Genomic DNA, 72089 nt, shown 5'->3' on the forward strand with positions numbered 1-72089 from the left:
TATTCAAATATTACTTTAGAATTTAATTTGAATTATAGATCATATTCATAATCAATTATATATTAATCACATTAATATATGGTTTCCTTAAATTGATTTGAACAATTCAAATTATCCCTCTTAAATATCATCTAGTGACCTAACAAGGAGACCTGGTAGACCTGTAGATCAGAAACTTCAATGGTATGAGATTAATTGGCTAAACTCATTAGCCAAGTTAATCAATATTCGTTAACTGTGGTACATTTGACTAAAAACTCACAACTGTACTCTTCTCACTACAGATATATTTCTATGTCAACAGATATAGTCTAATAACAGCAAGTTAGTTCTTCACAAGTGTTTATAACTCCAACTAGATCAAATTACCATTTTACCCTTGGGTTACCTTTGATTCCTTAAGTATCTCTGATCAAATTACCGTTTTACCCTCGATAGCTCAATAGGATTAAATGAGAATCAATTTTTGGATTAATTTGAATTGTTCAAATTTATTAAGGAAATTAATTATATGTGATATAATTGATTAATTTTAATTATATATAGTATAATTACTATAATATATTTGATACATTATATTAATTTGTGAGAATAAATAAATATTTGAATATGATTCAAATATTAATTATATGAATTAGATTCATATAATTAAATTTTATGTAAATGTGATTTATATTAAAAGGCATTGGTAAGAGAAAATTGAATATTAAATTTTATCATATTATATTTATATTGAATTATATGTTATATCAAATATAACATATAACCTATAGTTTTAATATCAAATATAACAATATAAACTATAGTTTCTTTTCTCTATTTTATGACATTTAATATAAATCATATTTATATTAAATTTAACAACTATGAATCATATTCATAGATAATATATTTTAATCTCATTCAAATATATTATATATGAATATGACATTCAAATATTTATTTCCTCCCATTAAACTATAATGTATCAAATACATTATGATAATTATATCATATATAATTGAAACAATTTAATTATATCCCTTTTATTAATTTGAATAATTCAAATTAACCCAAAAACCGATTATCAACTAAATCCTTTTGAGCTACCAAGGGAACCTTATGGACCTACAACTTGAAGCTCCAACAGTACATGAATAATTAATTAAACTCTTTAATTACATTATTCACCGTCTGTTAACCGTCGGACACTCCACTAAAGATCGACAACTGCACTCTTCGTACTACAGATATATTTATGTGTCCATTGGATATAACCAATCACCAGTACGATGACCATTCACGAATTTCTTGTAAGTACAGCTGGGCCAAAATACCATTTTGCCCCTATAGTTACATTTAACTCCTTAAATACCACTGATCCCTCTAATGAACAATAGATCATACTCCTACTATGACTCAACTCCTTTCGGGCCAGGAGAGGATGTGGTGCCACATTGTTCAAGACCCAAAATAAGTCCTTAAGGGAGCAATTTATCTACTTACCCTTGCTTCGGGGAAGAAGTGAATTCCATCTTGTGTAGTTGTGTTCCTAGCTCCCCAATCATACGAATTCCCAAAGTGGTAGGCTTGTCGAGTCAGCGACCTGGCAACTCTCACTTATACAAATCAAAGGACCGCCTTCATAAGCAGGAGTTCACAACTCACTCAGGATTCAGGTCATGTTACCTATGGTCATCCTGGTGAATGTAAGTTTCTATTATAAAAGATGTTATATAATGAAACTAAATATTTCGTGGTTCGGTCTTATACAAACTCCTTTGTATATAATATCCCCGCTCGCATGTCTAATATATGAATGATCAGGATCAGATTATTTGTAGCACTTTACAACAATTGTAACACCTACAAAGCAGACCATACTTGTAATGTCACCAGGATAAGGTACCCGGCCTTATCCATCTACTACAGACCACTTAGGTTATCACTTAAACATGATCCACTTGTATGTCTCCACATATATGTTTAAGTTACAATGATAACCTTGGATGTTAATTTATTGGTTTATGGTTAATACAACTAAAATATCACATATTTTATAGAAAAAGTGAATAAAATATCATATATTATTAATCACATAAGAGTTTGTTCATACAATGTTTACAAACTATAGGACCCTACGAGATTTAGGGCAGCAACCCCAACACTAATGATACTTGATTAATTAATTAAACTCTTTAATTAAATTAATCAACATTTATTAACTGCCGACCATTAAAGATCGACAACTGCATTCTTCTCATTATAGATATATTTCTATGTCCATTGGATATAACCAATCAACAACACGTTAACCCTTTACAGATTGCTCGCAAGTACAATTGGGCCAAAATTACCATTTTACCTCTGTAGTTCCATTTAACTCCTTAAGTATCACAATCTATCTAATGAATAATTAGTCATAGTCCCATTACAACTAGACCTCTCTCTGGCCAGTGAGAGAGTGGGAGTCTATATTGTTCAAGACTCGGAATTAGTCCTTAAGGGAGCAGTTCATCTACTTACCTTAACAAAGAAAATAAGTAAATTCAATCTTATGTAGTTGAGTTTCCCGCTCTCCACTCAGACGAATCCCCAAAATGGTAGGCTTATTGAGTCGATGAATCTAAGCACTCTCACCCACATAAATCAAAGGGTCGTCTTCATACGCAAGAATTTGTAACTCACACAGGATTAAGGTCAAATCACCTATGGTCATCCTAATGAAATGTAAGTCTCTTCTAGCAAGATGTTATAAAGAGAGACTAATCATTTCGAGGTCCGGTCTTATACAAACTCTTTGTATAGGATACCCCGCTCACATGTCTCCACACGAGTGATCATGATCATATCATTTATAACACTTTACAACAATTGTAACAATAACAAAGTAGGTCGTATTCATAATGTCATTAAGATAAGATACCCAACCTTATCCATCTACAATAGACCGTTCAGGTTATTACTTAAACATGATCCACCTATATGTCTCCACATACATGTTTAAATTACACAAAATAACCTAAGATCTTAGTTTATTGGATTGAGTCAGTTTACGTAAAATAACAATTTGTTTACAGATGTTTACAAACTAAGAGAATATAAAAGATTTAGGACACCAATCCTGACACGTTGTGCACAATGTGAAATAACAAACAGACCAGTTGTATCAAATGACTATTTTTCCTCATACGATTCAATCATGAGACGATGTATCACACCTGATGGCACTTACTATTATTACATAGTAAGAGTTTTATTGTCTTACTTTCCCAAATGTATGATATGAATATTATTTAATATTAATTTTTTCATCATACAAAATAATTTTGTTCAAGATGTTTAATAGTATTTAGTACAACATAATTTACTAGATTTGGGTTCAATGTATGACCAAACCTTGGTAAATGTAGAAAGTATTATTCAACAGACAAGACGACTCAATGTTGCTGACATTGATCGAAGATGTATTCGTCCTAAATAACAACGACAACAAGGCAAAGCTAATCTAGAGGCACACGAAGACGACCACCATGTAGAAAATTTAGCGACTCGTAATTCAAACTTTTAGTTTCATATGAACTTCTATCTTGAAATTAAAAAAACTAATGAAATTACATTCTATCATGAGACGCTAAATCTAGTAAATGAGTATGATATAAAAGATTAAGAACAAAACAAGCAAGAAAGAAAATTGTTAGTTAAAAACTGGGAAAAAAAAATAAACTAAAATCGTCCACGAGTTTGGTCCTTTGATCAGTCAGCATGGCCGACATGGCAACCATCTAGTGTCCACGGTGTGCTGATTGGATAAAACCATAATTATGTAACGGGTACACGATTATTCCCCCACACAAAACTATCCTATTTTTGTAAATACTTTTTCCTTCCATCCTACTTTCGAAATTTCTTTCCTATGTACCCCATTGTTGTCATTACTTTTAAAAATCACATTATTCTTGAATTTAACCTAACAATAGTTTTGTGTCTCACTTGTACAACGTGTAAGGTACCTTATTTATAATCGAAAATATTCATATATAAAAATTTTGACCCCTAAACTTACCAAATTGTATAAATTTTAACTCTAAATTTTCTTTTTAATCAAATTACACCTCAAACTTACATAAATGTTGTAATCTTAACCTAAATCTTTGAAAAGTATTGCAATTCCAACCTTCTAATAAATCATCGATACAAATATTAATTAAAAAAATGTTCTCTCTTCTCTGTTCCATTGAAGGATCTTTGTCCTTTTTTTTATGATCTATGTGCATTTTCTTTTAATCTTAAAATAAAAGGAATATGCATTGTCATTGTCTCATGAGTGATAAATGCAATGCAAGCCCAACTTCCCTAACCAAAAAGCTCAAAAAAGTTGTAAACTTCTAGAAAACCTTTTATTTAAAAAATGTACCACTTGAATATTTTTCCACATTGACTTGCATTGGGTTACAAGATATAAGCTAGTCAACCTAGGTCATTCCAAACTTCCACCCAACCAAAAAGTGTGCAAAAAAAATAAAAAAAACCCCAAATTTTAGTTTTATCCCATGGACAATCTAGGTTTAAATCTTGCTTCAATTTCTAAATTTTTAAAATTATTCTACTTCCATTTATAAACTTTTAAAACATGCATTTTCATTCCTACCCTAATATCAAAATATTTACTCTTAATATTTTTTAAAAAAATTATCATTTTAATTCTTATATCTCTTATTTCTTTGTGAGTTTTTTTTTTTTTTTTTTTAAAAAAACATAATTGTGAGTATATGTATCATCGTATATTGACACTCTTATTGCATCAAAACCATTATAATGGATGCACTAAACTAAGATTTCTTTTTCCCTTTTCTTTTAGTTTAACAACATATATGTAACGAGGGTAGGGATCTAAACACACACTTTGTAGATATAAATGTCTTAACCAATTAGATTATATGTTTCAAATTTGATAATAGGTTGAGATACTATTTTAATTCCCGTATTATCAAAATTTTTCCATTTTAATCTCTATACTTTCTAATGTCTAATTTTATTATATATACTTTCTAATGTCTAATTTTATTATATATACTTTCAATAAATCTGAAGTCTGTTTTTTTTTAATTTCTTATCAATAAAAAAATAGTCTCAATTAATATAAATTGTGAAAATATATTTACATTTGTCATAGGAAAAGTATTATTATTTAATCAATTTTGATAAAAATTAACTTTAAATAAACTAATATATTTGTTGATAATAAAAAAGTAAACTTAAATAATTGATAGTATATAAACTAATGGAATATAATTAAAAGTACTCCTTTGACAATAATTTTACATATACTTTAAGAAAAAAAAATACATTTTCTAGACAGTTGAATGGATTTTTTTTTTCAAACACAGTAATGACACACTTAGAGAAATCAAAAATCAATCTCAAACATAAATTAAAAAGGGAAAAAAAAAACAAAAATCCTTCAATAATGTCCATTTCTTTATAATTCCTTCAACAGATTCTCCCTGTGATTTCTACAAAGAAACCCTTTTAAAACCACTAATTTCTTCTTAAACCCTTCAGAATATGAATCAGATTCAACAAAATCAATTGTATCACATTCTTCAACAATTGTCCTTAAACTCGTAACAATAAAAATCCAAGTTGCCGTACACAAAATAGCACAAATTCTTCCCCAAAGTACCATCATCGCCAATGTCATCATCAAAACCGACACCGCCGCCGCTGATCGGTACCGTTGGCTCGTTTCACCGTTCTTTGACTTTAACCCGTCCCGCTTGCTCCCCGGCCATTCGTTGTTCCGGTTTCTTCGGGCCGGGTTCGGTGGAGGGAATGATAAAGAGTGTGATATGGTGGGTGTCTTCAGGTTGGTGGATTTCAAATTCTTTTTAGGTGAGGCGGGTTGAGTGAACCGGACCGATCGAAACGACTCGAGTTTTTTGGTTAATGAGAACCTTGATTGACTTTGATCGGCGGGTTTCTTTCGCGAGTTTGATTGTTCACAACTTTCTTTGATGATTTTTTCTGCAATGATGTCATTTTTTACCTAATTTTTTTTTAAAAAACAAAATTTAGAAATAACAGAATTAATACAGATTTTTTAAAAGGTTAAATTACAAGTTTATTTATTAAGACAAATCGTATTAGTAATCACAAGATTTATAGTTCGAATCCTCTTATCCCTAATAATATTAAAAAGAATTACAAGTTTATTCTATGAAAGTTCATGGTTGTGTCTATTAAACTTTAAAAAAGTTTCAAGCTAGTAGTTTACTAAACTTTTAATTTTGTGTCTAATAAGTTATTGAGTTGTATTTAACATTTATTAAAATTAATGAATCGGTTAGAACCAAATTTAAAAATTTAATGTGATAGTAAATCCTAAGCTCAATTTTATGTCTAGTAAATCTGTTAATTAAAAAAATGTAAAAATGTAATAACTTATTTGATATTTTCCACCTATCTCATAAAATTCAAAGAGACTAATTAAATATATTTTAAAGTTAAAAAAAATTGAAGGCATATGCATAAAGTTTGGGATTTCTAAATTTATAATTTAACTTATTTATAAATATGATAATTACTTTTTATAATTAGGATAAATTCAATTTCAATTGGATGAATATCTTACAAGTTATTTATTTTTGTTAACTCTATTACTTGATTAAATTCGATCACCACTCCATTCAAAGTTTGATGTGACATAATACATTGAATAATTTGATGTAGAATAGATTTTGTAGATAACTAGACACATTAATTAGTTGATATGTCATATTAATGTTCTTTTAAAGATATTAAAAGAATAGGCTAAATTTTAGAAAAATATAAAATTATACGTATTTTATCATTAATCTCTCGTATATCTAACTATATAAAATTAATATACATTATTTCACCCATATGCTAATATGGGTTATAGCTTGATTATTATAAGAATTACAATATTGTCCAAAACGATAAAGATTAAAAATTTGAATCACTCACCTCAAATTGTTAGACTAAAAAAAAGAAAAAGACTATTTCACCCCTCCATAAGTTTTTCTTCAGGTCTCATGCTTATTCAATAAATGCAATTAATAAATTTTGATATCTTTTAACGAGATAAGTCAAAGTTAATACAAAGTAAATGAACATAAGTAAATTACATTTTTTTGTTATTTCCTTCCAGCAATTGAATTCATTTTAATTCCACAATTTAGTTGGGATAGGAAATTTTCCGTTGCTATAGTATATAAATGGGTTGAAATTATATTTTAGTCCTTTGAATTCTATTCTATTTTTGTTTCTAAACTTTAAAAAACGTTAATTTTCGTGCTTAAATTTTTAAAAAAATGTTTATTTTAGTCTCTGCTATTAAAATGATGTTAACTCTTTAACATAAATGTGAGAGAACTTTTATTTTTGGATGACTATGCTCAGCAAGATAAAGGTGAAGTATAATGTTAACAACTAACATGTCAAAATATTGAAGGACCAAAATTTTGAACTAAAAATGTCTTTAAAATTCTCTTCACCTTATTCAAAATTGAAACTTCAGATTATTTAATGTAACTAACTTATTTGGTAGTGTGGTCATAAATAAATATAAATCACTTCACCATTTTGTTAAAGAGTCAACACGATCTTAATTTAACAATGATCAAAATAAGTTGTTTTTAAAAGTATAAGGACTAAAACAAACCATATTCAAAGTTTAGGGACCAAAATAAAACAATATTCAAAGTTCAAGGACTAAAATAAATACTTTTAAAAATTGGACCAAAATACAACATTGTTGGAAGTTTAGGTAGGGGTGTAAATAGATCGGTGTCGGTTTTGGGAGAAAATCGGCACCGAAAACCGACTAAAGAAAGAGTGAAATTCGCCCGACCATCGGTTGGTTTGGTCTTTGATTTCTTTCTTTTTTTAAGAGGACTCATGAATGAAAAAGAATGATGAATTGATAATGTGTTATTGTTAGGTTAATAAAATTAGCAACTTTTTTAATTTTAAATCAATCATCTTTTTTATGAAAAAATTTAAATAAATTATGTAATGGGTTTGAAAATTAGACAACATAAAAATAATAATAAATTAATATTAAAATAGTAGGCTTGAACTTGGGTCGTGGTAATGGACTTACTTTTATACTTAGTTTTTTTTAAAAAAAAAATTAATATATATATATATTATATTATATATATATATACTATATATTCGGTCGGTAGTCGGTTTTCAGATTTTTTTTTTTTTAGGAAAACTGAAAACCAACCAACCGATCCCTAACCCCAACCGACCTTATTTTGGTCAATTTTGATTGATTTGATGTAGAATCAAAATAAGATTTAAACCTATATATATAACATTTGGCGAGCAATGAATTGTAATTTTTCTTTTGTTTAAAAAGAAAAAAAAAAAAGGAAAAATTAAAATTTCCATGTTTCCATATTAATTTTAAACAAGAATAAAAAGTTTCGAAGCAAAATTATTCACATACCTCTTGCTGCCCAATGATCAACTCATCGCCGGTTCGATTTGTCACCACCGACACCGCGACGGCGAAATCTTCATTCGACGACTTACTAGTGGCGGTCGGAGCAATAGAAATCGAGGAGAGCCGGTCGGAATCAGGAATGGACCGGTTAATCTGGACCGGAAGAGAAGAGTGAACCGGCGGAGGCGGCTTTGAGTGAAAGCTCATCCAAGAAAACGGACGTTTACGCTGACCGGCGGAGGATTTGAGGGGCTTAAAGCGGCGAAGCTTGCCGGAAAATCCAAAGCAGGAGAGGAAAAAGTGAGGTTTGGATTTGGAATTTGAGGATTTGGCCATGGAAGAGAGAGAATCGAAGGTAAAGGTTTATTTTGGCATGAGAGTGCCTTGAAGACGACGATTGAAATGTACGCTTTTTATAATATTCAATAAATAAATATATTATTATATCAAATATTAATTACGTGGCTTTAAGAGATATACGTATACAAAAGACATGGAGTTGGTGGGGTCTCTACATGCTGACATGTCAATCAATTCATTTTTGAGAAAATTATATGTTTTTTCACATAAATTAGAAATATATATATATATATTTGGGGAAATTTGATGCGTAATATGAGTGTTTTATTTTTTGTTTTTAGATTTATTAACGCCAAGTTTAGTAACTATTTGGTTTTTTTTTTAAAAAAAAAATTAAGTCTATATAATTTACATTTCTTATCATGATTTATATTTTTCTTAAGTATAATTGTTGAATTTTTAGTCAAATTCTAAAAAGAAAAACAAATTTTTGAAAGTTACTCTTTCTAATTCTCAAAATTTGGCTTAGTTTTTTAAACCATCTGGTCAAAAGGAATAACAAAAGAATAAATTTGGAGACGAAAGTTGTGTTCGTAGGTTTAATTTTAAAAAACGAAAACAAAAAACAAATTGATTATTAAATAGGGTATAAGACAAATGAATTCAATGTGTATCCATTTCATATAAGGTTTTTCTTTCCTAAAAAGAAAAAAAGAAAAAATTGATATGTGATTTGAATTGTGAAAATTCTAAAAAAAAAAACAATATTTTTAGATCTTTTAAAAACTGTGTACCTCAATTTTAAATTTAAAAGTTAGAATTATAGTTATAGCTTTTCAAAAATGGTTAATATATATTGTTTCTTATACTTCTTTTGAAATAAAATACCTAGATTTTGAAATAATAGCTATACAAAATTTATAAAACAAAATAATTAAAAAGTTAGAGGTTTAAATTTTTCTCAATCTCTTTGTTCTCTTTTTCTAGAGCACCTCACATTTTGTTAAACTAAAAATAAAGTAGAATTATTTTTATTATTTACAAATATATTATCAAAATATTTTGAATGATTTTTAAATTTAGATCAATTTTTTAAATCCACTACCAAACACGTATTTAAAAACACACACAAAAATATCTTACATATAATTACGTTTTTCCTTCAATCTCTTATTTTAAATTATGTTATGAGACCAGTACTATATAATAGTTAGATATTTGATATGAAAATTTTTAATATAGTAATCAAAACCAACTTATCTCAACGGGCACAAGTTGTCGCTAACAACTAAGAACTTTGTGTTTTGAATATTTTATGATGTAGTAGCAAAAACATACGATTTCACTAATAATTATAGTTGAGAGTTGAGTTATGAATTGATTTAGGACTTGTTTAGTAACTATTTTATTTTTAATATTAAATTTATGGACACTATTTCCACTTCCAAATTTCTTTATTTGTTATCTACTTCTCACCAATAGTTAATTTTGAGAACTGAAAAAAGTAGTTTTTGTTTTTGGAATTTGACTAAGAATTCAATTATCGTACTTAAGAATGATGTAAATTATTGTAAAATATGTCGATAAAATAGGTATAATTAAAAAAAAAAAATTATCAAACGGGATTTTAATTAATTATATTAATTAAATTGAAATAAGTAGACTAATTAAGAGGTATAGTAAATATGTAATTAAAATTGGACATAAATAAATTGAACATATACTGATTTTTTAATCAATTGTATCAATTTCATAGTTCTCAACTTTGACTATATGAATTTAAATATCTTTAACAATGATAAGTTTTTTAGTTCAACATGTGTGAGACCACCATGAACTAAAAAAATATTGTGTAAACAATTGATGACCAACTGGATATAGATTTGCAACATCTCACACCATTTAACAATTGGATTCTTAACAAACATCATAACATCTACTTCAAGAACACTTTGAATGTTCAAATCTCAATTTCAAGAATATTTAAACAAAGATATCATTGTCCAAATTTATTTAATAATATATAAATTTCACAAAGTGTCTTTATATTAACCAAAAAAAAAAAAAAAAATCACACACTTATAATTTTAAAAATTATAAACATATTTTAAGTCCACAATATGAGGGGTGGGTAAATCCTAATTTCTTAGTTGATAGATGTTTTACTCAATTGATAGTTCTATATCTAGTTTAAACTTGATTATATTTTCTACTTTTTAGTAACATCATTACAAATTAAATCACCAAAGTAAGCTTGGGTTAATAGTATTGGCACGACCTTTGTTTCTAAATGTTGGAGGTTCAATCTCTCACCCCACAATTGTTGCACTAAAAAATTTACCACGCTCTTGTGGGATGACTTACCCCATAAGATCTGGGTAGAAACTTGATTAGATTTGCCATTTTAGTTCAAGAAATCACCTACGACAAAATATTTACATAGCGGTTTGATGTGGTCTAGTTGTGTTTAACCTCCGTTTGTGAGATCCTTAATCTTTTTATTGCAATTCAGTATCTACGAAAAAAAAAATCATATTAAAGATTGTCCGTATCCATTCAAAACATTTTTCATTTCACACGATTTCTATCATTTAAAAAAGTCTTATACACTCCTTATAAATTTTTATTTCTAAATATATATATATATATTAAGTCAAATTTAAAAATAGATGATAAAATTGAACATAGCTCAACGCTAATTCACATGTATTATTTCCTACCATCCATTTTGAAATCTGAGACCAATGTGGAAGATTTGAATGTTATTTTCTAGGAATGGAATGGGTCCAATCTATTGTTAGTTGTAGGATCCGATGAGTTTAAGGTCATTTATCTCATTAACGTGGTGGAATCTTCTATATCTGATATTCATTTCTTTTGTGGGTAATTCTGTTAATGTCTTTGGTTTTTGTTATGTTCCTTGTGAGAAGAACAAAACGACCCGTGTCACAATATATATTTTTTTAATATGAAAAGATATTTTTCTAGATTTCATTCTTTCCGTCATCCCTGATGAGGGAGTTGGGTTGTAAATTGGTTTCCTTTTGTTTTAGTTTGTAGAAAAAAATCAAAGTGATAATTAAGATATTGTGTAGATAAATATAGTGAATATAATATATATATATATATATATATATTTAGAATAGGTAATATAGTGATAGAGAAATAAAAGGGATATTAATTTTGTTGAGCGTTGAAGCGCGTGGAGACATTAACTTTATGAAGCTGTGAATCGGAGAACGTGAGCGGAAGCGATGGAGACTCCAAAAACAAAGTTGAAAGTTTTTGGGTCGTGAATCCCATGACTCCAAACGTGACCCATTCATCCTTTTGGCATTAAAACAAATTCAAATTTCATTTTTAAATCTCTCTTAAAAACAATAAAAGTCGTTTTAAACTTTTTTTTTGTGTAGAAATGGTCTTTGTCTTGCTCAACCCATCGATCAAATTTCAAAGTTATTCGACGGTTTCAATACTACAATAAATAAATTTACTCATCTTCCTCTATTTTTCTCGATTTTTTTTTTTTAAATAATTACATGATACTCTTTGCATTACTTTGGTGAGATTTTGAAAGATTAACAATTTTGTGGGTTATTGCATCAAGAGTTTTTTTAAGGATAATAATTAAGTATATAACAATATTTTTATAAAATTGCAAATATAGTAAAATCTATCAATTCTATCTCTATCAACAATATGGTCTATTCTTGATAGACTTCGAGAACTTCCACTACACACCTTGCATAATCGTCAAGTCAATATTCTGTGTGCAAACTACAAACTTGTGGAACTGCTAACATCGCATTATCTATCGTGGTAAAACGGACATACCATAAGAGTGAACTCTGCATTTTTTAGAGGAAGTCATCATCTCTCCTGATGAAAAAGACTATTCTATAGCGAACATGCTCTGCTTTTCATGTGCTTAAACTGCATGCATTCCTCACAACGTATTTACTTTTTAGCTCAAAGCTATGAAGCACATACACAGATACGGCTACACGATACGAATACGTCTAAGGATACGTCATTTTTTAAAAATATTTTTAATATATATTTCTAAAAAACGAGGATACTAATACGTTGAAAATACATTTTTTTCTTTAAAAAAATCTAGGATATAGATAAATTTAGCATACAAGTTAATAACAATGATACAAAATAGAATACAAATACTGAAGTACAATACAAAAAAAGCAACATTTAAGATGTTGAAGTATAATACTTAATAAAATGTAATAGAAAAGTGACTCATATTGCAAAAAAGAAGAAGAAGAAGAAGATTATAGAGAAAAATATGAAGATAAACGAATAACTTATTGTTGAAGATATCCAAATGAGTTTATATTTTGCTGGACTTTGTGGGGATTCAAATGTGAAGATGGAGATTAGATGATTCTAATCTAGGGTTTAGTCCGTTACTTGTTTTTTTTCTTTCTTTTAGTTTTGGACTCGAGTAGTGAGCTTTTTAAATAGGTTGCCAAATTTTAGATTGGGAAAAATTAGATGAGATACTTAAAAGACGCATAAAAATAGATACGTCAAATCGTGTGTTAAATACGTATCTGGAAGTATAGATACGTCAAATCGCATGCCAGATACGTATCTGGGAAGTATCTGAAAGTATCGGTATCCGATACGTGTCTGATACTGATTTCTTGTCTTACATGAAATATCTGTGCTTCATAGACTCAAAGACTCTTTACTTGAAATTTCTATTGGAATCACTCATGAACTGAATTGGACCACCATCATTGCTAACTTGGACTCTTGTAACCCAAGATTGTATCGACAAATCTCGTGATAAGTTGATCTCATAACTTGTTATAAATTTTGTTATATTTGCAAATTTGTTTGCATTGTGCTATATCTGCAAATACTTTGTTTATGATTGCTATATTTACAACTGTCCTTACTTTCATTTAGGTAACTTTGGATTGGTTTTAAATATAATCTAATAAAAAGAGTTATAAATCACTGATCAAAGGTGGTTCACTTATAAAAGCTTAGAGATTAATTGATACAATACTAGATTATGGTTTTAATAGATACAATTCATAAAGTTTGAGGGATATAAACTTATTTTTTTCTCTTCTAAAAACAATTTTTTTTTGTTTTTTTTTGTTTTTGGTTCATCATTAAGCATATTCAAGAGTCATTTTAAGATTGTCAAAATCACTTTTGTCATTTTTAAAGTCAAAACATGTTTTTAATGGCTAAAAATAATTTATATTAAAGTTTACATATTCAAAAGTAATTTTTATATCATCAAAATTAATTTCGGAGGACTAAAAATATATTTTTCAATATTATTGAAAATGAATTTTAGTCATTTTAGAAATACTACCAAATATATCCTAAGACAATTGATTTAAAAATACTAACGGGATAAAGTTCTCAGAAAATCAGACCATACATATTCTGGCCCATAATTAGTTAACAATTGGGCCAATTAATTGGGCTTGGAATGGATCGTGGGCTAAAGTGATCAGAAATCGGGCCCATAATCGGCCTCCAATGTCCACAGTTATGTAGTATATAAAACGAGGGATTTTTTTTCTTCCCGTCTGTTCGCCGATTAGGGTTTCTTCAGAGAAGTAGCAAGGACCAGAATCCATCATGGTAGTCTTCCTTTCATTGTTCTTTGCTCTTTGTTTGGATCTTCTACCTGTTAATGATTCTATGCTGTGTTTGGTTTGAGAATTTAACTTTTAACTGGGAAAACTAAAGCGTGTTCTTCATTCTTTAATCTTATCCTATTTGATTCCGAGTGCTGGGAGGTGAAGTCTCGTAAAATTCTTTTTGACGTGGCTAAAATTGTCGGTTTTGTGGAGCCTAGCAGATAAGCTAATGTTTTGTTAATGCATATGTAATCTAGGATATTGGATTGACGAGTTCCGGGATTGTTTATTGGTATTTATTAAGGGCATTGTTCTTTTAGAAGTTTATGCTGTACTATGCAGTGTGGTTATTTGATGTTTCCCCCCCTTTTAGTTTGTTGATTTTTCGTAAGTGTTAATGCAGTAGATCTGGTTTCAATATAGTCGAATTGGACAACAAATTAGTATGTTGATACTTGAGAGACTAGAAATGCCATTGTAAACTTACTTTGAAATTCACTCAAGATTATGTTCTGGTTTTTCTCAACTCAATCATTTTTTGTTCATAGTTGTCGATTATGTTTTCCTATACAAGCGTTTCATTGAATTTGGGGGCTATGTATATGTGTCTGTGTGTGTGTGTATATATATATATATATATATCTGTATTGTGCACAGTTCTAATGTATGATCTTAAAATTCTAGTTTTTTTTTTTAAAAATTTTATTTGAATGATATTAAATCTTCTGCTAAATAGGTGAACGTTCCAAAGACGAAGAAGACTTACTGCAAGAGCAAGGAATGCAGAAAGCATACCTTGCACAAGGTTACCCAATATAAGAAGGGTAAGGACAGTCTTGCAGCTCAAGGAAAGCGTCGTTATGATCGTAAACAATCAGGATATGGAGGACAAACCAAGCCCGTCTTTCATAAGAAGGTGAACATCTCTCTTCCAAGATCTGTTCAACCCAAAATCAGAATTTGTTTATTCTCCTTGAATAAGTAATCGTGAGATGTTTAACTTTCCTTCCAGGCCAAAACTACAAAGAAGATTGTGCTAAGGTTGCAATGTCAGGGTTGCAAGCACGTCTCACAGCATCCCATTAAGGTTTGTGTTACAAGAAAATTTCCCTTTCGTTAGTGTTTATATGCTAATATCAACTATAAGGATGGAGAGAACTCTTATTTTAGTCATTCTTCGATTTCTTCATCGTTAATATCTACATTCTATCATTTGTTAATGCAGAGATGCAAGCATTTTGAGATTGGTGGAGACAAGAAGGGAAAGGGAACTTCTCTATTTTAGATGCATTAACATTGTCATTCACTATATATTGCTGTTTTAGGGAGTCAGAATTATGGGCTGTTTCTGCCCTTTGCTTTTTGTTTGGTGTTTTTGATATTTGGGAACGTTTTTACTTGTTGAATTTTGTTTATTGTATCAGTTTATAATGGAACCTAGCTTATCCTCTACCAAATTTCTGGTTTTGAAACCTCACATTTTCGTTTGATGTCTCATTTAAATCTTAGGTGACATTTTCATATGAAATTTCAAAATGTTACGTTTTTCTTTTTGAATTTTTAGCTTTATTTTAATTTGATTGGGGAAGATTTAAGATTTACACTATTTACTCTGTCTAGGTTCTAATGTTTATAATTTAAAATAAGGATAATTAAGGTTCGACAATTATTTTGTTTTTGAAAATTAAATCTATGCAAATTGCTTTTATCTCCAAATTTCTTCTTTTGTTATCTAATATTTACCAATGGTTTAAAAAAGTAGGTCAAATTTTCAGAATAAAAAAAAAAGGTAGCTTTTAAAAAATTGTTTTTATTTTTAAAATTTTGGTAAGAATTTAATCAATTGTACTTAAGAAAGAAGTAAAATTATTATAAGAAATGTGAATGAAAACTAAAAAATTAAGGTTCTATTTTATAATTCATTTTGTTTTTAAAAATTAAATCTATTTTATTTACATTTTTTTATAATGATATGTATCTTTTTTAACTACCATGGTTAAATTTTTAGTCATTATAAATTCTTTCAATAATTTGGAATTTAAGCTTTTAAAAAGAGCAAGAGCCAAAGTTTTAACATAAGAAAGATGAAGTATATATTCAATTAGGTACAGATTCTTTTTCTCTTAGGATCCTTTGTAATGATTCAACGAATTATCAATAATATCAAAATCCGGCGAATGGATCCATGTCGACTCTAATGGGCCAGTCCAAATGGTTATTTTAAATTGACTAATTGAATAGTTATCTTGAAATATCAAAGTGAGCATGCGGATAAAAATATAAAAATGAATTCTAACGATCAAATGGAAATTAAAAAAGTGTCAAAGTTTAAACTCAATACCTAAGATCAAAAGAGGGAATCTTTCCTGAAACAAAAGAGATGCTCAAAGGTTCTCACAGTACTATATGCCCTTTTGTGAAAGGTGAGAAATGAGGATGAAAATGACAGTAACAAAAGAAAAAGAAAAGAGCAAAATTGTTTTCATATACTTCAGGGGATACTTTATCCATTCACCGGGTATGAAGTTACAGCATGAACGTAGTAGTTTAGTAATTTCCTTCTCACATAGATTACACATTCAAAAAAGAATGTTCTTTCATCGTCAAAATTGATGGGTTCTTCTTATTCAAAATCTTTGCTCGAAATCTCAAACAAACAAGGGTTTTGATCATTGAGCTGGGTCATCCTCATATAAATTTTGTTAAAACCAATGGATTATTAATCAATCCATTGAAGCTTTATACCTGGTTGATCCTGGCTTTGGCAAACCTTCAAATATCGACTTGGTTACCTTTGCAGATGAAAGTGCTTGAAGATCTGTTTTCAAACTCCAAGAAGATGTTGACCACATGGATGAGGAAGAATTTCCTTTTTCAACTTCCTGTAAATTACATGTACTTGATGATCTTCTCATAAACGAGTCTCCTCCCAAATCATCCGTTAAATTTGGTGTCAATTTACTCACTTCAGTAACCCCATTTGATGCTGCAGCATTAGTTCTTGCAAGAGCTCCTTTCAGTCTCACCTCTAAGCTTTTTCTTGTCAATGACAAACAGTCACCATTATTGCTGGCATACGTCTTGTTCGAAATGCTTTCGGTAGCGGTGGAGAAGTCCGCCATAGATTTCTGGCGTCTTCTGACCCGTTTTTCACCCCCTTTGATCGAGTCAGTTGTTCCATTTTGAGCGGTAACGACATCTGTGAATTCAACGTTTTCAAAAGGAAAACCATTTGCAAAGCTTCTTGATTTTCTATGGCGGCCTCCACGGAGATTAGGGGAGGATGCTAGCAGGGGATGAGCTCCCAAATGGTCGAATTCACCTTTTCTGTAGGCAGTCATTTCACAGATTGCTGGTATGTTCGTTTGATGGGTGGCTTGTAAGGGAGTTTTGAGTGCGGAGGATTTCATTCTCAGTGATTGGAATGAGTCCAATAGATTAAAGGATATGAGTCGAGTTGAATCTTGCTCACAATTACTCTTCCTGTAGAAGCTTTTATATGAGTATATATACAAACAATAACTAATTTCAAGCTAAAACATACAGCCGCTAACTGAATGTGGATGCAAATAAGGGTAAAGAAATTTGTAACCTATAAGAAGTTTGATCGAAAGACCAGTTCTGTTTTTATTCCAGTGTCAATCGGAATATTCAGCTTGCAACTGCCTTTCGAGAGTAACGGATTATTTTCTTTGTTTTATTTTCGTCTTTTAGTTTCAGGAGCCGGGATTTCAACAACTAATTTCAAGACAGATGTATAAATTCTAATTATGCTTATGTTGACAAATGAGTAACAAATCTAGTTAACTATTACGTGAGTTCTTTTGGACTAAAAAACATCTCATTGAAAATGATAATTAATCTCTGAGATGAAGTTCAAGATATTAAAATCACAAGTACTACTATTAGGGGGGAGAATCAGACTTTTGGTTTCAGGAGTCAGGATTCAAACATCTAACTTCAAAATAGATGTATATATTTTAGTTATGCTCATGTTGACAAATGAATAACAGATCTAGTTAAGTATAAGCTGAGTTATATTGTGGACTAAAAAAAATATAATTGGGAATAATAGTTAACCTCCGAGAAAGGGCTCAAGATATTAGAATCACAGGTACTACTACTAGGTAGAGAATCCGACTTTTTAGTTTCAGGAGTCAGGATTTGAACATCTAACTTTAAGATAGATGCATGTCTCAATTATGCTTGGGTTGGTAAATGAGTAATATATTTAGTTAACTATCAACTGTGTTATATTGTAGACTAAAAAACATATAAAACGTATAATTGGGAATGATAATTAACCTTTGAGATGGGGGCTCCGGAGATATGAATCATAAGTGCTATGGGGAGAATTCAATCTTATACTACAAACAAAATTGAAGCAGCTTATTACATTGTTCAGGCATGAAACTTGAGAAGAAAAAAAAAACAAACCTGGGAATGTCAAGATCTTCAGATAAGTGAGGAGAAGGGTGCTTTCCAGGAGTTGGAATCTGTAGTGATTTGAGAGCAAACATTTGATGGTCTGTAACCAATGCATTCATTCTCTTGATGTCCGAGACCTATTACATTCATTTACATAATTTTGTTGCTACAATGAACGCATATATAGAACATATATGATAGATTGAGAAGAACAATATACTGAGAAGCAGAAAATTAAAGTTCTACCATGTAGACCCTTTGTTCTGTGGCACAGGGGACATGAAAAAATTCCAAGCCATTTGAAGTTTTTATTCACGATTCAACATTCCTACTTTATTTATACTTTTGTTAAAGAAAAATAAAGGGAAAGTTCAACTTTTACCAAAGTACAAGGACAATCAATCTTTTGCCCTAAAATTTCAATTTCAATCATCTTTCTTTGAAGTACAAATTCATATTAACATGTTATATAATTCTTGGTAGAAGGTAAGAAATTGGAATATTATTGAAATAGAGTTTGAATAGAATCAAAGTAAGCATGACTTAACTATAATTGGTAGGATAAGAATTGACAATTTCAAATAAAAATCTCTATTTGTATTTTCATATATTACATCTTTTAAAATAATTTTACTCCAAGATACTAAAAGTTTATTATGAAAAAAGAATTGCAATTTTTTTCTAGTACAACAAATTGAATGTGAAGTATGAAGATTTGAACTTTTAGACTTAAAGCAAGAGGGTAAAGTAACATCGCAATTTAGAATACAAGTATGTTTGAGACAAAAACAAAGTGTAGGTTTTTTTTTTTTTTCAATATAGCCAATAATATGTATGACAAATTTCATCTGTCCAATAAAAGTATCTCTACCATTATATTTATTACAAACATATTTTCTATTGAGTACAAATTTAGTTCCTCGATTTGATAATTATGTCTGAACTCTATTTAATTCATGAATTTTTTAAATTGTGAATTTAGTCTAAAAAGCTTTCAAATTTCATAATATGCAAAATCTAATATAAAATTCAAACTTATCAATTAATTTTTAAAAATTTTAATATTGTTATAAACCTATCTAACACAAAATTAAAACACATTAAATTCAAATCAAATAGATCCTTTGAGCCAAGGTCCCACACCCTGCTATACTAAAAGAAATAACCTAAAAGAAAATGGTTTCAATTTTCAAGTACTATTCATTACTACTCCCTGAATTAAAATCACAATATATGATCAAGATTCCTCCAATCATCATCCATATGTAGATCATCTTTCCCCAGGTGAAAAGGTTGCAAAGAAAAGAAAAAATAGAAGAAAAATTGAGAAACAGAATTAAACCTTTTGAATCAAAGAAGAAACAAAGAGGAACCAAAAAACGAATGAACAATAAACAAATTCAGAATGTATAATATAATTACCTCGACGCCGTACTTTATAGCAATCCCGGCAAGAGTATCGAACTTTGAAACAGGATGCTCGATGTAGCCAACGCCAGAAAACAATGAAATCGAGGACAAATCTTCAGAAGAGCTGGTTGCATTGATCTCCATTTTGTTCTGCATCGTCCGATTTACACTAATGCCGTTGCTGTGAATAAGATTGTAATCACGATTCTCCTCGTAACTTCCTCTTCCCTTTTCCATCCGCTCCTCTCAAATTCATCATCCAAAATTCATTGAAAGTTTCAGATGGATCATCAAGCCAAAGGTGAAAGATGATCAGATCTAGAATGTATGTATGATCAACAGAAACAGGATTTAGGAGGAAGGATTTTCAAAAGTAGAAGAAATTGCAGAAAATGGAAATTGAGAGTTGGCTCCGAAGGTATCGATCTAGATTCCTTTTTAGGGCAAATGTGGCGAAATCCTCGAAGAACTCGTCTGGATCAACGTCGTCCCCAAATTTTCAGGGAAAGAGAGAGAAACAAACCTCATTTTCATCCGTTCATCTCCATTCACAAACGAATTTCATGCACTCTTCCATTAGAAAACTCAGAAACTTCAGACAATTTCGATTCATCTCATCATTTTCGTTTGTGTTTGCCTGAATTGCAATTTAACGATTTCGTAAAATTTACCCGCGCGTTTTATATTTTTCGAAGCCACTGTTCGTTTCAAACTGAACATCCAAGTCTCATATTTGTGTTTGCCAACATATATATATATTTTTTAAAGATTTATATTTTTAAAAGCAAAATTAAAATTTCTTTTAAAAATGGTTATCCATGGTTTATTTGTAAAACCTACGTGTAAAGAAGTATATGAATTAATGTAGGAATGATTTTCAAAAGTAATTGTAATAAATGATATAAATTGATTGATTCATGAAAATTTAGAATTTTGATGATTCAAATTATAAGTTTTATAGGATATTGGTCGAATGAAACCTTTAATGTACTTACGAAAGTTTTAGATATGATTATTAGTCTAGTGTTGTAATTGATATAACCCTAAAATTTATGAGTATAAAATGATATTTGTTTCACTAAAACATTCGTATGTCAATTGAGTTATGTTCATTTTAATCGAATTAATTTATGTTGATTAAATATTTTAATGGAAGGAGATACATGTGGCGTGAAGTGCAAATTGCAAAAATGAACTTCTAGGTGAACTTACAATTAGAACATCCAATCCGAGAGCATAGTCTTCTCTAAAATGTTTATGACTTAACTTTCATATCGCAATGGTTGATTAAAAAGAGAAACGGAGAGCTCAGAGAGAGAGAGAGAGAAATTTAGAAATTAGAGAAAAAACTAGGATGGTTTACAAATAAAGAAAAATGAGTCAACTTATTTACAAATATAACAAAATATCACTGGCTATTGGTAATAGATTGGGATAGACCATGGTATACTTCTATAATAGAAGTTTATAGCGGTCTACATTGGTGGAGCCAAAAATTTTATATAAGGGGTACTATATGCAATAAAAATATCTATAAATGAATGTAAAAAAGTATTCATAACTTCATAAATGATCTAATTTAGTACATTACAATTTTCATCTACCAGTTTTCATGTTTTGAAATTGATTCATGATAACTTCAATACCTAACTTATCAGATAAATCTTTTTCAATATAGGCTATAAGACAATCATTCATCTATTGATCTCTCATTCGATTACGCATCGAGTTTTCACAATATGCATAACAGAAAATGTTCACTCTACAGTAGTCGTGGCGACAGGTAAAATCAATGCCAAAGTAAGTAATCTGTAAACTAATGGATAGACCTTGTCTTTATTCGTCATGACTATTTTTACTACAAGATCACATATGCTTTTTAGCTCAACAAACTCAATATTTGAACGCATATCAATAACGTAATTTTGAAGTTGATCCTCAAGCATAGATAAGTTCAATAGTTGAAAAGTTTCTTGTGTAAAATTTCTAATCTTTTTTTCTATGAAAAGAAACAAATGAATTACTCGGATTTAGACATGCCACACAGAGAAACAATTCAGTATTTGTTTTAGTAAAACGATTATTTAATTCTTGAAGTTGCATATCAATGACGACATAGAAAACTTCAACACGATAATGATGTAAATTTGTAACTGGTTGAGATTTTTACCTTTGTCTTCCTCGAATTAGAAATAGGTCATCCATTTTACGGACTTCAATATCATGATTATGGCAGGAATCAGAAACCATACTGAACAACGAATCCCAATCAGGCTCCCTTATTTTTTGCAGTCTTTCTTTACAAATTTGAACTAAATTCATTGCATTCACAATACCTTGATCTTTTCTTTGTAATACTTGAGACATGATTTGTAATTCCCAAGATAATTTTCGTAAAATGTATATGAAAATCAAGGTAAAAAAGATAGAACTGAACTTTTTAGAGTCTATGCTTCATATTTTTGTTCTGAATTTGATCCACCTTGCACAATTGTCTCAAGTACATCAACTATTGAAGAGAACATTGTAATAAAACTCGTTAAAGTGTAGTAATGTGATCCCCATCGAGTATCTCTTGATCGTTTAATCATTATCTTTTGATTTAATCCTCGCCCACTTAATATTTCACCATTATTCAAAAGCTTAAAAAATTTCCATTCTATGTTTCTCTTGTAGAATATCTCAACGTTTTGTTGATGCCCCAATTACATTCACCAAATTTGTAACAATAAAAAACAGACCAACAATTTCCACATGATTTTTAGCAGTAGCTATAAGAGCTAATTGAAGTTGATGAGAAAAACAATGAATGTAAAAAACACATTCATTTTTTTTAAAAAAATAAGTGCTTCCAATCCATTGAACTGACCTTGCATGTTATTTGCTTCATCATATCCTTGTCCTCATAAACTAGCGATGCTTACCCCATGTTGAGAAAAAAAAAGTCGTCTATGGCTTTCTTAAGTGATAGAGAACTTATATCATGGACATGTATGATTCCAACAAATCATTCAATCACATGAACTTTATTCACATATCGTAATACAATTGACATTTGCTTATTTAAAGATACGTCTTTTGAAAAATGTTTGTCACTTATATTTTTTATAACCATATTAACTACTTCCGCTGCACTATATCTATTTGAATATCCGGTGAAGTCAATTTTAAATTATCTGGGGCATTTTTCAAAGTTATAGCTTCAATATCCTTATTATGGTCGCATAACAATTATAAAAGTTAAAGAAGACCACCTTGATTCTTCAAATCATCTGTCTCATCATGTCCACAGAATGAAAATCTTTGTCGTAATAAAAATCGAATACAATTAATCGATGCAACTAATTGAGTTTGATACTCAACTTGTGCTTGGTCAGACATCCTATTTAAAAAAGTCTCAATATGTCGTTTTTGTTTCAAAAAAGCCTCACATTTACCTAAAGCCGTATTGTGTGCACTATTAGGACCACCAACATGAAATATGCAATTTCTCTTTTTTTCTTCCAATTAGAAAATACTTCACTAACAAAACAGTCAGCTCTTGAATCTTCACTTACTTCTGGTTTGAATTGATAGCAACATGAACAAAATGCGACATCCTTTGAAATGCTATATTCTAGCCAATTAGAATATTCACTAAACCAAGTTGGGCTAAATCGTCTTGACTTTGTACCAAATTTCGGCTGACAATGACCTTTTAGCAAATATGCTCTACGAACTTGATCTCAAATATTATAATTATAATCATAAATTTTGGTTCTTTGAACCGGATCTGTGGATAGTTCTTCTAGATTGAATTCTATATAAGATCGATAAGAACCCAAAACATTTTTCTCTTTTGAAGATGATGCCTCTATTGTCTCCATTGTTACTTTTCTTTTATAATATCTCTCCATATTAATTTTGAATTAATTCTACAAAAGTATTAATAATAAGAATACTACCTTCCATAATATAGATTTAAAATCATAAAAACTTAAAGTCTAAAAAGATTTTAAAACTTTCTTGCCAAGTTCGCATATCCAAATGAGTGACAATAAATAATCCTCTAAATTAAACTCTAAAATTAATTTTAAAAATCTATATGAGTTATGTGAATATAAAATAACATGGAAACATACAAAAATATATAGAGAGTAATGCGAATATAAAACTTATGTAAAAAAATTAATGGTACAATAAAAATATCTCTCCATATTGAATTAGAGCTCTACAAAAGTATTCACAATAAAAGTACTAAAAACTATTATATAGATTTAAAAATATAAGAACTAAAAAGTCTAAGAAGAATTTCAAACTTACATATCCCATGCAACATTAGCCAACCCCTTAACCATTGAACCATGAAGAGAATTTGACAATAAATGCACATTTATTAATAATATTATTAATTATTACTTAAAAATTTATATTACAAATACAAAAATCAATAACTTGACATATTGTTACAAACTTACCATTGGTGGTCTATCACTTATAGAAAATGACATTTTGCTATATTGAAAATATTTTCAACAATCTTACCATTTAAAATAATTATTCAAAAAAGAGTAATGTGAAAAAGGCATGAAATTAGAAAAAATAGAATTTAAGCTCGATATATTGTTACAAACTAATAACAAGTTTACATAGTTATCTTATACGTTAATTAAAGCCTAAACCTCAATAATATCTCCTAAGGATCACAATATATATATTTTTTTATTCCTTTACAAAACAAAAACAAAAACAAATTGACATATGCTCGTACTATCGATCTCAAGGTTAGAGGTTCAATTCCCTCCACTCCATACTTTAATTACAATACCTTTGCAAAAAAAAAAAAAAAATGCTCTATAGTGAATTGTGATATTTAAGGGAGTGTTTGACGACCATAGTTGAGTTGAGTTGATAATAATTATTTAGAAAATTAGATTATTTGTGGAGTTAGAATGTTTGAGTTTGTGTTCTAGAGTTGAAGAACAAATTTGATTAGTGGCGCCTGAATCAATTATCCAGGCAGAATCATCATTCTCCACTGACCTACAAATTAGAAGCTCCAAACAACTTCAACAAGCTCTAGTTTATTGTATTTATTTACCATTGCCACTGTTTTGGATTATTGATATTATGTACATTCTAGTTTTAGTTCAAGTGGGAGTTTGTTGGGTTTTACAGGCCAATTTAAATTTTCTGATATGTCTTTTTGGAGCCACTTCAATTTGCATATCACTTACCTCATTCAGTTGGGTTGAACTTTCCAAAATATTTGTATGCGGTCACTTTGTTTTATGTGTGCATCATTCATCATTGCATAGACAAGAGTAGAGGCTTAGAAATAAGTCCTATCGACTGTTTCGTATACAGTTGGAATATCGGTGCTGAATTGAGTTGAGTTGAGTCCGAAAATCTGTGTTTGGGGTGTAGAGTAGAGTTGAGTTGAGTTTGGGTATCTGGTCCAGTATTTCTAAAAGAAATTGATTTTATGTTGAATTTTCCCCTATTTTTTAAAATTTCCAACTACACACACTTTCCTAAAATTTTTAACACTAAAAAAATGCTTTATTCTTTTTTCTCATTCTTAACACATAACAAATTCGTATAAAGTAAACATATACTAAACACAAATTTTGAATTCAATTTTTGAACATTCAATTACATAACATATATCTACAAAAATATCCATGCACATGTAAAAAAAAAATGCATAACAATGAATAGCACTCCATATATTATAAATTTTCCCCAATAGTTAAACAAAATTTGAACTATAAAAAGTAGACTCCAAACTTAAAACTAATGAACCTCAAACTAATCATGGGAGGAATTGTGTAACTAGTGTGGGTCCCACAAGTAAGATAACAAACTATAGTTAGATTAGAATAAAACTAAATGCAAATAAAATTAAAATCAAACATGCTACAACATATCTTAAAAAATTCGGAATGAACTAGATCGAAATACCAAGACTAAATAGGGTTGTCATTAAGGGTCTCATTAGAGGTGATCTTTTGTCGGAGTTGGTCGTCTAAGGTGAATGTTAGTGTTGGTTAACAAAGCTGGTGTTCACTGGAGTTGATCATCGAAGATGGTATTTGTCACAGTTGTCATCGAAGGTGGTTGCCGGAGCCCCGAGTTGGTTGTCGGAGCCCAGAGTTGGTTAAGAAAAGGTGGTCATTGGAGTATGTTGTCGGAGTTAGTCAACGAAGTCATCATCAGAGGTGGTTATCGGAGCTCGGAGTTGGTTGTTGGTGTTGGCCGGTGAAGGTGGTCATCGGAATGTATCGCCTAAGTGTAGTAGCAATAGTTATTGATGGTGACTGATGGATGGAACCATTGAAAACATTGAGGGAGGGAAAGAGTTGAGTGAGTTAGAGGGAGGGTTAGGGTGAGTTGAAGTGAGTTGGTAAAAAAACCAACTCAACTTCACCAACATTTAAAGTTGGTGGGCAAACATTGAGTTGGTAATTTTTACCAACTCAACTCAACCCATGTTGGTGTGCCAAATACCTCTTGATAATTAATGAATTTATTATTCACAAAGTTACAAAATAGGGTTATTTGTTTTCAATGAGGACGAAAACCGTTTCTTTTTTTCTTCTCTTTTGAACTAAATAAAGAAAATACTTGTGCACTTTATTTTAAAAGTATCTTCATTCTTTCAATGTTGTAGTATTAACCGTGACCTTTTGTAGACATTTTAAAACTACCATAGAAGTTGAATTCTTTAAAATTTCAAACGGAAATTAAATCTTGAAACGATATGACGACGATCTAGAGACCATTCTAGATTAATGTCATACTATTATAGAACCTGATTTTCATAATTTCTATTTTCAAAAATAAATTTTAAATATTTATGAAAAGTTAAAATCAATATTTCGACATTTCTTAATCAAAGGGCAGATTTTTCTTAATTTTTTTTTTTTTAATTTTACCTTTTATTTTCAAGAAGATGGAGGTGGGAGAATTCAAATTTCTCTTTTGGAAATTCATATATATATAATCAAACAATATAATACAATTTATGTAAATATATTACCAAAGTATAATTTACTACCTCTTATTAATTTATGATTATTTAATTTTTACTAAAAAGATCTTATAAATTAGAGTTGAGATTTAAGACATGTTTAGTTTTGCGTGTTTAATTTTGAGAATAAATCATTTTGAAAAAAAAAAATAAAATTAAAGGGTTTGAAAATTATTCAAAATAACTTTTGAAATACTTTTAAAGTGTACTTTATTATTATTATTATTATTTTTTTAGAGTTTAAATAAATTGATTTTTTTAATACATTTTTTTTACTTGTATCAATATCAAATTGGTGTAATACATAATTTCCAAATTTTCTTTGGAAAGATTACCTTACAAGTGATCAAACTATTTTAAAATTTAAATTATAATTACACATAAGAAAAATGAATAGACTTCATAGAGCCATATCTTCATACAGATATGAAAATGAAAAAAAAAATCTAAATTTATTCCATCCTGCATTTAAAAGTCAAAAGACAAAAAGATATAGCTGAAATCACGAACATAACTCAACTAACATAAAACTTATTAACTTTAAGATCAGAAGTTCGATTCCTCCACCTACGTATATTAAAATACATAGAACTGAAATCAAAAGAGCATGTGCAAAAGCATCCACGAATCCTATAAATACATATCATTGTTTTTTTTTTTTGAGATGAAATACATATCATTGTTATACTTAGGGAGTTGAAATGGTAACGGTAACATACATAAAAAAGGTTCGAATATACAGTAAAGTTGTATAATAATCAAAGGACAAAAAGGCATCTATATATATTACTTCCAAATTCATCATTGTTTGCATTCAACAATGGGCATCTGAACAAGTATACGTTTAGATTATAAATATTTAACAAAAACAAAAACAAAAACTATTTACGATGTCGATTCTTTCAAATGAAAGCATTGCTCAAAGTTTGTGACCTTCAGAAATGAAAAAAAAAAGAAAAAAAAAAAGGAAAGATATGAAACTTGGTAGCATTAACACCTCATCCCATCATCGAAAGCAAGAATGCATAGCTATGATTTAATGATACAAAATTCCCATTGCAAGCATCATATAGAATCTGGTTCTGTAACCTGAATAAGAAAAATGTCAAAAACTTGAGGTCCTGTTTGGTACAGATCTTGTTCTTTAATTTTCTATTTATGAAATTTATGTTTGTTTTCTCCTAAAATTCAGACTTTAATTTTACATTTTTTTTTAAAAAAAACTATAATATATATATATATATATATATATATATTATAGTTTTTAGAATTTGATTTAGTTTTTTTCTTAAAGTAAAGTGTCGGTTAGCTTACACCTATATTTGTACAGCCCATTAGTTGTCTAATTAAAATTTATCACGTGACAAGTAATATTGGTGGAAAGTGAATTACAAAACAAAGAAACTTAAGGATGGAAGTAATGTGTTTAATTCTTATTCTTAAAAACTAAAAACAAAAAATCAAGACCCCGTTCCTCTATTTGGTAATCATTTTATTTTTTATTTTTATTTTTAAAAATTAAGCCTATAGACACTCTTTTCACCTCCAATTTCTTACTTTATTATATACTTTTTACCAATGATTTAAAAAATCAAGCCAAATTTTGAAAACTAAAAAAAGTAGCTTTTCAAAAGTTATTTCTGTTTTTGGAATTTGCCTAAGAATTTAACAATCGTACTTAAGAAATATGCAAATCAATTTACGAAATGAGAAGAAATAAGCTTAATTTTCAAAAACCAAAAAGAAAAAATGAAATAGTTACCAAACGGGATCTAAATAGTTACCAAAAAAGACCTATATCTTGAAAATTTAGGCCCATTTGAGATTTTTTAAAATAAACCCCTTTCTAAAAAAATTTTAAGTAAACAAAATTCTGAACACAAAAAATATGTTTTTAAAAGTTTTCTCTCTCGCTTTTAAGTTTTGGGTATAATTTTGAAAACGATTTTGAATGTCAATTTTTAGAAAATATAAATAAGCATCAATTTAAAAAATATGGCAAATGTCAATTTATACCTCTAAACTTTGAGGATTATATCAATTTAAACCCTAAACTAAGAACTATACCAATTTAAACCTTAAATTTTCAGGATTGTATCAATTTAAACCTGAACTTTGGGGATTGCATCAATTTAAACCCCATACCAATAATTATATTAATTTAAACTTTAAACTTCCATAAGTGTGTCAATTTAAACCCTTAACTTACATAAATATTTCAATCTAGATAAAACATAATAAAGGGTTTAAGTTAATACAATTATGAAAGTTTACACATTAAATTGATACATTTATAAAAGTTCAGAGTTTAAATTGATACAATTATTAATTTGGAGTTTAAACTGATGCAATCCCCAAAGTTCAGGTTTAAATTGATACAATTATTAGTTTAACGTTTAAATTGATAGAATACCCAAAATTCAGGGGTATATATGGATATTTGCCCTATCTAAAACAACATCAAATGAGTCCTAAACAATTTAAACGAACACTTTTACCATGTGGTTCAAATTTCAATTGATTAAGGTCAATAACTTTTCTTCTTTTTTCCAAGTAGAAGAAATTAAACGGTGACAGCAAGGCAAAGCAAATTCACAACTCAAAGAGAGAGAAAATAGTGATATGAATTATTACCGGGTAAAATCAAACACTTCAACCAAGATACTGAAGCAACACCCCATCATTTCCAAGCACAAAACCTTTCTTATCGTTTATAAACCTGCAGATATGCATGGAGATTATAAGAGAAAACACGTGAAGGTAAATCGAAAGTAAGGAACTCACGCTCACTATTAAACTCAATGCCCTAAATTTCTTTTGCAAAATTATAGCAGAATTCCATCTCGATTATGATCGGAAGTGTTAGGCTTTTCTTGGCAACAAAACTTGATATTATTTTTATGTTAGAGGGTGGGTTTGAGATGACTTTTGAAATAAAAGCTTGATACTTTAAAATCACTTCCAAGTGATTTGTAACGTTTTCAATTTTTATTTTAACATTATTTTCAACTATCTAACTAAACCCTTAAAAATTTTGAAAGGTGCTTCTAACATGTTACAAAAAATTTTACTTCCCAAAAGTGATCCCAAACTCAACCCAGAAAGACCCTAGAAGAAGCAAGGTTAGCTTTGATTCTGCCTCTTACACTATTCATCCGAGGGAGACAGGACAGCCATAGAAAGAGAGTTCATATAAGGGATAGTCTAGGCAATTGAGTAGGAGGTAATTTCAGATTTCAAAAATTATAAAACAAACTAAAGTTTACAGAATGGTCATACTCACTTTACAGAGTATAGGTTGGCTGCAATATTGTCAGCTGCTTTATCACGTGTCCATGACCTGCCACCATTTGTAGTTTTCAGAAGTACTCCACTTCCCCCAGCTGCCCAAGCCTCTTCCTGTACAACTCAGACCAGAAATTAATAAATAAATAAAAATCCATCAAATCCATGATCAATTTGGGCAAAGGGATGATACTTCCTTTTGTCTGGTGCTCATGATAAATTCAAAGGATATGAATATCCAAATTCAGCACACAGACTATGTATTCATTGTCAAGGGATGATTAGATATGCCTACTTTGAACAATATATAGGTGACTTCCCACTCAGCTCAAGGTGTCATAGACAATGCAATTATCTATTATGACACAAGAATGTACAGTTTCTACAACAGTACCACCATTCCTCACGTTAAGAATTGCAGGAAGATTTTGTGATCAAACTAGAAACCTAACTACTCCAGAGAAGATGAACACACCCACACCTCGTTCCATAAATATCTATCAACCTAACTAAAAAACTACATAATCATATCGAGGCTTCTGTCTGGCCCTTCCCTTATGTAATCTCCCATGCAAATACAGAGATTCATTGAGTACGGCCTCCAAGAAGGTCAATTTTAGCTATTTACAACTAACAAAATTAATATTTCTATCTGAATCACAATATCAGCAGGAATCTTGAAGAATGAATGGAGACGCATCGAAGTATAGGCATTGAAATGATTTTAAAAGATTACCTTTGAACGATAACCGACATCTAATATGCCAAAACCTCGGCTTTGAACTGGAACTTCTTCAAACTCCTCACTTATCTGTTATATTAAACATATTGAATTAAACAAGCAGTTAATACTTAACAGGAGTTGGCTGAGAGGCTTAGGCTTCTAGCTGCAATTCTGGGAATAGAATGACAATCTAGAATTTACTTTTTATTTTTTGCAAGGAAACAACAAACACTTTTCATTGGTAAAATAAAAAGAGGCTAATGGTAAAAAATACAAGAAACCCAATAGGGGAAACAAGATTAAAAAGTGATAACAATAAAAGAAACATTAAGAAAATCATGAATTATGAAAAATTAGTTTTGTTCACTTGCAACATTTTCATCATTTTGATTAAGAAAGAAAGAAAAAAAAAAGTTTCAAATGAAAGCATATCTGAAAAGAAATGCACTTATAGAAATCCACTATTGAGTTATTATGCAGCCATAAGTCTAAAGATGAAAACTTATACGTTCAATACTTGAGTAAGTGGTAGGAGAAAGGGGGAATGATTCTTGTTAAAGGTTAAAGTCAAACCACATTGCAACTCTATATCATTTTCCATATTTTCCATTAGAGTGGCTTGACTAGAAATGCAAAGGACCAACTTTACTTACCCCTGTCCCTTTACTAAGAAAAAGTCCTCCACCACGAACAAGAAGCCAAAGACCACCATCAGCTCTCCACCCCATGTTCTGAATCCTCCTTGCAATAGCTCTATTATGTGGCTGCCAGAATGGCTGGAATTGCAAACAAAGCCAAGTTTTATTGACTTACAAACGTGGTGATTAAGCCTGACGAGAAACTCAGCACCCAACAATCTTATTTAGTAGGAGCAAACTGCTTCCACAACCAGTTCAAAGCAATACATTGAGAAGTGAGATATAGAGTAAAAGACATAAAGAAGTTAAACCTGCCCAGGCTCCCAGGTGAGGTAGAAGTTACCACGACTGGAAACAGCTACATAACGACCATCAGGAGAGCGATTTACTGTGTTAAAGGTTCCAGTATAATAGCTTGCACCACTTATACCACTAGAAACTGTTCTGCAAAAGGCAAAAAAAAAAAAACCACATTAGCATCTCATAATAAGGATTGAATTTCTTCCTTTAATGTGCTAAACTAGTGAACCGTGGCCCATGATTTCCTGCCACAAGTTGCCAGTAAAATCTTATCACTTATCAGATTATTAATTATTCCACCATGATTTCAAGGTTAAATTCTAAACAACGAGTCTTTGATGTTAAAAACTCATAGAATGGACAATTCTCCCCTGCTGAAGCTCACCTATTAAGAGTGGCAGAAACAGTCTCCTGAACTGCAGCCTTCCAATTATATCCCTTGTTAGATGTAACATAAATTGCACCTTCATCAGTAACCATCTCCGCACTTTTTTCTCCAGTTGCTTTGATGTAGACCTGAAGATTTATATTAGAATAACCCACTTTAGAGTTAAACATAAGCACTTTCTGGCAGAAAAACACAGATTAAATAATAGCTGTAGATATATTAAAATAAATCAACATTTCCATCTTAATTTGCAAATGAGTGCACTTGAGTTGCTGTGGATAATAGCTTCATGCTCCTACGATCTTACCTTATTTAGCTACATCAAATGAGCATTATAGTTTATAACTACAAAGACTAAAACTTACCATTCAATCTAAAAATAGAAAAAACTAATTCAAGTACGATCATACATGGCAATTCCTTATCAATGATATGAAATATTAGTTTACCATATCTCCAGGAAGCTGAGCACTAAGAGGTATCCTTTCCCAACTTTCTCCAGCATCTGAAGTGTACAACAGAATTGCAGGCTTGCCAACAATCCATCCCTCCTTTCCTTTGAAGCTAATTGAATTAAATCGGTAATTAAAGTCTTCTTCTTCAGCCGAGGGTATTGAACGTGGAGCCCATGTTCTTCCACCATCTTTTGTCTCTAAAATGGTTTGTCTAGTCCCCAAAAGGAAGCCTGCAGTGAGCTGAAAGTGTCAAATGATTTCATGGCATTATACTGGTGAAACGAACTCAAAAACCATAACTGTAAAAACGAGAAACTACAAATTACAATAATCAGGAGCCTTGACAAAATCCGTAAGCACCAACAAGGTAGATAAAAACATTTGAAGAAATCATAATCAGAAATACTTTCCATAACTAGACTAGAGTTCTTCAAGCCCTAAGAGACGTCTACATGACGAACAATTAAGCGTGCACATAACTGTTCCATGTACAAATCCTCCCAAACTCCAGATATTTCGTACCCAGTGAGTTCCCAACTCGCGACTCGCAAAATTTGTAGTAGAAAAACGAAAACAAAATCAAAATTCTCGTGCATTTCTTTCTCAAGCAGTAAAAGGAACAAAAGGAATCGAAATTAACCATGGTCCAAATCATCAGGAACAAAAGCAATGTCGAGAAGGACAACACCAGGATCTATAGGAAGGTAAAGTCTCTCCCACTCCGACAAAGACTCTTCGGACTTCGCCGGTTGTACGGGAGCAATCAACGGAGAAAGTGACAGAGAAACCGCGGCTGCCGTCTCAGCTACAAACTGGCGGCGATTGATGGAAGAATTCTGAAGAGAGGCTTTGGGGGTAGTGGAAGTAAGAGTTCGAGGCTGAAGTTGGGGTTGAGAGGAGGAAGCGAAGAGAGAGGAGGTCAATGAAGGCTTGAGGAATTGTTGTTGCAGAGTCGCCATTGAAGAGAAAAGGAAAGGAGCAGAGAAGTAATGGGTGATGATCTCTCTTATCTCTCACATTATCCACACAGAATTTCTCTCAACGGCTTCGCGGGTGATTTTGAAGCGTCTCGAAATGCAAACGGATAAAATCTTGAGGACTAAATTACAAATTTAAGTACTTACAAATGTGTTGGGGATGTAGCTCAGATGGTAGAGCGCTCGCTTAGCATGCGAGAGGTACAGGGATCGATACCCCGCATCTCCAATTTTTCCTTTTTCCCCATTTTCTCTCGAAATTAACCATGTGAAAATAAGATGACAACATAGTTACCAACTAATAAGATATAATATAATAATAAATTAAACAAATGGACAATACTTTGGAAATGAGGCTATGCCACATGATCAATATCTGGTATGCCACATGATCAATAGATATTCTAGTAAAAAGGAAAACATATTCCACTAATGTGGTCAATAATCTTAGCCTATGTTTTATGATCATCATGATATAAAAATTCTTCTCTATATACTAAGTAACCTATTAAAGATCTAGTTTGTATGAGTTACATAACTAACATACATCTTCACAACCAACTAGATCATAATTAGATTTATTAGAATAAAATAATTCTCAAATAAAACGTACCATATGTTTAACTCTACTCCAATATCCTCTTTTTGGAGGAATATCATATATATGTATCAAAATTACTTAAAAATACTACAAAGTGCAATGTATAAACTAATCAACTTATATAAGCGCATTTATTTTTCAAAATTTATGGTTCTTCAGGAGTTAACATTCTTCATCATCTTTTTGAGATCAGATGATATATCCTTTTCACATTGAGTGAATGAACCATCATAGGAGTATTCAATGATGTACATAATCCACAAAAGATTTTTAATGTATAAATTGATGCAATTTCATTTGCTTTATGCTTTATTTGCAAGCTAAGACAATTTATCATCTCAATTTCTTTCTTCAGAAATTCTATTATCTTTGAAAACTCTTCAAAAGTTTATGCTCAAATCATCAACATGTAGTAAATCTTAGGTTGTGATTTTTTAATAAAAGGATATGGACAAATGAGGTTATTTTTGTACCCTCATACCAACAAATATTAAATAAGATGATTATATTATATTTTTCAGGAATATTTTATAAGAATCTCTATGATATATATGATTTTATAATATTTGAATTATAAGATTATGGTACCTTTAATTCTTTAGGAATTTTCATAATAAATATCATTATTAAAAGATTCATATAAATGCGGTATGACTGCATCCATAAGATGTATATTAAACTTTTCATACATAATCAGATAAATTGAATATCTCATGGTATTGTATATCGACCATTAGAGAATATAATTTCTCATAATTAATACTAGTCTATTGTGAGAATTATTGTGGGATTTGTCTCGCTTCATATCTTGCGATTTCACTCTATTTATTTTACAAATACTCCACCTGTATCTCGCATGTTTGATATTCTCTGATGTCTGGACTACTAGTCTTCACGATTTAAAAAATGAGTTTACTTATATTGGATCGTTTCTTTTCACATAAGTATGTCGATATTATTCATACTTACTTTCATAAATAATATCGTGAGTAACATTGTATGCAAAAATATTGTCAATTTACATGGTTCCATAATTTATTGAGACCTCATTATTATCCTCATTTACTTCAATATCCTTATGAGTACTCATATCTAGGATTTCTTCTAGAACATCCATATTCTTAACTGAGTCATTTATTGACTATTTCTTTTTCGAAGATTTTTATCTTTGGAACCGAATGGTCTATCACGTTTTACCATGTCCCAGACTCATTAGTGACAACTTACTGCATGTAATGGAGCATTTGTAGCTGGTATATGTGATTTAGTCACTTTCTTAGTATTTATAAATGCATCTGGTAACAAATTTACTATATTTGCAAATGAATTATTTTCTTAAATTCAGGTTTACATTGATCTGTGCGGGGATCTAAATGAGATAATAACGATGCATTCCATGTAATTTTCTTTTCCAACTTTTAACTCATCTCCCTAATGTTGAAAAATTTGTCTCATTTAAATGAAAATCAACAATCATCCGTCAAGGGTTCAAGATATTTAATAATTGATGGGGAATCATTTCCAATATATATTCCTAATCTCCTTTGAGGACCGATCTTAATACATTGTGGTGGAGCAATTGAAATGTATATTACACATCTAAAAATTCTCAGATGAGAAATATTTGGCTCATGGCCATAAGCTAATTGTAATGGTGAATACTTATGATAAATTATTAGCCTAATGCGTACAAGTTATGCCGCATGCAAGTATGTCCCCATACAGATGTAGGAAGCTTAGCTCTTATAAGTAATGGTCTAGCAATTAACTGCAAACGTTTTATGAATGATTTTGTTAAACCATTTTGTGTATGAACATGAGCTACAAAATGTTCAACACTTATCCCAATTAACAAACAATAGTTATCAACAACTTGGGATATAAATTCACTAGCATTATTAAGACGAATGATTTTAATTGTATAATAAAAAAATTGTGTTCTTAACTTAATTATTTGAGGAAGTAATCTTGTAAATGCATGATTTTGACTTGATAATAAGCACACGTGTGACCATTTGCTAGATGCGTCTATTAATACTATAAAATATCTAAATGGTTTACTTGGTGGGTTAATAGGTCCACATATATCACCATGAATTTGTTCTAAAAATGTAGAGGATTCAATTCCCACTTTAGCTGTGATGGTCTAATTTTCAATTTTTCTTGAGAGCAAACATCACATGATAATGCATTAGATTGAAGAATCTTTTGGCTCTTCAATGGGTGTCCATTTGAATTCTCAATAATTCTTCTCGTCATTATAGACCCTATATGACCTAATATGTCATGCCAAATTGTAAATATGTCTGGATTCATGAACACCGGGTTTATTGTTGCATATATTTCAATTACTCGTATATGAGTGTAATATTATCCAAAAGATAAAGCAGATAACTCTTCCAATATACGTTTTTCATATGAGACAGTAGATATAATATAAAGATACTCCATATTATTCTTTCTATCAGTCTCAATATGATAACCATTGTAATGTACATCTTTAAAACTAAGTAGATTTCTCTTTCATTGACTAGAGAACAATGCATTGTCAATCGTAAATTTTGTTCCTCTAGGAAAAATAATATTTGTTTTTCCAAAGCCCTCAATCAGATTTGCAGAACCTGATATCGTGTTGACATTTACTTCCAACATTGTCAGTTTGGAAAAATATTTTCTACTTGTAAGTATTGTATGTGTAGTTGCACTGTCTGTCAGACATAGATCTTCTTTACTCACTTTTGAGTCACCCAACATATGAAAATGATACATGTTTCTTCATTAAAAGATATAATAATAAAAACAAAACTTGGAATAAACAAAATTTAATATTAACCAATGAAAATAAAACATGAAAATAAAAAACGGACAACATTAATACTAAATATTCTCAAAATCAAAAGAAACACTTGTTATGCCATCAATTATGCCAATTTTCTCTTCAGGAGATTTAAAAAAATGTACCACATCTAAATTTGTTATATTGGATGGGTAGAATATTCATTATCCTGGAATGCAAAATTTGCTTCCACATTTCCCCATTTTTCCTTTAGGGAGGCTTGATAGAGATCAACTAAGTATTTTCACTCCTATAGGTATGTGACCACTGCTCAGTTGATAACTTGTAGAAATACAAGTTATTTTGTCTCTTTTATCTAAAACAATTAGGAAAAAACGCTAAAAATGCAACAACATAATGAAAAATTCATAGAGATAATAACATCATGTGATCACACACACACACAAAGCCTATTTCCTTACAAAGAGTTATAAATTATGCTTTGTTTGGTGCAGAAAGTATGTTTATGCGATCGCATGGAAAGTCTTAACGCCAAAATGGAGATCGCATAGTTAACCAATTCAGTGGATTCTTGTGATGGAGAGTGATGCGCATGGGCCGCGGAAGTCAAATAAAAAAAGAACAAGTTGGTAGCTGATAAGAAAGCTTCATAGTAGAACCAATGAACTTCTGGCGTGCAGCAGGCTGCGCATCAGGGTATGACATTTAATGCACCTTATCAGCACAATCACCAGTGAGAGAAAAGAATCCGCCCCTGGATACCTATAAATATTCCACAAGAATGCCATGCAAAAAAAAAAAAAAAAAATAGAGAGAGAGAACCAATAAATTGGAAGAAACTCTGTCAAAATCCTTACTTCTCTTTAGAACCATTTGTGAACTTTAAGTGAGAGATTAGGTTTTCACTGGAAGCAGAAGAGGAGCATTGTCTTCAACACAATCTCAGCAAAGTAGTCATTGAAAAGCCGGAGGAAGCAAGAGATTACATACCACAGCTTGACCTTCTTTCTCAATTTTTCATTTATCTTAGTTGTATTTGTATTGTGTAACGTTGAGAAACATATTTTACCAATATGAATGCATATTTAGCTCATCATTTATCTATCTTTGTTATTATCATCATGAGCAACTAAATCACTTATGGGTTAAGAAGCATTTAGCTAACATGAACTAAGTAAAAACACAAAGTTGTTCGTTCAACTTATTTTATGCATGCTTATTGAATACTTGAACAAATTAAAAGATTATTCCGAGTAGATTAAACCTAGGTTTGGAAGAACTAAAGGTTTATATTTCATAAAACAAGAAGAGAGCTCCTTTAGAAATAAAGAAATATCTCTTGCAATAAACACTCATTGCATGCATCCTAGAGATAGGATATTGTGGCTCTGTGCACTAAAAGGTGTAAGTTATAATTTCGAGTCATCTACTTGAACACATGATTTATGCATTTACTTAGGCATGTTCGTGAATATTCTTCTCAACCCTACTTTTATCCATTTGAATTTAACACTCATCGCACAGACTATCTTATATAGATTTATTGTCCATCACATTTGTCATTTAACCAACCTTAGCGTTAGAATAGCATAAAACCAACTCATCACTCATTTAGTAATTTATACACATCAAAATTGAAACAATAATTTTCAACCTATACTTACAAAGTAAACCTTGCGTTTGGCCCTGGACTCACTAGGACTCTATCTGAACTTACACTTGGGTTCGACTAGATAAACAGTGCGTTATAATGTTGGGTTTTATGTCCTAAAACTCGTGGTTTATAAACATTAGAACTTATTCTGAGAATCAATAAAGTTGTTGTTGAATATATTGTTTTTTTTAGAAATCCAATAAACCTAAGTCCCTTGACTATTATATAAGTACTTGAACTTTATGTAGAGACATACAAGTGGATCAGGTTCGAGTAAATAGTCAAAATGATCTATAGTATATGAATAAGGTTGGGTACCTTATTCTGGTAACACTATTGGATGCGGCCTACTTTGTAGTTGTTACAAAGTATTGTAAAGTGCTACATACGAAGTGATCCTAATTCATGCATGTTAAGACATGAGGAGTGGGGGTGTCCCGTGCAAGTGAGTTTTGTGCAAGATCGAACCATGAAACTTATCACTCTTACTTTATAACGTTGTTTATTGTTTAAGACTAACAATTTCAAAGCGATGACCTAGGTAACTTAACCTTAATCCTGAGCTAACTATGAACTCCTGTTTGTTCGGGATTATCCTTTGATCTGTAAATGGTGAGATTAGACCAATTTCCTTTGCTCAATAAGCTTACCATTTTGGGGATAAGACCGGATGAATAGCTGGGAACATAGGGTGCAAGAGGGAATTCACTCCTAACCGATTAGGGTTAGTAGAAAGGTTGTTCCCTTCAAGTGCTGATTCTGGGTCTTGAACAAGAGGCCTCACCCTCTCATTGGCCTGAGAGGGATTCGATTTATTGATTGGATCACAAATCAATTGTTCATTAGGGGATAAGTGGAACTTAAGGAACATGAGGTAATTTCGGGGGTAAAATAAAGATTTGACCCAGCTGTTATTACGAGCAACCTATGAAGGGTTACTAATCATGGTTATATCAAGTGGACATAATATATCTACAGTGAGGGGAGTTCAGCTATGGGCTTTAGTGGAATCACTTATTAGTTAACGAATGAGGGTTAGATCGGTCTAATGAGTTTAGACGATTAATCACCGATCGTTGGAGCCCATGATCTGTAGGTCTGCAAGGTCCCCCTACTAGCTCGTAAATAGAAATGCTTTAGGGTAGCTTGAGAAATTAATTTGAAACGTTCAAATTAAACGGAACAAGAGAATAAATATTTAAATATGATTTAAATATATAAAGATGATTATTGTGCAAAAATTAATTTAATATTTGATATTAAATTAATTAACTAATTATTTTTTAAAATTAATTTAAGAAAATAAAATTTTAAATTAAAATGATTTAAAACTCATTTTACAAAAAAAAAAAATAAAAGAGAAAAATCGTTTGCATGGGTTGCACATAATGGAAAAAGGGTTTTTTCCATTATCATCATCTTTATGCTCACACACAAACCATGATCTTCTCTACCTTGATTCTTCAAGCATGAGTTGCAAGCCATGCACTCCATCTCTTTGCATGTTTATCTTGATATATAAAGAAGATTGGAGTTGTTGGAGAAGGATGATGAAGAGAAGAATACAGAAATTTGAGAGAAAAATCGTGGTAAGAAGAAGTTGTCTTCTTTAACTTGCTGCTATGAGCTTCCCTTGTTTCTCCACATCTACAAGCTGTTCTTGAGTCTCACAACTCTGCCTAAAGCTCCAAGAGCATAGTAGGGAAGGCTTTAAGGTGGTTCACGTTGATATCAAGTGAAGATAACAGCTGAACAAACGATTTTCTTGAAGAGTTCTTCAAAGGTATGTTCTGAAAACCCATTTTTATGAACAACATACTTTAGTTTTTGCCAAAATTAGTGAATTAGAATGCTTATGGATCCTTGATACTTCCGCTGCATGTTGTTTAACTCTAACATATAAATCAACATTTAGCATTCATTTCATCCCATAGTAAAAACGCATCAAGTTTTTGGCGATGTTATCAGGGATTGCGGTAACTAAGTGTGCTAAGATTATTTGCCACACCCCCTCTCGAGTTCTATTCCCCAAACCCAAAAGGAGATGTGAAGATAACTGACACCACTCTTGTGATATCAACTATCAAACCTTAACCAAAACATCAGATAACTAACACACATATTTTAATTAAATTTTGATAGCAATTACAAGTGTTCATTCTAAATACATTTCCAATCCTAGTTAATCCTAATGACTTTCAATAGTAACCAGGTCTGAGGTTTCGCTCCATGAGAGAGTGGCAATCCAGACCTTGAATGGATTTTCTAGAACGTCCTTTTATTCCGCTACTTAGAAGGAATAAAACATTGGAAAACGTGAGCTAAAAGGCTAGTGAGTGTTATATTTTATAAGAAAATACGTTTGTTCTAGAAATTCATTTTTTTGGAAACCAATTTCACAATCAAGGAATCATAACACTTAAGAATGTAACTCATCTAGCCCGATAACTGGCTATCCCTAGCATGATCATGTATTTTTCAGGTATTCTCGTGAATTTCCCAATATGTATGTTGAGGAAATAATCTTAGTATCTTTATAGCTCGCCGAATGTACACATGTTGACAATTTCCCGTTAGACATGCTTGAAACACGCTAACAATTTCCCTGGGTACAATCCTAGTTTCCAATGTAATTTATATTATGCAAAACAACAAGAATCAAATCAACAGATGAAATCCAGAAAAACACATTTCCTGATCATGCCAACTTTCCAAACCTTTACACATATATATATATTGAAGGATCTCATATCTAAGAGTTCCATGAGCGCATTCGGATCGTTCCAATCTCACAGTGACCGAAATACATCAATATACATTCAACACATACAGTTATGCAAACAAATCTAATTATCGGCATGCTAAGAACAAGATAAACAACAAAGAAGAGAGTTCCATACCAGTTGAAGACAGTTTTCACACTTTGGAACTCCAACGCAGCGGAACCCTCCAAACGATCTACCAACGCCCAGCGGAAGCATCGACTGCAGCACGAACAACCGCAAACACGAACACACAAATGCTGCGGTGGGGATGACACACCACTAAAGAGCCCTGAGTATTCTCGGAGTGAAAACCCAAAGGGTGGACTTTGGTGAATTTGGTAGAGGAAGGAGGAAACAAAAATCGTGTAGGCGATAAGCAAGTGGGAGGGAAAAAGACCGCTATCGCATAGCAGACTGCTTATCGTTTAGGAGGAGCTACACGATCGTGTAGGATTTACTGAACGATCGTTTAGGAAAAGATACACGATCCTTTAGTAAAATCAGCACACTATACGATGTTTAAAGAAGCTATCCGATCGTGTAGGCGACAGTGTGCAATCGTTTAGTGTGAGGTGGACGATCGTTTAGGCAGAGAAGAGCTATCATATAGTCTCTCGAAAACAATTAAGCGATTGCTTCGAATGTTCACCAACGCGCGCTCTCGAAATCTTTTGGGCGAAATGACGGACGGTGCAAAAATGAAAACAATTTTCATTTTAACTCATCGGTTACAATAACTGACTCTGTCCACTAACCCACATCCAAACGTGGAAAAAGGATTAATTATCATATAATTAATCAATTATTTAATTAATAAATATAACCATATTATATTTTTTAATCTATAGTTTGATATCACATATCTACTATAGTATTTTCTCCTCTACTTGATATAAATCATATTTATATCTAATTTCCTCCACAATAATGTATCTTATACATTTAGCCAATTATATCATATATAATTAACCAATCCAATTATATCATATATAATTGAACTTCCTCTTATCAATTTGAACATTTCAAATTCACCCAAATACTGGTTCTCGACTTTATCCAAGCTACCTAGGGGACCTAATGAACCTGTGGCTCGAAGCTCCAACGGTACATGAATAGTTGATAACTTGTAGAAATACAAGTTATTTATACTGCTTTATTTAGATATTGTGACCAAAAGAAAGGAAAGTTGCGTCAATTGTAGAGAAATTAGCTAAGAAATGCAAGAATTATAAATTTTCGTCAATACACCCACTGACACCATTGCGATGGTAGAAAAGAATATTTCAATCAAGTCACCGCATGCGTTCATGGCTCAAGGTAATCTGAACAACGCATCTATGTCGCATTACGCCAATCATTCAGAAATGAATAGATGATCAACGCAATGACGGCGCATGCGAAAATCGATCAAGAGTTTTGCGATCAACGCAACTTCAACCGCATGCGGTAATAAAAAACAACACCGCATGCGGGCACATGATCGAAGATGCAAAAGAACAATGCAATTGCGGAGCATCCTGATACATGTACAGCTGACCATTGTGCATTTTTGACGGGATTGATTGCGTAACAGAAGGAATATCCATTCCACCATTTCCAAAATTACCATAACAATAAAGTGGGGTCCACATTGTAGAAAGTCAAAGCCGAGCCTATAAATAGCCTCTGAAATTCTATTGGAAGATATACTTGATATAGGCATATTTTGACATTTGTATATTGAGAGAAAGACTGGCCTGAGTGCTGATCGGAGAAGATCCGAGAAGATTTAAGAGACAAGGCTGAAAGGTGAGTCTTAGAGCAATCCTTTCAATCCCTGCCGTGAAGCTCTGTACCAAGGTCACTCCTACTGGACGAGTAAGCCTGAGAGGGAAGCTTTTCTTTCCATTCACTCCATTCGCCGGCAAGCACATCCACCGTCCAGATCTGTGTCAAGACATTGGCACTTTTCTATATTTGTTTCTATCTCTTATCATCAATTGTATTCATTTTCTTAATCTTTCTATCATTCACACCATGTATCAGACGCTAAATATTAGTATTGAATGTCATGATCATTTTCATCTCCATCTTTCTGTCTATTTCCGTTCCTCCATTAATCGCTTTCTCCATGATGTTTTCTTAATCCCTTGGTAATTAGAATGAATTAAACAAGTAAATTAATCTGTGCTAAAGAAATAAATATGTTTAGTTAAAGCATGCTAAACGACATCTTCACCTGTGAGAGCAGAAGTGAAGATGTCATTCTGCCTGTCGAGAGAAGGTTAGAAGAATGCGTTAACTAAAGCGAGAAGTACTTCCAGAGATGGAAGTAACCTTGCGTTCATTACGTTCATCCCTGTTTCACCACAGAGATGTGGGAACACGGCCGATCATCAAGAGGTGTACGCCAAGGGAAAGTGGAACCGTAGTTATATCTTTAACGCAATTAATGAACTTGCGATGTTTATATTAATTATCCTTTCTATCTCTATTTCATACATAAAGACTTGCCACCGCATACAACGACCCTTTGTATAATCTTCATAGTCAGTCTCAATCTCAGTATAATCTCAGTATCATGTATCAGTATCCTGTATCTTGTATCATATTAGCTTAGGTTTACTTTTACCGCATTTTATTGTATTACGCAACTTTACTTTATCGCATATTTTACTTTACCGCAATTTTAAAATACCTGTATAACCAATCTTTTATTAATTGAAAAACCCCCGGTCACATATATCACAAACATAACGCATTAACTATGCAATCCTCGTGTTCGACCTCGGATCACTCCAAGAAACTTGCAGTGAAATTATACTTGGTTTCAACGCAAGGAAACTTGTGACAACGTATAGCTTACTACAAGCATTTCATTAATAATGCATACATCTAAAAGTAGTATCGCATATCATCATCGCATCATCATTTTATGCGCGTACAAGTTTATGGCGCCGTTGCCGGGGATCATTACCTTGCGTTATAATCATCCATGCATTGTGTGACATAAGATAAATTTTATGTTATCAAGTTTATGGCACCGTTGCCGAGGATTGGTAACGGTTAGTACTGTCTGTTTATCGCGAAGAGCAGGCTGTCGGTTTATGAGTACTGGAATGATCCAGAAATTCTAAGCTGACCTAGAGATCGAGCGTACATTTCACGCTAGGGCACGCCAGAACCGAGCAAGGCGAAAGAAAGCAGCTAACATGGCAGATAATAATGACAATGCGGCTCTCGCAGGAAATCAAGGGGCAAGACGGCCAGCGCAAGATCCAGTTTTCCTTGCGGCTGACCACAACATTCCCATGAGGAACTACACGGCACCCAATCTGTACGATTTTTCGCCTGGGATTTAAAGACCGATGGTCGAGGAGAATGCGAGATTCGAAATCAAGCCGATCATGCTCCAAATGATCCAGAACGCAGGGAAATTTGGGGGTTTGCAAGGTGAAGACCTACACGCCCACTTGACCAGCTTTGTCAAGATGTGTGGCAACTTCTCAATACCTAGCGTTACCCCTGAGGGTATTAGATTATACCTCTTCCCTTGCACCTTGCAGGACGAAGCAAAGAGGTGGGCTCAGTCGTTAGAGTCGGATGAGATTAACGCATGGGAACAATTGGTTGACAGGTTCATGAACAGATTCTTCCCTCCAGCCGTCAACGCAAGGAGACAGAGGGATGTGTTGAATTTTGAGCAACGCCTAGGTGCATTTCAAATAGTTAGTAAAGAGTTGTCTACATATCGGGATTCCCGATAGCATTCTGATGGAGACTTTTTACAATGGCTTAGATCAATCAACGCAAGTAGTTGCTGATGCCTCCGTAGCAGGAGGATTAATGGACAGATCATATACAGAAGCCAAGAAGGATAATAAAGAAGAGGTACAGGCATATGGATAGAATTGGTACTTAGTTGTATTGAAAATAACCAAGTATACAAGTAAGTACAAATATCGCAATACAGAAAGTTTTGCCTGTACAAAAAATCAAAGAATTTAGATAAGCATAGAAAAAAAAAATAATGAATTGCAGTTATCTTTTGAATTTGATTCAGACGGGTGCACGATTAAAAAGTACACCACGCTTCCATTAACGCAAATACATTTTGGTTGAGGACGGTCAACAACGTATGTATTCCTGCAACACACCCCTTAACTCAACGCATTTCTGGAGGACGAACGCACGGTATTTCTACCAGCGCTCACTATCTCAACATAGTGCATTTTTGCTAAGGACAGGAAAAGAACACATACGAGCGCAACACATCCCTCAATGCAATGCATTTGGGTGTAATGGACGCAAAGTGTATCTGTTATCACAAAATGCACTCATCATCGCATTGCTTATGAATTTTTTTTGAATTCATCAATAATGCAAGTTGAAAAGACTTTGCGGTGTTCAACTTTTATTCAGTCATTCACAGAAATTCTAAGAACAACGCTACTAATGCATATTAAACATGACATGGAAATACATAAAGCTTTAAGGGTTAATTCTAATAAGCAGTAAATAATGCAATTTAGAAAGCAGTAAATAAAAGCTGTAAAGAAAGCAATTAAACATAGAATTGAGATATGGACCGGAAGACAATTTTCCATGATGAACGCAATCCACACCTCTGCAGTCAATCAAGCTTGCTTGCCCAATGTCTTCAAGGACATTGTTCTTCTCCTGGTCTCATCCCGCAATGTATGCTGGGAGAGATATGATCTACTTCCTTCAGGAATCACACTAGGTATGGAGAATGCATTGCACATCTCTCAAAGCTTGCATTCTCTGCAACCGTAAGTCTTGAAATTCCGGCGCTTAATCTGGTTCTGATGTGCTCCTACGCGAAAAGTACACCTGATCTCTGGGCCAGCTTAGAATTTCTGGATCACTTCAGTACTCATAAATCGTCAGCTTGTTCTTCGCGATAAACAGACATACAAAGAGATCTATCCTGCACATACTACAAAAGTACTCAGCACTAACCGTTACCAATCCCCGACAACGATGCCATAAATTTGTTGACGCATAAAATGATGATGCGATGATGATATGCGATACTACTTCTAGATGTATGTGTTATTAATGGAATGCTTGTAGTATGTTATGCGTTGTCACAAGTTTCCTTGCGTTGAAACCAAGTATAATTTCACCACAAGTTTCTAGGAGTGACCCGAGGTCGAACACGGGGATTGGGTAGTTAATGCATTACATTCGTGATATATGCAACTGGGGGTTTTTCAATTAATAAAAGATTGGTTATACAGGTATTTAAAAATTGCGGTAAAGTAAAATATGTGGTAAAGTAAAGTTGCGGTAATACAATAAAATGCGGTAAAAGTAAACCTAAGCTAATATGTTTACAAGATACAAGATACTGATACATGATACTGAGATTGAGATTGACTGTGAAGATTATACAAAGGGTCGTGGTATGCGGTGGCAAGTCTTTATGTATGAAACAGAGATAGAAAGGATAATTAATATAAACATCGCAAGTTCATTAATTGCGTTAAAGATATAACTACGGTTTCGCTTTCCCTTGGCGTACAGCTCTTGGTGATCGGCCGTGTTCCCACATCTCTGTGGTGAAACAGGGATGAACGTAATGAACGCAAGGTTACTTCCATCTCTGGAAGTACTTCTCGCTTTAGTTAACGCATTCTTCTAACCTTCTCTCGACAGGCAGAATGACATCTTCACTTCTGCTTTCATAGGTGAAGATGCCGTCTAGCATGCTTTAACTAAACATATTTATTTCTTTAGCACAGATTAATTTACTTGTTTGATTCACTCTAATTACCAAGGGATTAAGAAAACATCATGGAGAAAGCGATTAATGGAGGAACGGAACTAGACAGAAAGATGGAGATGAAAATGATCATGACATTCAATACTAATATTTAGCGTCTGATACATGGTGTGAATGATAGAGAGATTAAGAAAATGAATACAATTGATGATAAGAGATAGAAACAAATATAGAAAAGTTCCAACGTCTTGACACAGATTTGGACGGTGGATGTGCTTGCTAGCGAATGGAGTGAATGGAAAGAAAAGCTTCCTTCTCAGGCTTACTCGTCCAGCAGGAATGACCTTGGTACAGAGCTTCACGGCGGGGATTGAAAGGATTTGCTCTGAGACTCACCTCTCGGCCTTGTCTCTTAAATCTTCCCGGATCTTCTCCGATCAATATACAAATATCAAAATATGCCCGTATCAAGTATATCTTTCAATAGAATTTCAGAGGCTATTTATAGGTTCAGCTTTGACTTTCTACAGTGTGGACCCCACTTTATTGTTATGGTAATTCTGGAAATGGTGGAATGAATATTCCTTCTGTTACGCAATCAATCCCGTCAGAAATGCACAACGGTCAGCTGTACACATGTCAAAATCCTCCGTAATTGCATTGCTCTTTTGCATCTTCGATCATGTGCCTGTATGCGGTGTTGTTTTTTATTACCGTATGCGGTTGAAGTTGCGTTGATCGCAAAGCTCTTGATCGATTTTTGCATGCACCGTCATTGCGTTGATCATCTATTCATTTCTGAATGATTGGCGTAATGTGACGTAGATGCGTTGTTCAGATTACATTGAGCCATGAACGCATGCGGTGACTTGATTTCCTGCAAAACAAGCTTGAAATATTCTTTTCTACCATTGCGATGGTGTTAGTGGGTGTATTGACGACAATTTATAATTCTTGCATTTCTTAGTTAATTTCTCTACAATTGATGCAACTTTCCTTTATTTTGGCCGCAATATCTAAATAAAGCAGTATAAATAACTTGTATTTCTACAAGTTATTAATAGCTAACTAAACTTTTTAGCCACGAGATCCACCATCCTTTAACTGTCAGACATTCCACTAAAGACCAACAGTTGAACTCTTCTTACCACAGATATATTTATGTGTCCATCGGATATAACCAATCATGAGTACGATGACCTTTCACAGATGCTCGTAAGTACAACTGGACCAATTTACTGTTTTACCCCTATAGTTACATCTCACTCCTTAAGTACCACTGATTCCTCTAATGAACAATACAACATAGTCCAACTATATGTGAACACCTATCGGGCCAGGAGAAGGTGTATGGCGCCACATCGTTCAAGCCCTGGAATCAACCCTTAAGGGAGTCATCTTTCTACTTACCCCTGCCTCGAGGAAGGAGTGAATTCCATCTTGTGTAGCTGAGTTCCTACCTCCCAAATCAGACGAATCCCCAAAATGGTAGGTTTGAATCAGCGACCTGGCCACTCGTACCCATACAAATCAAAGGACCTCCCTCAATGGCAGAAGTTCCCAACTCATTTAGGATTGAGGTCATGTTACCTATGGTCATCCTAGTGAAGTGATGTCTCTATCATGAACGGTGTTATATAATGAGACATTAACACTTCGTGGTCAGGTTTTATAAAAACTCTTTGTATAGGACGCCCCCACTCGCATGTTCCCAACACGAATGATCAGGATCAGACCATCTGTGACAAGTCACAACACTTTTGACCATTCCACAAAGCAGGCCGCATCCGTAGCGTTACCAGGATAAAGTTTCCTTCCTATATCCATATACTACAGACCATTTTGGTTATCTCTCAAGACATGATCCATTTGTATGTCACCACATACATGCTTGAGTCACATACAAATAACCAGGGATTTTATGTTTATTGGTTTGTGGTAAAGCAAATAATATAAGCAACTAAGCAAATACAAGATGTGAAGTAAATATCATATATTATACAACACAAGCGTTCGTACAAGTTATTTACAAACTACAGGACACGAGACTTTAGGGCATCAACCCCAACAATAATAACATATATATATACGATTAAAAAATATGTGAAAGTAGAATGCCACTCACAGTCCTTTTGTTGATATTTCCTACAGTCTTTCTCAAGAGCTCATGGTCCTGTTTCCTCGATTTCTACCTATTTCAAGGAAATCCTAAATTAGCCTAAAATTACTTAAATAATTCCATTTTGGTCTTAAATATCCTCAAATTAAATAACTTGACTTACTCACTTCAACCTACTAAAAAACAGGTGCAACCTTTAAAAATATAGATTTTGAGCTTATTTAGATGGGGTGGTGGGTGGCGTAGGCAGGTAGCATGCTAGGCTGGGCGTAGTTGGACGGCAGTCATGCATAGACACGACGTGACACAAGCACAGGATGTGGGTGGGTGTGCGCGAGGGTTGGGCAATGCATGCAATGTGGGCGTGCACTGGGTCGCCTGGCCGTGCATGATTTATTGTGCTATCACCTTGATGCGCAGTCTTTATGCGGCCACCTTTTTAAGAAAATTCTCATGATCGCATATGACCGCATGGCTTTGCGATCGCAATCTTCAATCGCATTGACGCCTAGTTCCTTTGGATCGCAATTTTATTTGCGCCATCGCATTTTTCCTGCACAAAATAAGTAAATTAACTGCTTTTATGCGATGGACGCATGCGATTGCAATTCCTTTCAGTTTAGCGCTTTTGGACATGATATTGCTTATTTTACCATCGCATTCTCTCATTGTTTTACTTTTTAATGCGACAACTTTTTTTTTTCAAAAACTTGATGCGTGTAATTGTGATGCGTTATGATGTGAGTTACGGTGATGTGGGATATGCAGTGATCATGCAAGTTCTCCTAACAAGACCCAAGTATAAGCCTTATTAGGTTTCCTGGTAAGTCCAGGGTCGAACACAGGGACTACTAAGTAAGTATGTGACAGTCACTTTGATTCTCTTGCGGTAGTAAAAACAAATGAATTGGATGGTGTTTTGATTAACATTTTTCCTAAGCGATGGAGTTGAACGCATAGTTGATGAAATCGAGAGTTACAATGAGTATGCAATGAAGGGGTTGAGAAGGGGTTTAGCTAGCATTTCCTAAGATTATACACAAGTTATACGATCATGCTACACACAAATAACAACATGTCATCTCTCAATGCAGAATGCCATAATTTCTATTTCTAGGACGCATGCGATGTATACTTAAAAGTCGATAGGACTTATGTCTAAGCCTTTATTCTTGTCTATGCGATGATGAATGATGCACACATAAATCAAGGTGACCGCATACAATCATTCCTATTTCTAGGGTGCATGCAATGTGTAAATAGCAATAGAAATTATGTGTAAGCTTTTATTTCTTGCTTATGCGATTCTAATCTGACTCTCTCAAGCTTAGATTCTAATCTGGCTCTCTCAAGTCTAGATTCTATCTTTTGACTACTCTCTCAAATATTTCTAAAGGGTGAATGATGTATACATAAGACAAGATGATCGCATAAAATGTAAATCTTAATTCATGCTAGCTAAGTACTTCTCAACCTATTTAGAAATTTAGCTACTCATGCGAAGTACGGAGAGATTGAACATAGATAGAAATGAGATTTCCATTTGCTGTAAATAAAGTACTAAATACAAAATATCAAATAGATTTGAGAGATAAGAAGCCCGGTAAGCAATGTCTTCCTTCCTGTGGCCTTTTACACTACTCTTTTTCACTTCAACTCTGTTCCAGATGTATATTCTTGCTCTCACAAGTGTTGGCCCTCTCTCCTTTGTAGCACTTTCCGGCAGTCTCTCAATCTGTCCGGGAATGATCTCTCGGCTTTCTTGTCTCCTTGCTCTTCCCCATCTTCTAAGTATATGTACGAGTATGTGCGTGAACGGACTACTAACTCTCCCACTCTCTTTTATAATGGTGGCCTTCGATATTTATAGAGCTTAAGGTGAAGCAGCCTTTCTTGCTAATGATTGCAATGATGGGCGGTCATTAATTCCCCTGCTCTGATGCGTCGATTAATGGTCACCAAAAGTTGAGTTTACTTGCTACAGTGTGGCTTTAGCGGCTTGTCAACTAAATTTGGATTCGACCGTTATCAGCTTTCCGTCCCATCGTGATTTATTATGCTGTCACCTTGATGCGCAGTCTTTATGCGGCCACCTTTTTAAGAAACTTCTCACGATTGCATACGATCGCATCACTTTGGGATCACAATCTTCAAGCGCGCTGATGCCTAGTTCTTTTGGATCGCAATTTTACTTGCGCCATCACATTTTTTCTACACAAAATAAGTAAATTAACTGCTTTTATGCAATGGGTGCATGTGATCACAACTTTAAGTTTAGCGCTTTTGGACATGATATTGCTTATTTTATCGTCGCATTCTCTCATTGTTTTACTTATTTGTGCTGTAATACTTGTATTTCTACCAGTTACAACACCCCCAAATTTAAAACAATGCTTGTTCTCAAGCATAAACCAAAGGTTTTCTTTAAAAAGTCAATCACTTTTACCCTACCTAGACTTTTCAAGGTGCTTTTACCCTACCTAGAATTCTCAAGGTGTTCCTCATGACATGCAGAAATGCATGTTATCTTAGGCCTTTTGTTTAGAATCATGAGGGCTATTAAGCAGAATATGTGACAATTATGTTAGGAATTCATGAGAAAATGAGCTTGCGTCGTTCAGCATGATGAATCTCGGCTAACCCATTATTATGTGTTATTATACATTTAATGTTCTATTTTTGTAGCTAACGTAGGAAGTGGACACAAACGCGGAAACTAGACTATCGCATGCGGAGAAACTCTCCATCGCAAAGGCAAACACGTTCGATCAATGCATGGGTGTTGCGGTAATCAGCCGCATGTGTCCATCGCATGAGAGTTGCGTTTGTCAAGTGATTGCGATCATCGTGTAGAAGTTACAGTATTAAGCGAATGCGGTCACTGAATGATTACTGCTACACGATAACGCATGATAAAGGGATCTACGCAAGGTTAGTGGAATGAACGCATCAACGCATCTACCTTGGGAAAAACAAAAGATGATGTTGACATTTCACCTACCACGCTGTTAGCAACAGAGATTCAGAAAGGACTAAATGCGCTGCGAATGTCAGAATCAGAGCAGTCTATTAATGCTATCGGCGATCCAAGCTCTATATAAAGAAGCCGATGAGCAGAATTCCAATTGGTCCGGGGATTACCCCTGCAACCCAGGGTTTTCCCTGGGATCCAGACAAATGCATGAGAAGAAGCTTGAGAGTTCTTCACCTCTTTCATCCATTCCGAGTGACGACCGGTCATTTCATTTTCTCTTCTTTTCTTACATTGTATTGTATTAAATTTTGTGATTAAGGAATTAATACATGATGTGTTCAATGCATTTTTGTGTTTCCTTCGATTCCATCTCCATCTTCTTTTCTCAGTATCCTTAACTTTCATTGCATTACTTAGTGAGATTGTTAGAGTATCGCATACTTAGTCATGTGGATTAGAGATATGAAACATGTAGCAAACCACCGAGAGGTGTGCGTTGTGTGAGTGTGTGAGAAAACCTTATTTGCTTGGTGTTGAAGCTGTGGAAATGCCTGTCTATAGGCTAACGCAATGTGTCTATGAGTAAAGTCAGCAACAACCAACTGCCCGAGAGGGTAAGTGGTTGGACGCATCAAGCAATGTAAGTTATTGTTCACTAGAGATAGGAATAATCCTGCGTCAGCCAAGTTTGTGTAGTTACCTTGTCTTATGTATGCGCCCATCACACCTTTAGAGCTACTCGAGAGAGTGTTCAAAGAAAGAACCTAAGACTCGAGAGAGCTAGGTTAGAATCGATCTCGAAAGGCCTAGATTAGGTTTGTATAAGCAAGAATGAAGACTTAGGAATGAGCTCTGTTGTTATTACACAGCGTATGCACCCTACGGAGAGGACAATGGTTGCGTCTAGGAAGTAGGATATGGTGGCTGTATACGGTCATCTCGACATTTATGTATACACACTGCATACGTCCTAGATTTAGACTTTTAGTGTTGTAGCATGATCGTATAGCTGCATTGACTAAGGTTGCCCTTGCGGTCACTCTTAAGTATTGCAATGAAGAAATCTCCCCTTTTTATCTATTTTTCCATCCATTTACTTCCTGTCAATAGTTTTCGTGTCTCAACCTCTCATTCATGTTCTCATTGCATTGTCTGTCACTTAGAAGTATGAGTAGGGTTAGCATAGAAACCTCCCATCCATTCTTTTATTCAATCGTCGTATGCACATTACTGCATTCACCCAGTACAAGTCCCTGAGTTCGACCTCAGATCACCTGAGAAACTTGCATTCGCGTTATACTTGGCGTTAGCACAAGAAAACTTGTGACAGAACGCATGGTCATCGCATACATTTATTAACGCATAGTCACTCCAACGCATGACCATCGACGCATGATAATCAATGCATACTTTAAAAACATGCATTGCATATTGCATCCACGAAATTTTAGTTGTTGAGTAATTTGACATCTAGTTTCCCGTCATCAGTTTCCTAGGTTGCGTGGGAGCTCAGTTGAGCTAGGTAACGTCCCTTGTGGTCTATTTTTCAGCTCTCCGACAATCTTTCCTATTTGGATTTCTAGGTTGCAGATGGAAGTCGCTTGGTTTTGGAGGACCGTCTCATTCTTTTCAATATACTGTTTTAATAGGTTCTCCAGAGAGGATGATGGCGGTGCTTGCGAGCTGCTGGCTTGTTGTTGTTGTTGACTGTTAGTTCGTTGGAAAAATCCTGGTGGTCCTTCTTTTTGCGCCATAGGTTGGTAACTTTGTTGTTGGTTATTTTTCCAAGCAAAATTAGGGTGGTTTTCTCCACCCGAGGTTGTATGTATTTGCGAAAGGGTTGTTCTTTACAAAGTAGATAGACTGCGGGTTCCGTGGACACTCTTCTATTGGATGTGATTCTCCACATGTTGCACAACTGGTGTTTGTCTATTCAATTGCGTTGACTTTCCCTCTTTGTGTTCCAGGACTGTTGATTTCGATGGCCTGTAACAAATTTATCATTGCATTCATTTGATGTTGCAAAGATGCGATGGCACCGTTATTTGCATCACCTTCTCTTGGTTTTACTCGTTAATCGCTCTCTTGCCAATCTTCACGATTCTTTGATATGCGGTCAAGAATGTTTTTAGCCTAATCATAAGTCTTATCTAGCAAATCGCCTGCTGCTGCCGCATTGGCAGCTGTCTGCGATGCAGGATTTAAGCCATGGTAGAATATCTCCATCTAAAGGCAGTCTGATAATCCATTGTGCGGACAATCTCGTACTAATCTTTTAAACCTCACCCATGCGTCGCTGAGCGATTTGTCTTCTTCTTGTTCAAAATTTGTAATTAAATTCCTTCTTCTTGCATTCTCTGTAGGAGGGAAGTATTTCTTCATGAACTTTTCGACAACCTGTTCCCACGAAGTGATCTCCCATGGTTCGAGAGAGTATGCCCATTTCCTTGCTTTATCGCATAACGAAAATGGAAATAGCATTAGTCGAACTTCTTCAGCGGAGATATTTCGAACATAAAAGTGTTACAAATTTCAATAAAACTCCAAAGATGGGCGTGCGGATCTTCGCCATGCTGTCCACCAAACTGTCTGGCTGTTCTGATCATCTATAACATAATCGGCTTCATTTCAAACCTTGATCCGTCCAAAGTTGGCCTCATGATTCCTGGGGAGAAATCATACAAGTTAGGTGACGCATAGTCCCAGATGGGTCTATTGCGATCATTCGTCAGGAGGATGGAATTTTCCATAATGTTGTTCGCATTCGCAGGTCTTTCTTCTGGTTGTTCTGCCATTTTGGGATTTCTTTCTTGTTGTTGTCGGTGGTTGTTTCTCTGTCTTCTTCGAAATATTCTTTCGATCTCTGGGTCGTAGTTGGGCTCAGGAGCGTGTCCTTCACTCATGCGATGCCGGCTTCTTCCCTTACCAAATGAATGGCAGTGTATAAAGGTCAAAAGCTGCAAAGAAAATCAAAGGGGTTTACTGTTAGTGCAATATGTACCGTAGTCCCCGACAATGGCGCCAAAAACTTGATGCGTTTAATTGTGATGCGTTATGATGTGAGTTGCGGTGATGTGGGATATGCAGTGATCATGCAAGTTTTCCTAACAAGACCCAAGTATAAGCCTTATTAGGTTTCCTAGTAAGTCCAGGGTCGAACAGAGGGACTACTAAGTAAGTATGTGACAACTCAAGTATCTCTAAAGGGTGAATGACACATACATAAGACAAGATGATCGCATAAAATGTAAATCTTAAGTCATGCTAGTTAAGTACTTCTCAACCCATTCAGAAATTTAGTTACTCATGCGAAGTACGGAGAGATTGAACATAGATAGAAATGAGATTTCCATTTGCTGTAAATAAAGTACTAATTACAAAATATCAAATGGATTTGAGAGATAAGAAGCCCGGTAAGCAATGCCTTGCTTCCTATGGCCTTTTACACTACTCTTTTTCACTCCAACTCTGTTTCAGATATAGATTCTTGCTCTCGCAAATGGCATGACGACCGCATAAGCAACCGTACGTTCTTCCAGGGTCAACAGGTACTTCTATTTAACGCGTGTTTGTGATTGTTTCCAGGAAAGTTGAAGTCCCGCTAGTCTGGGCCATTCCGCATCAAGACTATATTTCCCCATGGCGTAGTGGAGCTAACAACTAAAGATGGAAGCGATGCATTCAAAGTTAATGGTCAATGAATTAAGCCCTACTATGGGGGCAATGTGGAACGACGCATGGAGACCATTGACTTAGGCAAGCAGGATTGACTGCTTGCGGAATAACTCTGAAAAACTTCTTTTAATCAGCATCCCTACATCTCTGTTTAAATGCTTTCTTTACAGCTTTCCTTTACGATTTTCTGCATTGCGTTATTTACTGTTTACTAGAATTAGCCTTTACTGCTTTGTGAGTTTACTTTCAATTTAATTCAATTGCGTTATTTCCATGTCTTGTTCAATTTCTTTACTTTTCTGCATTAATAGCATTGTATCTCTTTCTATATACACTGCGGGATGAGGCAAGGAGATGGGCTCAGTCACTAGAGCTAAATGAAATCAATGCATGGGATCAGTTGGTCGAAAGGTTTATGAATAAATTCTTCCCTCCAGTTGTCAACAAACGGAGGGATGTGTTGAATTTCGAACAGAAAGGTTATGAAACTTTGAGCACCGCCTGGGTGCGATTCAGACAATTAGTGAAGAACTGTCCACACATCGGGATTCCCGATTACGTTCTGATGGAGACTTTTTATAACAGCTTGGATCGATCAACGCAAGCAGTTGCTGATGCCTCCACGGCAGGAGGATTAATGGACAAGACGTATACAGAAGCAAAGCTTATCTTAGACCGCATTTCGCGAAATACAAATGAGTGGATAGATAACGGGTATGAGGAAAGAGGCTCGAAACAAAGAAGAGCAGAAAGTGCCATTGTACCAGCTGATACAATGAGCACCTTGGCCGCCCAGATGGCGGCAGTGACCTCTCTCCTTTAGACCTGTCTCTTATACACATCTAGATGTGTATAAGAGACAGAGCTGATACAATAAACACCCTGGCTGCTCAGATGTCCACAGTAACCTTGCTCTTCCAGACTATGGCTATTCAGCAAGGACATCTCTCTCAAAGTTCAGCGCAAGCCAATGCGCTGATGCAAGTGGCCGCAATAAATTGTGTTCAGTTTAGAGAGGGACACTCAGTGGAAGTCTGCTCATTGAATCAACAATCCGTATACTCTATTTATAATGAATCATTCGTCAACATCTATAACCCTGGTTGGCGGAATCACCCAACTTTCAATTGGGGAGGGAATGATAACCAGGGGGGCCAAGGTAATCATCAGAGCATTCATTTCGAGAATCGAGGTAATCCTTCCGTTTTCATTAATCAGAATCACAGCCAAGGTAATTTTCAGAGTATACAACCCTATGACCAACCGTCTTCTTCTGACACCTCTTGTAGTACCTCTTCTTTGGAAACATTATTGAAACAGTATATTGAGAAGAATGAGGAAATCAAGCAATTGAAAGCTTCCTCCCTTAAAAATTTGGAGGTGTAGATTGAACAGCTTGTGATCAAACTTAAGAATAAAGCGCCTGGTACACTGCCCAGCAGCTCGGGAGCACCGGGACCACACGGTAAAGAACAATGTCAAGCAGTGACATTGAGAAGTGGCAAGACAATGGTCCCCATGCCACCACTACCAGATTCAATAGAAAGGCCAGTAGACATAATCATTAATGATGACCAATCAACCTCGAACAATAGAACCACCAGTTCAGAAGAAAATACCTATACAAAGAATGAATCTCAACAAGACTCAACATCAAAATCATCGCAACCTCCAACCCATAAAACACAGTAAGCAAAGAACCTCAATGAACAGCCAATTGAACAAGAAGTACGGCGGGTCCTCCAATTTTTTCGTCCAGGCTGAGATAGAAAGATGACAACAAACAATTCAAGAGGTTCCTAGATGTTCTCCGACAATTACATATCAATATTCCTTTAATAGAAACGTTGGAACAAATGCCGAGCTATGTGAAATTCCTCAAGGACATACTTGCCAACAAGAGGAAGATCGGGGAGAATGAAATGGTCGCATTAACATATGAGTGTAGTGCACTTTTTCAGAACATCCCCACTAAAATGAAAGATCCCGAGAGTTTCACATTGCCATGCTCAATAGGGGGAAAAGAAGTCAGAAATGCACTGTGTGACTTGGGGGCAAGTATAAACCTAATGCCCTCGTTAATCTTCAAAAAGTTAAATATCGGCAATGCAAGACCCACCACAGTTACATTGCAGTTGGCCGATAGATCAATAACATATCCAGAGGGCAAAATAGAGGATGTACTTGTGCAAGTAGATAAGTTCATCTTTCCTGCTAACTTTATCATATTAGATTATGAAGCTGACATTAAGGTGTCCATCATCTTGGGTTGCCCATTTCTCGCAATAGGGCGAGCACTGATTGATGTACAGAAAGGAGAACATACCATAAGGGTCGACGATCAGCAAGTTAAGTTAGACGTACTCAATGCGTTGAAATACCCAAATGATATGGAAAATTGTCAATATGTTGAAGAACTGCAAGAAGAACATTGGCATGAGCCTCAAGAAGAATCGGAGGAAGAAGACTTTGAGATCGGCGCAATGTGGGAGGAAAATTGCGCCACAATACAAACTGAGTCAGATTTTGAAACAATCAAGTTATCTAAATGAACAACACAACGTACTAAGCCATCTTTAGAAGAACCGCCCATGTTAGAGTTGAAGTCATTGCCAGTGCACCTCAAATATGTTTATTTAGGAGGCAATAACACTTTATCGGTTATAATCTCTGCCTCACTGAGCAAAGAAAGGGAGGAAGCACTTATTTAGGTCCTTAAGAACAAAGCAAAAGCCTTGGGATGGACCTTAGCGGACATTCAAGGGATCAGTCCCTCGTATTGCATGCATAAGATTAGTCTTGAAGAAGGAAAAATAGGATCTATATAGAGGCAACGCCGTTTGAACCCTGCCATGAGGGAGGTTGTGAAGAAAGAAATAGTGAAGTGGCTTGATGTAGGTGTCATTTACCCTATATCTGATAGCAACTAGGTAAGCCCAGTGCAAAGCGTTCTAAAGAAAAGGGGTATGACAGTCGTCACCAACAACAATAATAAGTTAATTCCTACAAGGACAACTACGGGGTGGAGAATATGTATGGACTACCGAAAATTAAATCTAGCCATAAAGAAGGACCACTTTCCACTCCCGTTTATTGATCAAATGTTAGATCGACTTACGGGGAATGAATTCTTTTGTTTTCTTGACGGCTACTCAGGGTATAACCAAATTGCGATTGTGCCGGAAGATCAAGATAAAGACAAATTTCACGTGCCCATTCGACACATTTGCATTCCATCGCATGCCATTTGGACTCTGTAATGCACCAGACACCTTCTAAAGGTGTATGATGGCCATATTTTCAGATTTCTTGGAGGAGTCAGTCGAGGTATTTATGGAAGACTTTTCAGTTTTTGGCAACACTTATGACTCAGAGATGCGTTGAAACGAATCTTGTTCTGTACTGGGAGAAATTCCATTTCATGGTTGAAGAAGAAATTGTGCTAGGTCACAAAATATCAAAGGCATGATTGGAAGTAGATCAAGCGAAAATCGATGCAATTTTCAAGTTACCACCACCAGTCAATGTGAAAACGCTTAGGAGTTTTCTGGGACATGTGGGGTTTTATCGAAGATTCATCAGCAACTTTTCTCAGATCGTAAGACCCCTAAGTGCGCTCCTCAAGATTGATCGCGAATATGATTTTGATGACGCATGCGCTGAAGCATTCCAAACGCTGAAAAATGCGCTCATCACCGCATCTATTCTGATTGCGTCGGATTGGATGTAGCCATTTGCGTTGATGTGTGATGCTAGTGGATATGCAGTGGGCGCAATCTTAAGTCAGCACAAAGACAAGGTTTTGCATCCTATCTATTATGCCAGCAAAACGTTGAATGATACGCAGGAAAATTATACAACCACGGAAAAAGAAATGCTCGCAGTGGTATTTGCGCTGGAGAAATTTTGACAGTACTTAATTGGAACAAATGTTGTGGTGTATACTGATCATTCTGCGATCAAATACCTTATGACGAAGAAGGATGCGAAACCAAGACTGATAAGGTGGGTACTACTCTTGCAAGAATTTGACCTAGAGATTAAGGATCGAAAGGGCACTGAGAACCAAGTCACAGATCATCTGTCACGGCTGGAAAATTGCAAGGTTCAGAAGAAAGAAAAAGACATAGAAGAAAAATTCCCTGACGAGCTACTTATGTCGGTATGCATTAATGTTCCATGGTATGTGGACATTGTAAACTTCATAGTTTGTGGCCAAGTACCAGAAGACTACTCATACCAGCAGAAGAAGAAGTTGAGACACGAAGTCAAATTTTATTTCTGGGATGACCCCTTCTTGTTTCGACTTAAACCTGATCATATTTTGCATCGATGCGTTCTTGAGCATGAGGTCTAGCACATTTTGGAACTTTGTCATGAGTCCTCTTATGGAGGACATTTTGGGGGGCAGCGGACCGTCACAAAAGTCCTACAGAGTGGCTATTTTTGGCCAACACTATTTAAGGACGCCCATGCCCATGTTGTGCAGTGCGACAGATGCCAGAGAACGGGGAACATGTCCAGAAGAAATGAAATGCCTTTGACTTCAATCTTGGAAATTGAATTATTTGATGTTTGAGGAATCGACTTTATGGGCCCATTTCCGCCTTCAGAAGGTCATCAATACATTCTGGTCACGGTTGATTATGTATCGAAGTGGGTTGAGGCCATCACATGCACTAAAAATGATGCGGCCACGTTGGCGAAATTTCTCAAGAAAAATATCTTCACCCGATATGGAACGCCCCGTGCCTTAATCAGCAATGAAGGCTCACATTTTATCAACCGCATCATCACCAACCTGTTGACCAAATTTAATGTTAGTTATAGGGTTGCAACCGCATATCACCCACAAACCAATGGGCAGGCAGAAATTTCTAACAGAGAGATCAAGACTATCTTGGATAAGGTAGTCAGTACCTCTAGGAAGGATTGGTCACCCAAGCTCGATGAAGCATTATGGGCATATAGGGCTGCCTTCAAAACTTCAATTGGCATGTCCTCATATGCTCTGGTCTTCGAAAAAGCTTGTCATCTGCCTCTCGAGTTGGAACACAAAGCAATGTGGGCAAGCAAAAAGCTGAACTTTGATCTATCAGCGCGGGGGAAGTCCTGGAAGTTGCAGTTAACGAACTGGTCGAATGGCCAAATGAATGCCTTACGAAAATGCCAAGCCTTATAAAGAACGAAACCAAGAAGTGGCAATGACACCGCAATAAGCAACTAGACATTCTTCGAGGTCAGAAGGTACTTTCTTATTTAACGCGTGTTTTGCGATTGTTTCCAGGAAAGTTGAAGTCCACTGGGTCTGGGCCATTTCCGCATCAAAGACTTTCTTTTCCCCCATGGCGCAAGTGGAGCTAACAACTAAAGATGGAAGCGCCAACGCATTCAAAGTCAATGGTCAATGAATTAAGCCCTACTATGGGGGCAATGTGGAACGATGCATGGAGACCATCAACTTAGGAAAGCAGGATTGACTGCTTGCGGGGATGCTATTGCGATAACTCTGAAAAACTTCTTTCAATCAGCATTCCTACATCTCTGTTTAAATGCTTTCTTTACAGCTTTCCTTTACGGTTTTCTGCATTGCGTTATTTACTGTTTACTAAAATTAGCCTTTATTGCTTTGTGAGTTTACTTTCAATTTAATTCAATTGCGTTATTTCCATGTCTTGTTCAATTTCTTTACTTTTCTGCATTAGTAGCACTGTTTTTAAAATTTCTGTGAATGACTGAATAAAAAGAAAATGAACACCGCAAAGTCTTCTCAATTTGCGTTATTGATGAATTAAAAAGAAAAATGAAAATCGGTATGCATTGCGATGATGGGTGCATCTTGCTCTGACAAGATGCACTTTGCGTCCATCTTACATAAATGCATTGCGCTGAGGGGTGTGTTATGCGCGTATGTATTTTTTGCCCGTCCTTAGCAAAAATGCACTATGTCGAGGTAGTGTTGCACTAGTAGAAATACTGTGCGCCCGTCCTCCAGAAATGCGCTGAGTTGAGGGGTGTGTTGCGCTAATGCATGCATTGTTGCCCGTCCTTTGCAAATATGCATTTGCGGTAACGGATGCATTGCGTTAATTTTTAACCTTGCGCCCGTCCGAATAAAATACAAAGGATAAATTCATTTCATTATTTTTTTTATATAGAAGCTATACCTTGATTCTTTATACATGCTTAAATTTTGTGTTGCGATGATTGTAATTCTTTGTATACTTGGTTAATTTGAATACAACTAAGTAACTATTCTTTCCATATGCGTTAGCCTTTTTACTTATCATCCTTTATCAATTATTGTGATGTTCTTTATCTTATATTTTGCATTATTAATTGCGCTGCCATGATGAGTAATATGCATGCCCTTAGCAGAATTTCTTATACTTTGCACTTTCTGACTAACACTTAGATAATTCATAGCAATAACACTGCTATACCTTTTATACTTCAAGACTCTGCTCAAACCTTCTTTTCAAAATTTTGACTAAGTGTTTTGTCTATTATATCCAAACAACGCAATAAGAACCTTGCGCATCTCTAAATTTAGGGGTGAGGAAGGTCTGAGCAGATGCGATCAAGCATATACGGTCATTATCAAGAAAATGCGCTATCAAAAAAAAAAAAAAAATTCATACAAACTCTAATGTCAGCGTAAGGGAAAATCCCAACCTGATAAGAGTTAAGTCGTGAAAGGAAGCTCATAGTTGGATGTTCGCATGACACCCATGGGAGAAAGTCAGAATGAAGGTAGGTTTCCAAGATCGACGCAATATTAAAAAAAAAAGAAAAAAAAAGAGAAAAATAAGAATACAAGAGACAACTCCTCTAACCAGCAAAAGTAAAGCTTAGCTGAAAATCAAGAGTTGAAGTTGAGATTGGCACACACCCGTAGTTGGATGCTCGCATGACACCCGTGGGAGCAAGCCAAAATGAAGGGTGTAACCATGATCAACAATCTCTAATAAAATGATGCAAACCAGACCACCGCATAAAGACGCACCTAGTTGTTTTTGCAAGAAGAGATAAACATTCTTCTCAAAACAAGAAGGGAAATTTTGGGTAGAGGTTTTTTGTATAAAAGAATAAAGTAGAGCATGTTGATGAATTATTAAAGGATAGAAGGGAATTGCGTTGTTAAGTAATATTGTATAGGTGGAGCATTCGAAGCAACCAATCGACGCAAAATTAGGATAGGAATGGAGCGAAATTACCTTAGTTGAAGATATCCTTGAGGACAAGCATATATCTAAATTTAGGGGTGTGATAACTTATAGAAATATAAGTTATTTATGCTGTTTTATTTAGATGTTGCAGCAAAAAGAAAGGAAAGTTGCGTCGATAGTATAAAAATTGGCTAAGAAATATGAAAATTATGAAATGTCCTAAACACACCAACTAGCACCATTGTGATGGCGAATAGAATGTTTCAGTCTCTATTTTGCAGGAAATAGGTCACCGCATGCGTTAATGGCTCGAAGACAAAATGTACAACGCATCTACGTCACATGTGCCCATCAATCAAGAACGAAGAGATGATCAACGCAATGGGTGCATGCGACAATCGATTTTGGGCTTTAGCGATCAACGCATTTCAACCGCATGCGGTAATAAAAAACAACACCGCATGCGGCGATAGATCGAAGATGTGAAGAGCAACGCATTCACGAAAGATTCTGACAAGTGTATAGCTTTTAGTTGTGCATTTCTGACGGATTGATTGCGTAACAGAAAGGAATTTTCCATTCCGCCATTTCAGGAACTACCATAATTAGACAGTGGGGACCACAAATTCAAAGAGCCAAGGTCCCGCCTATAAATAGCTTCCTCAAATTCGCTGAAACATATACATGATATACTGAGATTGATATACTGAAATGGGGAGAGAGAGAGGCTGGTCTGAAGTGACTACAGAGTAAATCTGGGAGAACTCTGAGCAGAGAATTCTTCCAATTCCCGAAGCTGAAGCTCTGTGTAAAGGTCAATTTTACCGGAAAAGCAAGCCTGAGAGGGAAGTTTTCCTCTCCACCACATCCACACGCCGACAAGCACAAGTCTCTGATCGGGATCTGTGTCAAGACATTGACACTCTTTCCATATTTGTTTCTATTCTCTAATTCATTTTTTGTATTCATCTTCTTTAATCCCTCATTCACAAACATGTATCAAACGTTTAATTTTAGAATTAAATGTTATCATCGCCATCATTATCATCTCTCTGTCTCTTTCCATACAATCATCATCTATTTTCTCCATGATGTGTTCTTAATCCCCCGGGTTAAAAAGCGAGAATTAAGCGAGTGAGTCAAATCTGTGTCAAGAAATCAATTAAGTTTAGCTAAAGCATGCTTGACGGTATCTTCACCTGTAAGAGCAGAAGTGAAGATGTTATTCCGCCTATCAAGAGAAGGTTGGAAGAATGCATTAACTAAAGCAAGAAGTATTTCTAGAGATGGAAACAATCTTGCATTCATCACGTTCATCTCTGTTTCACCATAGACATATGGGAATGCGGCCGATCATCGAGAGATGTACGCCAAGGGAAAGCATAACCTTAGTTGCGTCCTTAACATGATTAACAAACTTGCGATGTTTTTACTTTTTACTCTTTCTCTTTCTGCCTCATTCATAAGACTTGTCATCGCATTCATCGACACTTTTGTACAACTTCACAGTCAGTCCTCGACCCCAGTATCATGTATCTTGTACCATGTATCATGTATCATAGTAGTTTAGGAATTTACTTTATCAACACATTTTTACTTTACAACGCTTTTTTATTTTATCAACGCATTTTTACTTCAATGCAATTTACATTTCTGTACAAACCAAAATTCTTTATTCATTATTAAAACTGGTCACATGTATCACATAAGTATTGCATTAACGACAACAATTCCCGTGTTCGACCTCAGATCACTGTGAGAAACTTGCATTGGAATTATACTTGGTTTCAGCGCAAGAAAACTTGTGACACACACTACTTCATCTCATACTACGAGCATATCACTATCAACGCATATACTTAGAACGTAGTATCGTATAAAATTATCTTTATCACAAAGCACTTGAGCGCATATAGAGCATCATTCATTCATTCATCAGCGCAATAGATAGACAACATTCCATTTTTACCGTTACAAGTTTATGGAAACATGAGCTTGTATCATTCATATTCATCATTGTCTATTTCCATAAAGATAAAGAATTATAAATTTTAGTCATCAGGTATCGTCCTCATTTCGCCAGAAAAGCACATGTTGCCTTATAGCTTCGCACTTACCGAGTTTTGCTCGAACAACGTTGCTGAATACCAAGCCTTGATAATTGGTCCCCAAATGGCCTTAAAGATTGAAGTAGCTTATATAGAGATCTTCGATGATTCAAAGTTGATAATTAATCAACTCTTATACCAGTACGAGGTGAAGCATGATGACTTGAAACCTTACTTCACTTACGCTCGCCAGTTGATGGAAAAGTTTGAAAGCATGACGTTGGAGCATGTCCTGAGGACGGAGAACAAGAAAGCGGATGCCTTGGCAAACCTAGCCACTACCTTAACGGTCCTGGATATTGTGCCCCTTAATATATCGCTCTGGTGGAGATGGGTTGCACCTCCGGTCGGGACTGCATGTGGGGAAATGAATGTGATATCAGTCTACCTAACCGACGAGGAAGACTGGCGACAACCCATCATAGATTACCTTAGCATGGAAGGCTCCCGGATAACCCCCGTCGTAAAACCGAGGTTCGAAGGAAGGCCGCGCATTTCATTTATTACAAAGGTGTCCTATACCATCGATCTCTTGAAGGACTTTTCCTTCGATGCCTCAGTAAAGAAGAGTTAGCAAAGGCTTTGGAGGAAGCACACTCAGGCGTATGCGGCGCGCATCAAGCTAAACCAAAGCTGCAATTCCAGCTAAAAAGAATGGGTTACTATTAGCCGGGGATGATCCAAGACTCGATGGATTATGAAAAGAAGTTCAAAGCCTATCAAGATCACGCGAATTTCATTCATCAACCGCCCAAGCCTCTGCATCCGACCATAGCCTCGTGGCCTTTCGAAGCATGGGGGCCTGATCTGGTTAGCGCTATAACACCTAAGTCGTCAGCAGGGCACTCATGTATCCTTGCAGCCACTGACTACTTTTCAAGATGGGCTGAGGCTGTCGCTCTAAGGGAAGCTAAGAAAGAAAACGTGGTGGATTTTATCCGCACTCATATCATTTATCGGTACGGTATTCCCCATCGGATCGTGACGGATAACAGGAGATAATTCTCCAACAGTTTGATAGACAGGTTGTGTGAAAAATCCAAATTCAAGCAGTACAAGTCATCCATGTATAATTCCGCTGCAAACGGGTTGGTAGAGGCATTTAACAATACATTATGCAACCTGCTGAAGAAAATTGTTTCCAAGTCGAAGAGAGATTGGTAGGACAAGATGGATGAAACGTTGTGGGCTTATCGCACCACTCATCGTACCCCTACAAAAGTCAACCCGTACTCTCTCGTTTATGGGGTAGAAGTTGTCCTTCCTTTGGAAAGAGAAATTCCATTGCTGAGAATGGTGGTGCAAGAAGGGCTGACTACAGAGGACAATGCCAAACTGCGACTCTAAGAGTTGGAATGTTACTAGGCGAGAATGTCTAAAGTCTTCGATAAGCATGCAAAGCCTCGGTCCTTTCAAGTCGGTGATCTAGTGCTCGTCGTAAGGAGACCAATCATCACAACAAGACATATGGGGAATAAGTTTACACCTAAATGGGATGGGCCCTACATTGTCAAAGAAGTCTACACAAATGAAGCATACAAGATAGTTGATCAAGATAGGCTAAGAATTAGCCCAATCAATGGCAAATTTCTCAAGAAGTTTTACACTTAACAAATGTGTAAAAAAAAAAAAATCTTTGTACGAACTACGTTACGACTTAATCCATGTCATTATAAAGGGTACGTAGGCAACTTAAAGAAATTTAAGTTTAGTCATGTGCAAAAAAAAAAAAAAATTTTTGAACTACGTTATGACTTGATCCTTGTCATTATAAAGGGTACATAGGCAGCTTCAACGAATTTAAGTTCAGTCACGTGATAAAATATATATATATATATGTGCATGTACATGAGTCCAATGAGAGATAAACAAATAAAAGAAGCAGAAATTTAAAGGAGGCTACAAGGCGCCAGAAAACATCACTGAGGAAATAACAAAAACAAAACTTTCATATAAGAGACTTCAACACTACGATAGTTGAATCCAGTAGCTAAAAAAAAACTCCTAGGCCATTGCCTACTGAGGTACGCCTAATCCAATAAGACAAACAACGTCAAGTTAGGATACCCAATGGTAGCTCTCCAGCTTCTGCTACATGGTTTCTAACACATGGCGTAGGACATTCAAAGCTTTGACGACCTTGTCAAAAAGGGTTGGGGTGGTCTCAATCTCGTTTATCACCCCCCACATCTCCGAGACCTCAAGCTTATGCCGAGCCAAAAGGCCTTCGCTCTCAGAAATCAGCCACGATATTTTGGCCCGTTCGGCCCTAATGGCCTCCAACCTGGCTAACAGTTTCTCTTTTTCTTGTAAGGCCTGAAAGTGTGTTCAAGTAACTCCTTTCGTTTAACAAAAGCACTACTCTCATTGTACAGTATCTTCTCCAGATCAAACTTGGCCTCCTCCAAACGTTGCTCCTTACTTGTCTGAGTTAATTGAGAGGAATAGGATAACTGGAACTGATTATACTTCTCCACGTTTCGGAAGTACTCATCTACAAGTTTTTTAGAGGAGGGAGGTTGGCACCATAAATGTCAGAAATGGCTCGGAATATCTCATGCGTTTCTTTCTCCAGTCTAAGAACCTTCTCGAAAGGAGTACGCATGATCTTCTTGTGCATAGTCTCCCACATGGCAGAGGTTGCGTGGCGTCGAACGTCGGAAACCACAGTGGCAGCATAGAATTCGGAAACCTCGGGAACGGCCGGGGGTGGTGCCCTATTTACTCGCCTCAGGAGCTCACTATCGCTTGGACTTGCCAAGACCCTCGACACTTCTCCGGGTTGGAGAACCCTTCCTGCCACAGGCACTAAGGACAACTAGTTTCCTTGGCTACTAAATCTGAAGCCTCGATGTTCCCGACAACCACCGCCTCCTTGACATGAGGGATGTCTTCTAGGATAGCACGCGCTTGACAGAACCTTGGCATGGGATCCATTGGCAGCGCTTCAGAGGTACCAACTCCCTCAACGGCTAAGTCAATGACAAAAGGGCCCACCAAAGATTCTTCGTTTCGTGATGCTTCAAGTTCTTGAAAAGAGAGGTTCAGGGGTGACTACAAAAAAAATGGGAGACTAAATGTAAACCGTACAGAAAAAAAAAACAAGATGAGAGGACTTATATAAAAAAAAAGACGATGTACTAGTAAGTTGAGAGCGTTAAGAGCCACCGAATCATTCTAAACCCTCTCAAGAAAATCAGCTTCCGATGCCCTGTGCTTTTTGGAGGATCACTTCCAATAACGGTCGCCGGTACTACTATGACTGTCCTCCTCAATCGGTTTGCAAGCGTCTTTTTGTGCGATCGCTGCCGCCTCCTCAGTCAGGCGAAGCTGCTTCCCTCTATGGTTGATCCCTTTACCTTTGGGTAGTCTTGGTGGCACTGAGGAAGGGATAACATTGGTCACTAATAGATGATGATTCTCTTCGAAGTAGTTCCCATGTTTCATTAATCACTAATCCTTGAACCGTGAGGTAACATGGGTGTACGGATCCAATGTACGAGCCGACAGGAATACCTGAGACAAGGGCTTATGTCTCGTGCATACTCTCCAGTAATGTAAAACATTCTTCGGCGTAAGGGCAGGAGGTATTCCCTTTATATCATTCAGAATGTCCTAATGGAATCCAAACTATCGATCGAAGTGAAAGGGACTATACGACTCTATAATTCGGACATTCCCACACTGGGAGGATAAGTAACCTGATCACATGCTGGAGAAATAACTGGACTTCAGAAAAGGTAGGTCTCTACTATCAGTTAGGCATTCATGCCTGCTTCTGTTCTGAATGCTTGCGTGCCACTGAATACNCTGGACTTCAGAAAAGGTAGGTCTCTACTATCAGTTAGGCATTCATGCCTGCTTCTGTTCTGAATGCTTGCGTGCCACTGAATACTGGCGCCGCTATGGATCAATTCCTGTGCCTCATACTCGTCGAAGTAAATCGAGCCACCTTCGCCAGAAAAGCGGACCATTGTGATCAACCATCTTGGGACCTCGAACAGCTGCAGGAATAGGGTAATGTGTGTCGAAATAATGGGCCAGCCAACCATGGACATAATACAAAGGGAAGTGAAAATCCATATGCCCGATTGGGTTTGAATCCTCTGTTATCAACCCTAGGCCATGATAAATGTTGGCCAAGACCGGAATGACGAGACTATAAACAGTTTTGTGAGCCATCAAGCTACCCATTCTGAAGACCTCGGGGCGAAGGTAAACTCCCTTCTGGGGAAATGCAAAAAGACATAACCAGCACGATAGAAAGGCGGCCAGATAGGTTTTTTCCTTCAACTCGTCTCCTACCTCTAGCTCCGCGAATAGCATGTTCTCCCTACTCGACCAATCTTGAAACGCGATTTGCATACCATCAGGATTTTTGCATGGACCAGGATCGAGAGGCTTTCTTTTGCTTCTATGTAATGGGCTTGTCATATTTGCGAGCCCCTAGGGACCAAAAAGAGATCCAGGAGCTGATAGACACTGAGGAGTCATGCTTCGTGGGAGTCATGCGGTTTTCTCTCTATCGAAGAATACGCCTAAAATAGGTGTTCACATGTTTTCGATAAGTATTTCTTTTTGTTGCGATGACTGATTAGCTCTTTGAGGGAAGGAATCACTTCTTCGTAAAAGCTTTCTTTGACCGGAAGGCACCTGAGCAACCAGAGGTCCCATAAGGAAATTGACGCTTCGCCCGCCGCAGTATGAAGAGTGTTGGTTGAAGGGTACCAGGCTTCACAAAAAGATCGAACTATGTCACCATTGTGATCATATATGTACAGGGAGGCCGTCCTTGCGTCAAGAAAACTAATGCGATGTCCAGGGACTTTTATCATAAATCGTAAAAGCTTTCTGCGATCATAAATCGCTCGTTTCGACCTACTACAACTTCAAGCCACTCCCAGTAACAGTCAACGAAGCTGAATTCTCCAGGGACTTTTATCACAACGGTCCAGCGAACCTAACCCTCAATTATGCGATGTCCGAGAGTTAGCACTTGATCTGGGTTAGGGGTTTCCTCATGAATAGAAGATCGTAGGATCCATGCACGCTCTTCTCGGGTCAAGGACACTTCCGTCGATAATTTGGAAAGGATCATGTTGTCGTCTAGACTTGGCCAACGATCAGCAAAATGACTGGCTAATGATTTTGCCACAGGAAGGTTGAGTCCTTCCTTCATGGGCTGACTCCTGTCTTTAAGAATCACGAGGTGACTCTCATCAGATAAAACGTGCTCGATAAAGTGAACCATTATTCTGTAAAAAAAAAATGTCATAGGGGGATGAGCTCAACCATAGGGTTAAAAAAAACCCTATCCTCCATGACAATTTGCTAAAAATGGGGACCGGGGGAACTGTAGTAGACCCTTCTAAGATCAAATGGGAGAGTTGTAAGCCTTTGCGGGGGCCCTCCCATGATGATCAGGATGCAAAAGCAGGCGAGACAAGGCAGTCTTTCCAGGATCCTCTCTAGGGTGATCGAATGGGAGAGTTATAAGCCTTTATAGGGTCTCTCCCATGACGATTAGGATGTAGGAACGGTGCTACAAGGCAAACCTTTCTGGGATCTTCCATAGGGTGATCGAATGAGAGAGTTGTAAGTTTTTATAGGACCCCTCCCATGACGATCAGGATGTAAGAGCAGGTGAGACAAGGCAGATCTTTCGGGATCCTCCCTAGGGTGATCGAATGGAAGAGTTGTAAGCCTTTGCGGGACCCCTCCCATGATGATCAGGATGTAAGAATGGTGCTATAAGGCAGACCTTTCTGGGATCCTCCCTAGGGTGATTGAATGGGAGAGTTGTAAGCCTTTGCGAGGCCCCTCCCATGACGATCAGGATGCCAGAGAAGGCAAGATAAGGAAGATCTTTTCGAGATCCTCCCTAGGGTGATCGAATGGGAGAGTTGTAAGCCTTTTTGGGGCCCTTCCCATGACGATCAGGATGTACGAACGGTGCTACAAGGCAGACCTTTACGGGATCCTCCCTAGGGTGATCGAATGGGAGAGTTATAAGCTTTTGCGGGGCCCCTCCCATAACGATCAGGATGCAAGAGCAGACGAGACAAGACAGACCTTTCTAGGATCCTCCCTAGGGTGATCGAATGGAAGAGTTATAAGCCTTTGCGGGGCCTCTCCCACGATAATCAGGATGTACGAATAGTGCTACAAGGTAGACCTTTTCAGGATCTATCCTAGGGTGATCGAATGGGAGAGTTGTAAGCCTTTGTGGGGCCCCTCGCATGACGATCAGGATGCACGAACAGCGCTGCAAGTCAGACCTTTCTGGGATCCTCCCTAGGGTGATTGAATGGGAAAGTTGTAAGTCTTTGCGGGGCTCTTCCCATGATGATTAGGATGTATGAACGATGCTACAAGGCAGACCTTTTGGGGATCCTCCCTAGAGTGATTGAATGGAAGAGTTATAAGTCTTTGCGGGGCCCCTCTCACGAAGATCAGGATGTACGAACGGTGCTACAAGGTAGACCTTTTCAGGATCCACC

The 72089-nt window shown here is 35.0% G+C and overlaps 7 protein-coding genes and 1 non-coding gene across 9 annotated transcripts; 5 read left to right on the plus strand and 3 right to left on the minus strand.

Moving 5' to 3' along the window:
- Positions 1-5424: 5424 nt before the first annotated feature.
- Positions 5425-8842, minus strand: LOC120085350. Of its 2 annotated transcripts, none has more exons than XM_039041291.1 (2): positions 8462-8842; positions 5425-6028 (listed from the first exon to the last, which is right to left on the minus strand). In XM_039041291.1, the coding sequence occupies exons 1-2, from the start codon at positions 8792-8794 to the stop codon at positions 5462-5464; spliced, it is 900 nt and encodes a 299-aa protein (XP_038897219.1). In that variant the 5' UTR covers positions 8795-8842; the 3' UTR covers positions 5425-5461. The 2 variants fall into 2 exon arrangements, with proteins under 2 accessions (XP_038897219.1, XP_038897220.1); XM_039041292.1 differs by having other exon boundaries at positions 5870-6006.
- Positions 8843-14302: 5460 nt separating this feature from the next.
- On the plus strand, positions 14303-15859 carry LOC120086327 (60S ribosomal protein L44). Its single transcript, XM_039042916.1, has 4 exons — positions 14303-14383; positions 15119-15298; positions 15395-15469; positions 15608-15859. Exons 1-4 carry the CDS (start codon positions 14381-14383, stop codon positions 15665-15667), a joined length of 318 nt encoding a protein of 105 aa, XP_038898844.1. The 5' UTR covers positions 14303-14380; the 3' UTR covers positions 15668-15859.
- Positions 15860-16866: 1007 nt separating this feature from the next.
- LOC120086775 lies at positions 16867-20903 on the minus strand. The gene is made up of 3 exons (XM_039043569.1): positions 20233-20903; positions 18820-18947; positions 16867-17865 (listed from the first exon to the last, which is right to left on the minus strand). The coding sequence occupies exons 1-3, from the start codon at positions 20455-20457 to the stop codon at positions 17106-17108; spliced, it is 1113 nt and encodes a 370-aa protein (XP_038899497.1). The 5' UTR covers positions 20458-20903; the 3' UTR covers positions 16867-17105.
- A 7081-nt stretch (positions 20904-27984) lies between these two features.
- LOC120087226 (photosystem II stability/assembly factor HCF136, chloroplastic) lies at positions 27985-34064 on the minus strand. The gene is made up of 9 exons (XM_039044139.1): positions 33663-34064; positions 33017-33252; positions 32565-32695; positions 32191-32323; positions 31895-32017; positions 31254-31328; positions 30516-30631; positions 29867-29951; positions 27985-28321 (listed from the first exon to the last, which is right to left on the minus strand). Exons 1-8 carry the CDS (start codon positions 33979-33981, stop codon positions 29885-29887), a joined length of 1200 nt encoding a protein of 399 aa, XP_038900067.1. The 5' UTR covers positions 33982-34064; the 3' UTR covers positions 27985-28321; positions 29867-29884.
- A 91-nt stretch (positions 34065-34155) lies between these two features.
- TRNAA-AGC lies at positions 34156-34228 on the plus strand. The gene has a single exon. It is a non-coding gene; the product is annotated as a tRNA-Ala (tRNA).
- A 10935-nt stretch (positions 34229-45163) lies between these two features.
- LOC120084573 lies at positions 45164-57135 on the plus strand. Its single transcript, XM_039040376.1, has 2 exons — positions 45164-45432; positions 56898-57135. The coding sequence occupies exons 1-2, from the start codon at positions 45164-45166 to the stop codon at positions 57133-57135; spliced, it is 507 nt and encodes a 168-aa protein (XP_038896304.1).
- A 1033-nt stretch (positions 57136-58168) lies between these two features.
- Positions 58169-58864, plus strand: LOC120084575. The gene has a single exon (XM_039040377.1). The coding sequence runs from the start codon at positions 58169-58171 to the stop codon at positions 58862-58864; it is 696 nt and encodes a 231-aa protein (XP_038896305.1).
- A 7415-nt stretch (positions 58865-66279) lies between these two features.
- On the plus strand, positions 66280-66591 carry LOC120084576. The gene has a single exon (XM_039040378.1). The coding sequence runs from the start codon at positions 66280-66282 to the stop codon at positions 66589-66591; it is 312 nt and encodes a 103-aa protein (XP_038896306.1).
- The last annotated feature ends 5498 nt before the right edge of the window (positions 66592-72089 follow it).

This window comes from Benincasa hispida, chromosome 9 (genome assembly GCF_009727055.1).
Source record: "Benincasa hispida cultivar B227 chromosome 9, ASM972705v1, whole genome shotgun sequence".
Lineage (NCBI taxonomy): Eukaryota > Viridiplantae > Streptophyta > Magnoliopsida > Cucurbitales > Cucurbitaceae > Benincasa > Benincasa hispida.

Coding starts and splice junctions, on each gene's coding strand:
- LOC120085350 (XM_039041291.1), bottom strand. CDS start 8,794: ATGGCCAAATCCTCAAATTCCAAATCCAAACCTCACTTTTTCCTCTCC. Junction 6,029..8,461: donor TGATCATTGGGCAGCAAGAG/GTATGTGAATAA, acceptor AAAAAAAATTAG/GTAAAAAATGACATCATTGC.
- LOC120086327 (XM_039042916.1), top strand. Junction 15,299..15,394: donor AGCCCGTCTTTCATAAGAAG/GTGAACATCTCT, acceptor CTTTCCTTCCAG/GCCAAAACTACAAAGAAGAT. Junction 15,470..15,607: donor TCTCACAGCATCCCATTAAG/GTTTGTGTTACA, acceptor TTGTTAATGCAG/AGATGCAAGCATTTTGAGAT.
- LOC120084575 (XM_039040377.1), top strand. CDS start 58,169: ATGCCGAGCTATGTGAAATTCCTCAAGGACATACTTGCCAACAAGAGG.
- LOC120084573 (XM_039040376.1), top strand. CDS start 45,164: ATGGTCGAGGAGAATGCGAGATTCGAAATCAAGCCGATCATGCTCCAA. Junction 45,433..56,897: donor TGGGAACAATTGGTTGACAG/GTTCATGAACAG, acceptor TTTTTATAACAG/CTTGGATCGATCAACGCAAG.
- LOC120086775 (XM_039043569.1), bottom strand. CDS start 20,457: ATGGAAAAGGGAAGAGGAAGTTACGAGGAGAATCGTGATTACAATCTT. Junction 18,948..20,232: donor CTATAAAGTACGGCGTCGAG/GTAATTATATTA, acceptor TGAATGTAATAG/GTCTCGGACATCAAGAGAAT. Junction 17,866..18,819: donor GAAGATCTTGACATTCCCAG/GTTTGTTTTTTT, acceptor AAGCTTCTACAG/GAAGAGTAATTGTGAGCAAG.
- LOC120087226 (XM_039044139.1), bottom strand. CDS start 33,981: ATGGCGACTCTGCAACAACAATTCCTCAAGCCTTCATTGACCTCCTCT. Junction 32,324..32,564: donor GTTTCTGCCACTCTTAATAG/GTGAGCTTCAGC, acceptor TGCCTTTTGCAG/AACAGTTTCTAGTGGTATAA. Junction 31,329..31,894: donor TTCTTAGTAAAGGGACAGGG/GTAAGTAAAGTT, acceptor TTAATATAACAG/ATAAGTGAGGAGTTTGAAGA.
- LOC120084576 (XM_039040378.1), top strand. CDS start 66,280: ATGGATTATGAAAAGAAGTTCAAAGCCTATCAAGATCACGCGAATTTC.